This window comes from Conger conger, chromosome 4 (assembly GCF_963514075.1).
Source record: "Conger conger chromosome 4, fConCon1.1, whole genome shotgun sequence".
Taxonomy (NCBI): Eukaryota; Metazoa; Chordata; class Actinopteri; order Anguilliformes; family Congridae; genus Conger; species Conger conger.
In genome coordinates this window covers 56,402,038-56,465,294 of record NC_083763.1, presented here as the reverse complement: position 1 = coordinate 56,465,294, position 63,257 = coordinate 56,402,038, and the positions used below count along the sequence as shown (strand labels likewise).

The 63,257-nt window shown below is 37.4% G+C and overlaps 1 protein-coding gene across 1 annotated transcript; it reads right to left on the bottom strand.

The window, feature by feature from the left end:
• Positions 1-3,248: 3,248 nt before the first annotated feature.
• adgrl4 (adhesion G protein-coupled receptor L4) lies at positions 3,249-28,866 on the bottom strand. Its single transcript, XM_061239667.1, has 16 exons — positions 28,778-28,866; positions 28,048-28,194; positions 17,316-17,465; positions 16,788-16,937; positions 15,631-15,701; positions 13,710-13,886; positions 12,977-13,160; positions 12,011-12,127; positions 10,750-10,946; positions 8,535-8,714; positions 8,007-8,210; positions 7,189-7,409; positions 7,028-7,094; positions 6,763-6,854; positions 5,933-6,101; positions 3,249-5,125 (listed from the first exon to the last, which is right to left on the bottom strand). Exons 1-16 carry the CDS (start codon positions 28,821-28,823, stop codon positions 5,063-5,065), a joined length of 2,235 nt encoding a protein of 744 aa, XP_061095651.1. The 5' UTR covers positions 28,824-28,866; the 3' UTR covers positions 3,249-5,062.
• Positions 28,867-63,257: the final 34,391 nt, after the last annotated feature.

The window sequence follows — 63,257 nt, the reverse complement described above, 5'->3', positions numbered from 1 at the left end:
GGTTTTACTTTGCCCTCAATTGCATGGAAATAAACATCCTTAAAAAACAGCCCCATAAAGTGAATTTTCACCTCCTGAACCATAATCTTCATGATGAAAATGAAGTATGGCTTGAAGTGCCCCTCCTACTGTCTCACAATCAAAACGCAATTGACAAATGCTAGTGGTACAGTAACTCAAGGCGCTGGGGAAGTAGTGCGTGTCCATTATGACCACTGTCGCAAGCTTTTGTATTTACGTTTTTCTCTTCTGCATGTGTGCGTTCGACTCCCAGCTGGACTGCTGCCCTCGTCGGGGCCACACATGGCTGGCTAATTATTGCACAAAAATTATTGAACATTCTCGGTGGCAGTCAGTTATTGTCTTACTTTTTTCTATTATTTCCGGCCATTTTGGCTCGGCACGCCTCTTCCAGCCGTGGGATGGGTGGTCAGTTGCAGGTCTGTGTTATCTATTTCGGATGATTATTTGTTCAATTCTGGATGGCTGGTGCCAGAAACATGGCAGGGTGCACTTTTCTGTGCCCCAGGGCCAGAGATATGTTATGCCCTTCGCTTTTGCTTGAGTGAAGACCGCACAGAACAGTTATGTTGTTTCTTCAGGTTTGATTGCAATTCTGTAGGATGTTCTACCACTATCTCTGGCAAAGCGTAAAGGAAAGTGTCTGCATAGTCTTGGCTCCTGCCCTCCACATACAGGAGATGAGGAAAGGAGTGAGGAGTGAAAAGTAATGTAAAGCACCCCTAGTTTGTTTGCCAAAATTACCGTAGCCTATAGATTTTGCGTGTTCGACTGTTTGCCACATGCCGTGATGCACTCCTGGGCTGTCAGAAGAGCAGGACACAGGGAGATATGAAAATGTATTTTGTAAGGCGGAACAGGGAAGAAAAGAGATTGAGAGCGAAACTAAAAATCCCCCTCACGGGTTCAGGGCACTTTTCCTTTTCATACACTAGCCTATATGTCACTGTCAAAATGAAAATGTAAGTGCAAATCAATCAAATCTGTAACCTACTTCCATGGTTCAATGTCGACATCAATGAAAATCCATTGTAGTTCTCCATTTGCAATTGTCAAAGGAAAACGAAATGCAATTGCATACTATTTTTAAATATCACCGGATTAGTATTACATACCTATTCATGTGCACAGATTGTAAAACATACTTTTACGGATAGCGAGTATTTCTTTCTAAGGATCAGTTTCGAAGGTTCATGAATAAGCAGCCTTACTTCCTTATCTTGAATAGCCTAACAAACATACATCAGACGGTCTTATAAAAAGACTGTCGCAGGTGCCTTTTTTTGAGGAATCAAAAACACATAAATGCATACGCTAAAACATCTAACAAAGTGAAATTATCAATTCTTAATCCCTCTTTTATCCCTCCAGCAGTAGTTCCAGGGTTGGCGGAGCGAGTTTATAGCCTGCATCATAATACCTGTTATCCATGATTGCTATGTATTGGATTTCTTGTCCCAGCTGTCTGGACGAAGTTGAGATAGTCATGATGTAGGCCCCAGGAGTCTTGCTGAGCAGTGTTTGTGCATATGCAGCAGGTATCACAGACAAGTAACAGGACCACAAATGGCGCCCGTCTAAAGTTTTGTGGACCTCTATTGGATTTTGAGTAATGGCTTTTGGCAGCTGATTCCTGCTGACTGTTTTCGGCCATCCACAGCAAGATGGAAACTGCCATATCCAACACAAAGAGGCGTAGTTCATCAATTGTTTCAATAAAGCACCACAGAAACATCCAATGCTAATGAAGCTGCATCATGTTGTTAGGCAGGCCATTGGCATACATTCTATTATCGAGAGCACGATAAAGAGAATTATGGAGAGAAATGATCAAATATATTGATGGAGTATATTGATATGATTGATGGAGTGGAAATACATATTCGATAAAATACAATTGCAATCATACTCCATTAGCTGTGAAAGAAATAACTTTAAGAATGCTTGCTTGCTTTTTGAAAAGTAGGGATGCAGAAAAAAAGTGTGTGGGAGGGTGGTTATTTGGAGAAAGTCCTAGTACCATAAATTATCAGAAATGCTGTTGTAAAAAGGCATTTTAACATTTTCATGAATAGAGTGTTTCTCTAGTTTTCCCATGAGTTGTATTAAAAACGTTTGACATTGATAGAAAATGACACTTCAGATACTGTCAGGTATGGATAAGTGTGTTTGTTCACCTAAGCATAATATATTTCAAATCATACATTTCATACATGCATTAGTATACAACAGTGAATAACATTGTCAGCAATAGGCATAGCTAATATAAACACCCAAGAGGACAAAAGGACACATTTTTGTGGGTTAACATTTTATGCAATACAATGTCAGTCTGACATTTAGGCAGTCAGAGTCAAAATAAACACATTTCTAATGAACAAACAAAGAAAAGTAAAATCAGGCCATGTATGTGAATTACCCTTAAATGAAATCTAACAGTCTACACGCATATTAATATTAATTGTGTAATTTCAAATCCATCTGCTGGAGTACAGAGCCTAAATATAAAACTGTGACAGTCCAAAGGCTTACATACTACTATACAGACTATATCAGCTTCAATCACTGTCTGATCACTGTCTGCCACACACACACACACACACACACACACGGCCAATATATTTTATAATGCATTTATTTATTGTACCTTGCAGTCTCTGCCAGCATGAAATGCTGCAAGTGTGAAGTGGAGAGTTGAATTAATGTGTTTATGAATCATGCACACACACAATGTTAACTGTCTCAAAGGATTGCTGATTAGAAATACCATTGAAAACATATATTCCAGTTATCCACAAAAAGCAGATAAATAAACAAAACTATTAACTAAAAATATTTTCAGTTATGTTGAAACTGAAAACTGATACTGTGGTATCGAAGCCTAACTGCATTTTATAATAGACTGGTAATGGTAACCATTATACATTGAACTGAAGAGTTAACTCTGAAACAATGTTTCCATCCATGGTACCTGCAGAGGGCACTAAAGTCATATCTTTGACTGTGCAATCAGAAATTGCTCTGACACTTACAAAGATTAATTCCTTTCAGTTTTCAACATCCTCATTGATTTACATGCTCTCAGTTCCTGCCCTTATTGGTGGAACCCTCACATAGTGTCCATCATTTATTCAGGTCAGGATACAGTACAAGAACAACAGTTTAACACAATCCATCAGACAAAGCTATGAAGGGGATAATTTTGAATGAAACAAACAATACATACATAGCTGTGAAATATGTTTATATCATAGTCATGTGGGATCACCTTTAACACATGCATATACAGTACATGTAATCTTCTAGAAATAAACAAAAATGTTTGACCATGTGTTCATTGTACACATTAATCACAGAGTGCAAGTTAATCATAGTTACATTTAATTTGTTTTTATATAAGATAACTATAATTGGATTCCAAATATTGCAGGAAAAAACACATTGTTTACTACTACTTCTACTTTGAAGTAGCATTAGGGCCGGATATCTTTCAGCTTCATGGTTAAGTCTACTAACTTAATTTTTTTTTACAATAGCTTCCAAACATGTCAGATATGTGCAGAGAATTTAGCCTATTGCACCACTATTAATGCAATTGTTTGTGAGTCAGTATTATTTATTTGAAATCGGTTTTGCTCTCTTTTCTGACATGCAAACATTGCTGGGAAACTGTGAATGTTGTTGTCAAGTGTCTATTTTTAATAATGTGAAATAGCTGTCAGATTCGTACATTGAAAGCATCAAATGAGTGAGTAAACAACGTGAGCAGTCTAGAACTGGGGCTGGGTAACCTGCACTGCAAACTGTCTGTGAATTTATGGTGAAAGTCTGCAAAATACCAAAAGGGCGAAAAGTAATGTACGTATTTATGCAGTAAACCCAGTTGCCTGTATTTTATTATATAACTGACAGCCTTTACAGTGTAATTGCCTTGTTAAAAGGTCATGCATTGTCTAAAAAAAAGTATTATAACAGATTCAGTCATTGAACCTTTTTTTTTATTCACATACAATCAAGTGCATATTAGGATCCTGATTCATTTACGATGCTTAGAAATATTCACCGTTATCATACTCATTCATCCTAGGTACTTAAAGTCACTCAAATACAATATTCACTCAAAATTCAAAACATTTTTTTTTTTATTGAGCAGACAACTGTGAAACTACCTAATTTACAAAAATCTCATGAAGAATGCAGAGAATGTTTATGCAAATATGGTTCTAAATTATATTATATAAGAGGTCTGCATTCATTGTTAATTTAGAAATTAATTTGTGAAAAATGAAACAGTATATTATGCTTGCTGATATTTTTGCTTTTCTAGACTTACTGAAAGTAAACCATCGTATTTGTCAGAAAGTTAAATGTTAGTTACAAGAAATGCCGGAAAATAGCTACCACAAACAGAAAATTATTTTCTGTGAGAAATCATTGTCAAAAATGACCTTCTCCAGGCATTGTTTGAATAATATTTAAACTACCCTCCCTTAAGAAAAATCCAAGAGTATATTCAATAATCACTGAATTAAGTCACTTTCTCTTCATATAAATACTTCATAGCGTCTGGACACGTTTAGAATGTTAAAGATAACTTATTACACTGAAATCTCAAAAGAAAATCCATTATAAAACTAAACTAAAATGGTAACTTGGAATTAATTAGGCTAGTTCAGTGATTTACTGTGACAGCATAGTGAAATTAAGTGCATATCCTACAGGACAAAAAAAGACATAGTATATTTATGATAATGTTCAACCAAAATATTCATAGTTTAACACAATTCTTATTTGTAGTGGCTTAATATAACATTCATAGTCTATATATTTCATTTATATTAACTTATATAAAAATCTCAAGACATCTTAACAAAATATTTAACAAGATCTTTGCTATATAATGAACGTTATTTTTTCCATTTTTGACAGCCTCTAGGCTTAGCAGTTTGTTATGCAGAGAGCTTAGCCACGTCTTGGTATGGGACGTTATTTGTATGGATAAGTATGGATGACAGATAATAATCTGGTGGTCCTGTTGGGTTTATCTCAGGCACTCAAAGCAGCAAGGCACATTTTTGAACAGTCTGTAGTACTCCTCTTGAATCTGATGAAGCATAAAAGAGAAAGTTACTTGTATGGGGGATTATGAATGAATAAGTTAGCACACTTTTTATTTGTATTCATTAATCATTCAATATATTTTTTTAATTTTACAAAAAAATTATTTTAAAAGTTATTTTTACCTACCGGTATGATTCTAGTATTTTATGTATTTGGATGCAACAGTGATTCATATCTTTTCATTTTTTCTATGCTTGCTGGTGCAATGATGGACACACCAGTAATATACATTAATTGCCAAGCCAAGCACGCACATAGTTATTACCTACTATTTCACATGATACTAGGGATTGAGATCAGCTGTAACATCTGTTCATAAAACATGCCTTGAAAACATATCTTCAGTTGGCTATTGCATCTACTATATATGAGCAGCGTGACTGTCATGATGATTGAATCCAAATCTCAACAACCTTGTCCCAGGTTCATATTGAGCCATTATCCTTGTGGCTTCTCACTCCCAATCACCCCCGTTGGATCAAAACGGTATTGCTCTACAGGTTACACCTGATATGTTAGCCGAGAGCAGCAGTTTGTGAATTATAATGAGAAGAAGCCAAGCCTCAGATCTGTCAAAGCACTGACTGACTCACTTGTCTCTCAAAGTCATAACATGAGCTGATGCCTCTGGCTCCAGAACACATTTCTACACCTACAGACACATTTCTACAGTTTCCCACACAGGTGGATTAAGTAATTGCCACTGCCTCATTAAAGTGATGTGTCCATTGAAGTAATATAATAAAATAAAAAAAACACTTGTTAATGACCGCAGTGTGGGGGATATTACCTTTCTGGATAAGACACAGAGGAAGATGAAGATGAACATCCCTTGGAATGCATTGGAGATTGTGAAGAGATAGGCTGTGAGCGTGGTCTCCTTCAGGATGTGAAGGATCCCAAAGGTCCAGGTGGCACCGAGGACGAACAGAAGGGCAAGGGCACCTCGGGCACAAGACCTGGAAAGGCCAAAATTAAACTCTAAGCTATAAACAATACTGCAGAGGTCACATATACAGTGGATGAGAATTTGAGGAGGCTGGGTTTTTGGAAATCTCAATTAGACTCTCAGCAGGAAATTGTCACTAGATTCTATTGTATTATACATCACTGCTAACAGTTACAGAGGCAGCCTGTATCCTATTGGCTGAGGACTGAGCCCCAGAAAGTTGGTGGTTCAAGCCCCGGTGGAGCCTTGATAAGATCCGTGCAGCTGTTGGCCCTGGAGCACAGCCTGTAAACTACTGTAAAATTAACTCTAATGTAACTGTAATATTTATCTATTTAATTAAACTTTTTTTATTATTTTGATTTATACAATGCAACAAAGCAACCAGCAGTTCAACAGTCTTTTATCACTAGGTATTTTCAGAATAATCTCATCTGTGAATGAATGGTAGAGGAAATAATTAAAAGTGCTTATGTACACCAAATGTCAAATACCCTATTCCCGCTGTGTTATGCCTGCCCCCGAGAAAGGGCGTGGCTATGGCAGTGATGTGTTACCGGTCTGGTGTATCCCAAAAGGCTGGGTGAAAGTAGATTTTATGGTCTGCTTTATTTATGATTTCAGGAAATGAAAAGTCATAAAAACATATCATTAGTTTGCTTGCCTCTTACCGTATATTTTCATAGTGACTGATTTCAGGCTTCTTTACTGCTGTATGACGGAAGACCTTATAAATGATCACCCCAAAAGCTAACAGATTTACCTAAGATGTACAAACAGCAATAATTACATGAATGCAATGCAATACAGGAACATAAAGAGCATGTAAGATGTGAAAAAACAGAATATGATTTTTTTTTTTCTGGAGACACTCAATTCGCAATATCATTTACAATGCATTATGACTCTGGACAAAGACTTTTAGAAATGTTTTACCAGAATAATTAAACAAGCAGGTCCAATGAAACTCCATATAAAATTGTTCTCTGTACTTAACCAACACCTGTAGAATAAAAAAGGAACCGTTTAGTACACACACTATTATGTATTATAACAATATTGCAAAATGCATTTAGATATAAACTGTCAGAACTTACTCTTTACTGGTACCATAGTATTTGTAACCAAGAGTTGCAGAGATTGCAACTACCACTGCTGGGCTCCCATAACCAAAAATGTAAAAGTTGCGATGCAGGAAACCTTTGTTGTAGATAACACCAACCACTATCAGATAGAGATGGATCCCTTCAATGCACATCCATGCAAAAGCTGCTAAAAAGAAATAGTGCAGTAGCCCGGCAATGATGGAACAGAAAAGCTGGAGGAGGAAGAGGCACACAAAGGCATAAATCACTATAATTTTCATTCATATGCAATAGCCCATGTGCATGTGTAAAAACATGCAAGATATGAGATATTATAAAACTTAAGCTGTGAAATTCAATCTTGTGCTAAATTGAATGAATAACTTCAACATGGGTTTAATGCTCATTTTTTTATATATCTTAGATGATGCATGTATCATTTTTTAGGAATCTGAAGCGCTGCCTCAAAGGTGTACTGCACTGCAGAATAATTCATGCACACACAGTCCATGGAACCATGTGGATGACTAGGGATGTAAATGGAAGACAAATCAGAGAACTGGCAAATCTCACATGGTGCAAAAATATCTTTAAAAAAATATTCTCCTCTAAAAATACTAATGCAGCCAAAATATATTTTGCTGAGCGTGGCAATATTGAAACTCCTGCAAAGCAACCCCCTCCCCCATACCATGAAAATGAATGTGTATGTGTACATGTTTTCGGGCAGAATAGTAGGGTTCATTGACTAAACCAAAGAATCCCTGCCATGACACATAGAAACTGCAGATCATCACAATAAATATCAATGCTGGAATAACAATCCTCACCTTGTTTGAGCTCATATTAATTCCAACCAGAAAGATGAACTCAGCCATGAAAAGACTGCAGCAGAGGTTTTTATGAATGGTGGTTCTGGTGCTCTGTATCTCACTGAAGAACCAGAAGGTAAAGATACACATGGAAAGGCAGATAATAGATATGATCATTCCCAGCTGAGTTATTCTCGTAAGGATGTTGGAGTGGGCCGCCAGCTGTCAAAATAAAATACACAAAAAAAGATGGTCTTCCTCTCGCACATTAGGAACACAGTACAAATATAATACATTTTACAGAAAAGTATATATATTTTTAATACTGCATTCCTGGTGAAACCTGACAAAAATCTGCAAATAAATGAACAGCTCATGTTTATGTTTAACAGAGGCTCTTGTCCAGAGACACTAACACAGTTTATGCTATATTACTATGAGCACTGGACATTCAGCAAACATGCAACACCACACCCAGGAATAAAATATTCTAACTTAGAGGTATGCAGGATAAGCCAAGATAGCATGTGGACAGTCAGAGCTTACATTTTGCCGTCCAGAAGACATCAGGATAGCAAAGTGCGTTAGATGATTGCAGCTGCATGCGGTGTGGGTGCTGTTCCCACGAAGGCGCTCACAACCCTCTGTGGCCCAGAAACCATTCATCGTAGCTGGAGAGTATTGCCAGAAAGCACATTTTGTGACATCAATTTCAGGGTCTATAGGCTGGAAAAAAGAAAATATAATACTTATTAGAAAATAATACAATGGTGTTTGTAAATATTTGGACAGTGACGGAATTTTTCTTGCTTTGCTATTCTCCAGAGCATTGGATTTGAAATGAAACAATGCATATGAGGTTATTATAAGTGCAGTCCTCCCATTTTGGATAAGTAATTGGACAGTTGGCTCTGTTTCTTGTTGTCTCTCAATATGAGGACCAAATAAATGCTACAAAAGCAGGCCATGAAGGGGCAGAACAATCTGAACACTGTCAATAAATCAAAACATTGGGTGTGTCAAAATAAAAATGGTTTGGTACATTGTTGAGAAGCAATAAGGCACTGGTGAGCTCAGCAATAGCAAACAACCTGATAGACCTCAGAAGACCACTGTTGTAGTTGGAGGAAAAATACATTGACTTGTGAAGGGGGCGGGGGGTGTTACTCAACTGCTGAACATCAAGAACACAAATGTCAAAGCCTACTGTGAAGAAAACTACACCAGCATAACCTGAGAGGATTCAATGAACACTGCTTCAAGAACAGAATAACCAGGTTAAAGTTTGCTAAAGAGTACATAAAGTAAAAATAACTGTATAGTTCATCTGTCTTATTCACAGATGAGACCAGCATTCACCTATACCAAAGTGATAGAAAGAGGGAAAAAGAATGTGAAGAAAGATTCTGTATGGCTGCCACTGGAACCGGCTAACTTGTCTTTATTATTGATGTGACTGCTGCAGCAGAATTAATTCTTTAGTGAAGAAAATATATTATCTGGATGTTTTCACCCTATGAGTAGATATCCGAGACAACAGCCTATGTTGCCTTTGCCTAGACCTGGCCCTGAACATGGGGATGGTTGGAACATATAAAATGAATGAGATGAAAGGTTGTTGACCTTCATAAATCAGGCAATGTCGAAAAAACAAAATAGTAAATGCCAGGAAATACCCATCTTCACTACTCTGAAAATAATGAGGACATTTTTAATCACTGGGCACTGTGAGGTACATGCCCTGAAGGGGATGCAAGTGTGCAGTATTTGCCCCTATGCACAGTGAACCGGATGATTCAAGAGCCAAAAATTTGACAAAGATCACAGTTGGAGAATAGCAGGAGGTTATTGCATCTTGGAGTCTCCAAAATTAAACTTAGATGCCACCTCCATGCTAGTAAGCTATTTGGAACGACTGCTTGAAGACAGCCTTTGTTGTCTTGAAAGGACAAATGTAAGTGGCTGGTCAACTGGTTTTTATGGTCAGATGAGATAAAATATTTAGAAAGTACTGTGGTGGATATTCGATATGTTGGGGTTCTGTTGGTTCCAAAGGCCCCGGAAACCTTGTTTGAATAGATGGCATGCTTGATTTCATCATATACCAGGAGATTTTAGACCAAAATCTGTCGTAATCTGCCAGGAAAAGATAATCCTGGGTTGTAGTTGTATCTTCCAGTGGTCCAAAGGATTCCTTAAAATAAGTAACCAAGTAAGTCTGTAATTCAGTAAATAAAATAAAATAAAATTAAATTAAAATTAAATTCCTCCTCAAAAACGGTTAACTGACCACAGAATCAAGCTTTTTCAATGGCTATTCAAGTTCCCTAACCTAAACCCCTCTGAAAGCTTGTGGGGTAAACTGAGAGATCACACGGAAAGACTGAGGACTCTGACAGATCCAAAGAGTAGGCAGGGTTTCAGCCAGCCTCATCCCTGTTAATGATCCATAATGTTAGTCCTCTGGTCAAATAGGACGTATTTGCCTTTTTCAACTGTATCTTTCATTCTGTATTCCAGCACAACAGTTGCAGTAGCTCAACCAATTAGTAACGTTTTAGAAACATAAGACGGAATAGCACATAAAATAATCCACGGATATCAGACATTTAACCTACATGCATGTGCAGATGTCCAAAGTATGTAGTAGAGGAAACTGAAAGCTCTTTATTCAGCCCAGAAAAAGTAGCTGATTTTGAATAAGGAATAAGTTGCGACACAGGCAGAACTCAAAGCACATAGAAAAAGGGTTTGACCATACCTCAGTGTGTTTCAGGGTAAATTCTATTTGGTCAAGCTCATAGATGTGTGGTGGATTTATAGCAGCTGCTACAACTTGAGATTTCACAGTGAAGTCTGCTCCAGCAAACTGGTTGTACTCGGTTGCTCCTGTTGAGTCACTTGATTTCAAGAGGGTACCAATGCTGCTGTACCTGAGGAAAACGATGGAGACGCTCCCTAAAGAAGTAATACAGAAACAGTTTTACTTCTTTTGCTGCCTTCATACCAGTGTGAAACACTGAATTACAGTACAGAACAGCTGAAATAATTTGACCTCATCTCTTAATATTTGTTCCACATAAATACTCTTGGCATGTCAGAGTACTCAAAGCAAACTGTGCATTTAGTGAGATCCTTGGTTCTCTGACTTGAAGGGCGTTGTTAGTGCTCTAAGCACAAAGTTCATTTAATGTTTTTGAATGGGCAGCAAAAACTGTAAATTGTAGTGCCATAGAACTTGGCAGGTAGGTTTAGTTAGTACACCACTACTCAGGTTATTGCAATGATGCCGATGGTGGCGCTGTAAATCTATTTATTCTTGACATAAAGTAATAATAAGTCACTCAATCACTTCTCACAATATTTTTTTTCTGATGTTCCAAACTGTGGGTCCATGACAGGTCAATTAATAGCATTTTTCCAAGCTGTCACTTGTGAACCCTATATCTGTTTCTCACCAAACTCGGGAATATGTAGTACATGATTCTGACACCTGCCAAATTTTGCGCCACTCAGTTTAACTGCCTATAACTGGTCAACCACTTTACCAGTAAGATTGAAATTTGTTATCTTCCATCTCTATGCAAGTCTCCAAAAGGATGTCCAAAGATCAGATATAGTAAATATGCAGAATTTCCAATAGTGAATCTTTGGCTGTGGTTAATGGAATATCCTATAATCCTATCAGTACCTACTACTTCAGATGAAAGCGTAAAGACATTTTGGCAAAATGGCAAAATGTTTAAAAGTGGCAGAATAGTTAATGGCAGCACCAATAACCGATTAGTAAATTTTTCTGAAACTTTGCACAATGGTATTGCTTGCATTAATGGTAAAGTTTTAGGCAAGCTGTTGATCTGCATTCTTACTTAATTTGATTGAACAGCTGTTTATATCTACAGAAATATATACACGTGTGTCACATTCAACATTCAGTGTGCTTGATCATGGGAACTATGTTGCTAAGGGTTTAATCCATATTTACTGGATGACTTGATTACTTTGAGGCCACAGCTACTTACCATTTATACTGGATTGTTTGTTTATTTTAGGGATGAGATTAATGATATCTCCTCCCATTGTAGCATGAACATTTCCTGTCTTTGTATGGTGAGTGTCAAAAGCATATAATTTCAGGGCTGCAAATGAAGCAGGAATAAAAAATTAATCAAGAATACATCCCTACTGAAAAATACATTATCATTTATCTTTTACTTTCAGGTACAGTAGTTTAAATTCATGAACAGTTTGCATGACTTTACAGGCTCTTCTTTACCTCTGATCGCGGCATGAGTCACCATACAGCCATATTTTGGCAATATTCAGGAGTATGTGAGGTACTGTAAAAGGCTCAAGCCTCTTAAAACTAGTTCTCACAGGACAGGGATGTAAGAAATAATATGGCACTTATGTATAAGGGTGGTTGTCAACGGGTGGTTGTTTATATATATATATATATGTAGTATAGTATAGTATATACACTCAGTGAGCACTTTATTAGGTATTTATTAGACTTATTTTTTTTAATGCTTCTGCTGCTGTAGCCTATCCCCTTAGAGGTTTGACACCTTGTGTGTTCAGAGATACTCTTCTGCATTCAGTACCACCGTTGTAATGTGTGGTTATTTGCGTTACTGTCACCTTCCTGTCAGCTTTTCTGCCCGTAGAAATGCTGCTCACTGGATATTTTTGTTTTTCGCACCATTCTCTGCAAACTCTAGAGACTGTTGTTTTTGAAAATCCCAGGAGATCATCAGTTTCTGAGATACTCAAACCATCCTGTCTGGTACCAACAATTATTTCATGGTCAAAGTCACTTGGATTACATTCTGACCCCATTCTGACATTTGGTCTGACAAACATCTGAACCTCCTGACCATGCAAATCAACCAAAGTCTTACATTTTTCACATTTATTTCCCCCAAATATTCCTTTTATCTTAGCTTTTGACACAATCAAGTACTACTCAGCACAAAAAAGAGGCTTACCTATGTCACTTGTTTTTACATCAACCTCAGTAGTTGTTTTAAAATGTTTTGAAATATTCAGTGTTGCCTCCTCCACTGTGTGCAGAAGCTTGGTAATGGTCTTTTCCCGATCATCCTCCCTGATCTTATCCCATGCCTGAAGTTCATCATTTTCCACAAGATTGTTGACTGCTTGCATGAATCCCTGCAAAAGTAAAGAAAACAACAATCAGCTATTAATGACAGATGTGCCTGGTAAGCACACACGTCATAAATATGCTATGATATATACCAATTATTTTTGTCCATGGCCTAAATAACAGCAACAAATAACAATGCAGACATATCCAAAAACCTAGCAGCAGACCAGACCAAAAAATCTCTCTCTCTCTCTCTCTCTCTCTCTCTCTCTCTCTCTCTCTCTCTCTCTCTCTCTCTCTCTCTCTCTCTCTCTCTCTCTCTCTCTCTCTCTCTCTCTCTCTCTCTCTCTCTCTCTCTCTCTGTGTTTCGCACATTGGCAGCAATAAGCAAAAAATGAAATACAGGGTGCAACATATGTGTTAATTAATTTGCGTATACTGTATATATGTACTTCCATTATTAGGCAAAATTATGGCTTACTATTATTTAATTACTCAGTTGGTTATCTTTAGCTAGCTGCACAAAAATATACCGGCTTGCTCATGAACAAAATGATAAAAGGCATGTGCATGCATAATGTGTAGAGCTATCAGTACAATGTAAAAAAGCTTACAGTAATGGTAATGTTGGTAATAGATTCCACGTGATCAGTGTCATTCAAGGCACTTAGTAAAGAGGTTGATTGAGACAGGGCCTCAACATATGAAATCACATCCACAGGTGAAAGGTCCCCAGAAGTTTGTTTTATTATCTCGTCCAGGCGACTGTGAGGGTCTGCAATATTGCTGATCTACAGATGAAATAAAATTAGATTTTTTTACATTCACAAAAAAAAAACACACAAAAGAAAAACATTTTGCAGTGCTTGCTGGTAATACTAATGAAAGGCACAGTACATGTATCATTTGGTGAAAATTAAGATGCATGGGTAATTGTATGGCCTAGAGTCTTTAATAAAATGATGACAGTGATGTTGCTACCCCCCTCTGTTTCAGTTCTCTCATGCCACATGCACTTTATGTAATCAGCCAAACTCAGGCTGATTACATAATCAGAATATCATCATTTACGCCTTTTGAATATTGTTCCCATAATGTCACCAAATATGATTATAAAGAGCACATTTCTTATTCTGGAGTTCGATAAATGTATGCCAATATACAGTAATTGTTCTTTTATTTTTTGAGTGATTACACTCCATCCTGGTGCCTAGAATACTTTATCAATTTCCATCCTGAAGTTGTAGCAATCCAAATGCCTTTTTTCCCTTCTCTTCATGGTATCTATATTTCTGATAGATTTTTTGTCAGAAGCAGGTTAATGTAGAGGCACGGAGAACAAAGATGCTAAATGTTGAACAAGCATTTTTTATATAGAAATCAATACCATGGTCATCTATAGATATTTCCAAATAAACTGAACATTAGACTTAGCAGGAACTTTCATGGTTTAAATTATGATAGAAGTGGCTCATTTGTTGCTAAATCAATAAGCCACACCATTCTTTCTACCTTCAAAATCGATTACTCTTCAAAGCAAGCTAGGTAATATGAGGATCAGTGGCCTGTTCTAATATTATCAGCCTGTAAAAGATTAACTTTGTACTGTGATCTGGGATGCTAACCTACAATTCAGAACAGCAATTAACAGCGATGAGATCAACATTAACATCACACTTTCCAACACATACAGTGCAGACATCATAAATACATACAGTACATACATACATGCACAGACACATACACACACACACACACACACACGGGTGAAACTTACTAAAACAGGAAAGAAAAAATATATTTTAGATAATTATAACTGAAAAGGTTTCCATAGTCCCAAATGCCATGCCCACAGGCCACATCTGATGGTATATTTGACTGACATGTTATCTTTCTCTGGATTCCAATTTGAGCATTTTTAACTGTTGTGAAAAGTTTTGGTACATAAGTACATAAGTTTGCTGGATTTTTCCCCTACTTTTTATCTGTGGTTTTGAGGTAGAGGACCCCTGGATGACAAGAATAGCTGCAGGGCATGCCTATGAGAGGGATCGTAGCAGGACCCCCAAGGAAAGGGAAAGGTGACATTGAAAATTATTCTAAAAGAGTAGCAATATTGCAGCCCCTCATTACGTGAGTGAAGCTTAAGATTAGCACAATATTTGTTTGCCCTCATGTACAGCACTGGCAAACCAATAGAGGGCAGCAGTTGCTCACATAACTCTATGAATGAACCTCTCGCACAGGCAAACAATATACAAGGTTGAAGTAAAAATATTAACCTGGGGCCTGTTGCTCAAAGCAAGATTGCTGAGTAAGCCAGTTAACTACACTGAGTAAAACCCAGAACATCTTATTCTACTTCAGTCCATGTTACAGATTTAAGTGGGGCCTGGGTTTTGCTCAGTGCAGTTATTTTGCTTTGTCGAACAAGGCCCTGAACAAGCATTTGAACATCAGTGGTTCCACCATATACTGTCCAAATTTCAGAACAATTTCATTTCTAATGAAGTGTCACCTTATTTCACTACTTACATATTCAAGTGTTTGGTTGACAGTCTTTGAGATACATGTGTCATTAGTATGACATTTCTTCTTAGGACTCTCTGAAAGAGAAAATCACAAAACAAAAAGCAGTCCAACAATCAATGTTTAAGTGTGTCAGGACCAGTGAAGATTAAAAAAAGAAAATGAGGGTGTCGACTGAAACTTATGGTGGACAGAAAGTGAGTATTATACACTTACATTACATTACATTACATTGCATTAATGGTATTTGACAGACACTGTTATCGAGAGTGGCGTACAGTTGATTAGACTAAGCAGGAGACAATCCTCCCCTGGAGCAATGCAGGGTTAGGGCCTTGCTCAAGGGCCCAACGGCTGTAGGTACCTTATTGTGGCCACACCAGGATTAGAACCACCAACCTTGCATGTCCCAGTCATTTACCTTAACCACTACACTACAGGCCACCCCTATAGACATGCCTTCCTATGTAAGCTTTGTTCACTTAAGACCTAGATGTAAAACCTTCTTCCTCATCCAGCCTCTTATCCACAATTTAAATTTTCTCCCAAAAGGGAACGGCCATTTGAATGTGTAGGTCCAGCTGCTCTCAAATGCTACATTTCTGCCGTCCCTAACATACAATTTCTAGCCAATGTGCAGCTGGCCTGCATATCTATTTTGTGTTGCTGGAACAGGCAGATTGCAGGTGCAATACGAGACACTCTTGTGCAATGAGCCAGAGGAAATCCTGCCGTTTTAATCCCTACCTCCCTGGGCAGCAGGATTTCAGTCCAGACCTCGAGGTGTGTCACTAGATCAATGACTGGTGCTGGCTAGAATATTGGCATTGGAGGAGAAGCATGGTATGTTCTCACTGATGGCATTTACTAGTCAGCAGGCCCCTGATGTGTCATTAGGAGGACCAGTGGTTACCCAGATAATATTTTAACTACAGTAAATGACAGTACATTATTCTTTATTGAAATAATTCAATTTATTTTAAAGTCGCTTGGAGCTCATTCACAGAAGCAAAGGGTCATTTTAATTACACTTGGTTCATATGTATCCTTGGTTCAGGGCCACTGACACTGCCATTGTATATTGTACATCCTGTATTTTGTGTGTTATACAGTTTATATTGTTATATTTTGTTGACAGATAGCACTCAAAATCATATGCTCACCATCACATTTAATACCATCCTTTAATTGAAATCGTAGAGTTTGTGATATAGGGGCATAATCCCTTTGGCAAGTACAATAATGCGATCCCAGAGTGTTATGGCAACGAGAAAATGGTCCGCAGGTCTGGACATTCGTACATTCATCAATGTCTGGAAATTCAAACAAATATGAACAATTACAAAACACTGAAAGAGTTAATAGAAGAAAAGTCAAATGCACTCTGTGTCAAGTCACCTGTGAGGTGCTGGTAACAGCAAGAAAATTTCTAATCCTGAAAAAAGGAGAAGATATAAGTGCTGCTCAACTTAGCACTAAAGCAACTTAAATGCAGAATGCTATTTATTATCGCATTAAACCTGATGAAGATGTTAAAACATGCAATGTTCGTTCTTTTTATAGTAATAAATACATTTTTCTACAGTCAGTCCCATATTGTTCCTGGGTGTGTGATGACAATTACAAAACATTACATAAGAGGCTAAGTGAAATAAATTGATTCATTATAAAAAATAATAATAATGAATTACCAGCACAGTGGGTACCATCATTGGTTTGAAACTCTGGAAGCCCAGTGGATCTGAATCCTGATTGACACGTGCAGAAATAGCTGCCTTGGGTGTTCGTACAGTTAGCATATTTGCCACAGATTTGTGTGACATTTACACATTCATCATCATCTGCAGGTAAGAAAACATTTTAATTTGTGTTAGGGACCAATAACATACACGCTGTCTTTGATGAAAATGGCATTTTATCACATATGACAAGTTTTTATAATGGACAGTTTCAGTTAACTGCAGCTAATCCAGAATGTATGCCACTAACAGACAGTTCACTGGAAGAGTAGTGTAACGAGTGGTGCAGCCCGACTTTCCTTTCCTGCATGGGAGGGTAAATTATTACTCTTCCAATTTTCCGTCACTGGTGCATTTGTATTTGATTGTGGGTATTTGGGTTCTTTGTGCTCAACTTCACATTTAATGCTTATGTTTTTTTGTTAGTTTTTTCTTGTTTTTTCTTGTTTTTGGGGGGTGATTATGGGCTTGAACACAAGCCCATAACTCATCCCCACACCCCCCGCTACGTCTCTCTCTGTTGGTGCTGTTCATCTCTTTCTAAAGTGGTAAATGCAGAGATTGCTGGCAGTTTAACCTGCACAAGACCCTCCTCTGTTTTTCTGGCATCTCCACGGCAGCAGGGGTAAAGAGGGGTCAGGCTCTGCTCATGTTGGCAGCACACACTGTCTAATTTGACTTCTTCCTCTCATGGGGCTGATGCAGCCAAGAGTGAGCTGCATCATTCCAAGTACACAAGCCAGCCTCTTTAGCTCTCTTGATGCAGAATGATTCCTGACCTTATGGTTTTCTGAAAGTTTCCCTTCAGGGCGGGATTGTTGTCTTTGCTGCAATGGCCAAATGGTGGATGAATTTCCGAGGGTAAAACATGGAACTGCATTCCTACCTTGAGCCATCCCAAATAGATTACTATTTATTTATTTATTTATTACTCATTTATGGCTCAATGAAAGTTGCAGGAAGAGGGACATATACATCTGGCCTTTTATGAGATTAGTGATGAGGTAAAAGGGCCAAATCTGATTTCTATAATCAGATCAGAACACCAGTCTTATCATAGCTTAGTTTTTAATCCATGTGCATTCAGTGTACAGCACTAATAGCAGATACAACTGAAAAAACGTGCAGTCATAAACAGTGCAATGTTACAAAAATACATATTGTGACCAGGCAGTAAATACATAAATTGGGTGGAGTACAGCTTCAAGAAGATTAGTGTTCAGTTGTCTAAAATGTGAATTGCAATGCATTCACTTCTGATGGCTCTTGGATAGACTTTGATAAGTTTTTGTATTCATTTTTTTGCAGTGCTGCTTTTTTATCTGATATAATTTATGTCCATGTAGACAAGGCACATTATGTCGGATAAAAAGATTAAAAGACCATTACGTTCATCTGGGGATAGCCACATGCAATGTAATGGTTTACACCTTGGCTATGCGTCTTTATAAAATTAGCTTTGATCCTCCTGGGGGAAAAAAAGGTTTGTGCATACTCTCTTTCTCTTGCCACAGCCACAGCCAGTTATAAGGAATGTGCTGCAATCTGATTAAGGTCTGAATTTGCAGTGGACTGTTGTTAGATTTTGCCATTTCATTTTCTTTATATTTTTTGAACTGAACTCTTGTCCTCTGTTAAATAAATAAATGATGCGTTATCATTATGATCGTGTTTTGCAGGGTTCAATCAGAACTGTTTTGCTCATTTTCTGTATAATGTCCACTGGTCTTCCTCTCCTTTGTACCAAGGTAGTGGAAAAAAATTATGTCCGGTAAGGGATATCCTTCACTTCCAGAAATGGGAGGTGACATTTTTCACGGAAACCATGTCTATTACTTTCCAATCTCAGGGCTTACAAAACAAAAATGGTTAATATCCTTGTCTGTATACTGTACCAGAATGTTATCCACAAAGAAAACTATTGTCATTGTAAATATATTATTATTTTTAAACATTTATGCCACCTTTTACATATGATTACCATGGACTGAAAAATGCACACTGACCCTATTTGTTATTGGATTAAAGCTCCAGGTCAAGGTAAATATCTACACTGTGATTCATTTCCTGATATTACAAAACAGATTTATTTTTAAAGCCAAAACCATGCTTAGCCAACTGACATTAAATTACTGTACATGCTTTCCACTTTTCAAAAAATCTAAAATTATAGAATGGTTTGTAGCTAATTTAAAATTCACTGAAACACTAAATGCAAAAAATGTATCATTATATTTAGTTTTTAGAAATTATGATCTTCCTAAGTAACACATCTAAGCTTCAAGTTACTGAACACTCCACATACACAAAACCAAAACATTTAACAAAACATGCCGCTAAAAGCATTGGAACAAAATGTAATGAATAATAAGCAATAACCTACTTTAATATGCATTCACCGAGCACTTTATTAGGAACATTTTTACTTTATTATGCCTACTTATTCATGTGATGATATAATCAATTGTGTGGCAGCAGTGCAATACTCACAATCATGTAGATAAGGGTCAGGAGCTTCAGTTAATGTTCACATCAACCATCAGAATGGGGAAAAATTTCGATTTAAGTGACCTTGGCCATAGAATGATTGTTGGTGGCAGACATGGTGGTTTGAGTATCTCAGAAACTGCTGATCTCCTGGGATTTTCACGCGCACTAGTCTCTATGAATTCGCAAAGAATGGTGCAAAAAACTATCCAGTGGTCAGTGAGAGTCACAGGAGAATGACCAGACAGGTCAAAGTTGACAGGAAGGCGACAATAACGCAAATAACCACACATTACAACAGTGGTACAGAGAAGAGCATTGCTGAACACACAATGCATCATAACTCTCAGTGGATAGGCTACAGCAGCAGAAGTAAAAAAAAAAAAAAGTCTAATACATACCTAATAATGTGCTTGGTGAGTGTATATGCTCTTTTAACTTTACAATTCCAAGGCACCATAATGAAGTTTTAAGAACCTGGATTTTGATACTGTAAACCAAGAGTTTTCAAACTCCAGCTTGGGGACACACACTCTGTATGTTGTTTTGTCCCCTTCCATAATGGCAATCACTCAATAGTAATGAGCTATTCATTGTTCTTAATTAGACACTTAATGTCTACTGAAAGATGATTTACCCTCTTAAGGTCACCTTTTTTTCAGAAATAGCTGTGTCTGCCATGCAGAATAAATATTCCACAATCACTTCCCAAGACTTTTAATTCGATCAACTCGTGCACTCCATTAGAAAGAGGCTGAATTTCAGAATTGATTCAATATAGACTGTCAGGTGAAATCATAGGGGTCATAATTATTAATCAAATTGTGGCTATTTTTGGCCTGAAACTATGTGTGAGTTCAGTAACAAAATGGTAATGACCAAACCCAGCATTATACTGGAAAAAGTGAGAGTACAAAATGATGCTAGGACTTGAGTGTTTTCAGCAACTTTAATCGATCAAGATATTGGGTGGGACAAAATTCCATCACCTACTTTGAAAACCACTGCTGTAAATTATGCTTATTTTCTAGAAAATCATTCTTAAATGTATTTTAAGCAGAGTGAAATTTTCTTTGCATATTTTCCAGGGAGAAAAAAAAACAAATTTTTTATTGTGGGGCGATATTGGCTCAGGCAGTAAGAGCGGTCGTCTGGTAGTTGGAGGGTTGCCGGTCCGATCCCGCCCTGGGTGCATTAAAGTGTCCCTGAGCAAGACACCTAACCTTCTGATGAGTTGGTTGGTGCCTTGCATGGCAGCCATCACTGTTGGCGTGTGAGTGTGTGAATGGTTGAAGGAGATGCATCAATTGAACAGCACTTTATATAAAGGTGCTATTTAAATGCCAACCAGAACTGGAGTCATCACAATGAGCAAGACAATCAAGGGAATGTAATAGCTGTCAACCTGGAATTAATTTAAACAACTCATACACAGATGGCAAAGAAAGAATTTAACAATAGTGCTGATATTTAATGTAAATTAGCAAATGTTCCAAATTGTTTTTTTCCTAGTAAACTTAATTCATTAAAGTAAACACAAAGTCAATATTAAGAAAATGTTTTTTATTGATTCTGGGGAATAGCCTGATTTGTATCCTTTTTTTCCAGAGGTGTAATGATCAATGCTTACAACTGATAAAGTACCTCAGAAAAGCAATTAGTTCAAGTGAATCTGACAGAATGGAATGAATAAATAAAACTATCCCAGAAAATGCTATATCTACATGAGCAATTGCATTCAGTGCAGCTTCAGGAATATGCATATACAGTACAGTACAGTAGCTGAATGGAATATTTAGCAACATAATTGCTATTTCAATGTAATTAGAAACTGTCTAAATGATAATTTTGGACCGAATAGCCTATACAAGTAAGAGTGTACCATAAGAGTGTTTTCACCTAGACAGTATTGTTTATTATGGGACATTCACTTGCTGCTATTCACAAGTGAATGACTGTATCAGTGCCCAGTCTGTTGAGTAAACTATCTTGGTAGAAGACCTGACAACAGCTCACTGTAACTACTGTATTCGCTGACTGGAGCAGATCCTGCCACCGTTCATCAGACACACTACATGGTCCTGAAATTGTAAACAATAATGGTAAAATTCGAGCAGGCTGTCTGCACACCATAGGAACTTGGAGTGACAAGTGGTGAAGAGGAACCCCCAGGGAACCTATCAGCCTCTACGCCCATACAAAAGCCAATGCTGGGTCTAATCCCATATGTTTCAGAAGCAACAAGATACAAACCATAAACAACACAGAGGAAAGTGCCACCAGGGAGCAATGTATGATGGCTGAAAGCCACCTGAAGAGCTACCAGTCTCAGAGCCATTCTGAATTGAAACACAGGTGGGCAAACAAAGGAACAACAAATGCTCAGTACACTTTGCCCATTGGGGAAATGATCCAATGGAACCTCACCTCCAAACCAGGGAACCCAAGTTGCATTATAACCAAAACACATCAAGACAGTATAACAGCATTATCCAGTTCCTGGGATAGTACAGCCAATTCAGGACAATTTGCAGACAAAGAATAATTATTTTCTGGCGAAAAGAGATTAGCTAGGCCATGAAACCATGTACTGTACATACCGATAAACTGAGCCTCAAACTTGGAGTGAACCCAGTAACCTAAATGATATACTTTATAGCTTTATAGCATACATACAGTGGGCTATAAATCTCCATTGGCACCCTTAATAAGAATGGAGAGAAAAGGCTGCATATAATAAATAACATGGATAATAATCTATATTTTATGTTCAAACATTTGGGAAAACAATATACTTTCATTTCAATACATTTACTCTCATGTTTCAATGTTTTTTTAAATTTATTTATTGTGTAATCTCATTTTTTCTGAAAATAACAGGCACCAAAATGATTGACACCCCTACAAATTATTGTAAATAAAATCAAAGTGAAATTGGCAATACAATTGTACTTTAATTTAGTAAATCTCAGCCTAAAGGAACTATATTGTGTCACTCCATCACTTCTTGCTTTACTAGAGTATACAAAATGGTATAACAAGCAACAAACAAAATCCCTTTGTCAGCCATCAACATGGGAAAAGACAAATAAATGTCAATTCAGAAGAGATGGGTAATGGGTACAAAAAAATAACGGTTAAACAAACCACTTAGCAGTATAATATTCCTATTGGCAAGGAAGATGGTGAGGGAGGCCAAAAGTAACGCAAGGATCGCAGTTTAAGAATTGCGGAGATTGGTTGTGTCTTGGGGTCACCAGGTCTAAAAAACATACAATGGTACCTCCAAACCAGCAAACTCTTTGGAAGGGTGGCACGAAGACAACCTGTACGGAACACAATAAACAAAACCAAGCATCTGGAGTTTGCCAAACCTCATTGGAATTATTATTGGAAGAGAGTGCTATGGTCAGATGAGACCAAAATTGAACATTTGGCCATACACACCCTCAACATGTTTGGCGGCAAAATGGAATGCATGCATGGAGTATCACTTACAGTACTGTAACATTGATTTCTTTGGAGATGTTTTGCTGCCAGTGGTCCAGGGGCACTATTTAAGATCAATGGCACAATTAATTAAACATAGTACCAGGAAATATTATCAGAAAATCTGGTTGACTCTGCTAGGAAGCGGAGACAGAGACATCATTAAAGCCCACTACTTTACGCTTGTTGGAAAATGAAGCTTATGTTATTAACTGTATTAATTTTGTCAACAGCAACTTTTTGTGCATATTTATCAAGGGTGCCAATAATTCTGAAGCCCACTGTATGTTTACATGTGCTCAGAAGGCACTGGCCAGCAATCAACAAATGCTCCATGATTCACTGAAGAATGTCCTGGGCCTGAAGCCCACATCCCAGCCAGGTACAGACCAATGTGTCTAGAAGTGCTGGTAGATAAGGATTAAAGTACTGATGCCTGAAATAACGTATATCCTAACAATATCCAATCTTGTATGACTGAAATGAAGAATATAGGCATGGCTGCAATGGTCCCATCACCTGTCAGGTCAAAATCCACATGTATGCGTCCGTTCTTGACTGGGATTAAAAAGATGAGCTTGTTTTGAACTCCCACAAGTGCTCATCCAAAAAGAAATGTGCCATATATGTTACGCAATCTGTTGCAATAAAAAAAATATGCCTGTCCCCCTCCATTAATCCTCCTCACCGTATAATGTTGCCTGCAGATATTTGAAATGTGGAAAAGCATATATGGAAAAGCATGTATCCCTGAAATAAAATTAAAAATGATCTTATTATTCATACCAATGTGATTTAAGACACTGAACCATGTATTACCATGTACACTGTTCATGTTTTTCAGTGTTATTAATTATAAATTAGATTAAAAGATAAAGCATGCTTTTATCTTGTCAACTGTAATGCCGGGATCATCCATGTAAGCTAGTTATCTGCATATCTACTGTTAACATTTCATATATCAAAAGGAAATGTGCCAAGCCTTTATTTTTAGACATTTGGCTATCATTTTAACACACCATTCCTGAATATTTAAGACAAGATTTTAAGACAAGATGCAATTAATAGAGGGGTTTAATATAGGTGCTGTCTTTTCTGTCTCAGCAGGAAAGACTCTGTATATCAGACTTATCCCGACACTGTCAGAATAATTATTGAGTAGTGTATATCAGTGGCTTTGGCTAAGCACATCTTTTTTTCCTTGGAGGCAGAGGGAATTATCATATCTAAAACACAATAGTATTTCTTAGCACATTGTCGTTGTCCCACATTGTCAGAACAGATAATTTAGCTCTGCAATAGGAACTACCCCTGAGGACACCTTGTTTTGAATTCACAGTTAAGATATTTATTAAAATATTTTACATTTTCATACAGTAAACAAAAGGGCAGTATACAGGTAAGTGATGAGCATGTTTGTGCCCAATAAAGAAAGCTATACTGGGACAGGGGGCATTCTGCATACTAGAAAAATGTTGCAGCAACCTATAAATATTTAAATAACATTATGTGGGCTGCATCAATCTGAAGAAAATGGTTAAAAGTGGAGGTGCCACTTGCATTGGTCTCATGAAACAGGATGGTCAATTTCAAAATGAAAATCAGCTATTCTCCCAGCAGGTGACAAAAGTTAAGATTGCAATCTGACAGGCACCCTTTGATTTGAACTTTTCACAGTATAAACAGGCAGAAAATAAATCTATCTTTTTTTTTCCCTGTGGTTCAGAAACATGAAACATCTACAGTAAACCAACTCATCATCTGTTTATGCCCTGTATTTTGTTGAGGCTTTATACTGTTCTAAAATAGCTTTCATAAGAGTACAGCAGCTGCATACATTTTTACCAAACTGAACAATCCGCCTTCCCCCATATCCACTAGTATCCAATCATACACATTAAACATATTTTAATAAGAACCTTTCTGATTGATGTTTTGCACCCTGTGCTTTCTGAAATACAGTCATTTTCAAAACTAGCAGACAGAAGCATTAGCTAACTGGAGTAATATCACCTAACACTATCTGGCCACATAAACTGCACTGGTTCCAGTAGGAACCCTGTGATTCCATATACAAACCCTACCTAGTTAACGGGTTCTAGGTATCCGATAAAATTGATCTTTGTCTAGGAGTTTTCACACTTCACACCTATGATAGAGGGTACCATATGTAACTAAAAGGGTTCCCTATGGAATCAAGCCAAATAAACATTTCTGCACACTTTTTTCAACGAGTGTGCATGAATCATAAGCAACAATCGAACACAGCACGCTAATAGTATTTGAGATGCTTTGAGAATATAATATATATTACCAATAACGTTTATTTAATCAGTAGTTGGGTTAAACCGTGTATCAGTGGCCCGTGGTTGCTTATAGTCTGTATTTAAATACAGCTGTATGTGCAGAAATTAAGTGGGGGATAACTGGCAATTCTTTATTATATTAGCAACTTTTTAGTTTAACTGGATAGTTTTTAGTTTAAATGTAATTCCAGCCATCATAGAGCATTACATAATAATTCATTGTTTCATAACCATAGGTATGGTATGTGCATTCACAAACAATGTATTGCAATCAAGCATATTATTTCTGTCAAATTGATTTCTGTATGATAGTCAAGGTTACTCAGGGAACTAATGGGGCAAATACACAACTTAAGCAAGATCACAGATTAGTTTATAATACAAAAATCTAAACTAATTTGGCCCTTTTAATGAAATGGTTCATTGCACATACTATATTTAATCTGTCCCATTTCCAATGTCTGTGCTCATTTGTTACTGCTCCAGGTAAATACCAGCCAGTTCTCATGAGACTGAATAAGAGAAATGTCTATTTAACCTCATTTGGGGACTGCCAGTCCACAGGGTGTGTAGCATGAAATATTGTGTGTATACTGAGAATGGCTTGTAGTACTTGATCATTTAAATGAAAGAACAACACTTCTTATGCTGTGTATGTATATGTGTTTTTCTCTACTGAACTACAAACATGCAGTTTTAGCAGTGATTATATGTACTGCATAGTAACATTGCATAGTAAATGAGGCCCATGCAATCTAATATATGCCAGATGCAATAATTTTGTTTTGTGCTATTTAGACTGTTTCTCAATGAAATGCAAATGCCAGTGAAAGCAAGGATTAGTAGATTTATTCAGCAGCAAAATACAACAAAAAATATGTTTTGACAATAAATTGCCATCTGGGAAACTAGCCATTTCAACACCTTATTCATAACAATGCAATACTATTAATATTGTAAACAACATCCTTATTTTTTCTATAGTAGTTTCAATTTTTCAACTTTTATTTGAAGACTTTAACTGTACTGCGAGATGTCTCTCTCATTTTACAAGGGCTTGGCACACATTTTGTGGCAGTCAATGTATTTGGCAGAATTTATTTTATTTTATTTTTTGGGCTGGGGGATGGGGTGGTGGTGGCATGGTGTGCAGAAATCAACTGGTATATAGTAAAATTAATAGCAACTAAGCCAATAAAAGACATTTAATTTGGCTGCTGCTAGCATTTTGTCAGGTTTCACTGAATGTTTACCCGCTTCATCTGCAGTGAAATCAGTATTTGTTTGTCTACAAACAAGCAAGCAAACAAACAAGCAAATAAACACACAAACATGTCCTACGCACAGTTCCCTGTGTTATTGCTGCTTGGAGAGGATTAACCTGTTTCCATAACTGTTTCATATTTGCACCTATCATCATATTGTGAACAGTGCTTATATACTGTAATTATAATATGCTGTGTGCAATAGCTGTGCAATTTAAACCCAAAGGCTTTGTGATAAAGACAATGGATCTTAGGTCATCTGACTTTCAATGCACAACAACTGTTTCCGTCCTTTGTATGATTGTGATTGGATTAGCCAAGGAGTTCAAGGTAGAATAACAACAAGGTGTCTTCAGTTCCCCACTGGACAAAATCTTAGATGTTTCACTGGGTTTGGGCACAGTTAAATGCATTTTCCTAACAATTATTGACATGTAAACCATGCATTTATATAAAAATGTAGCAAATAAGGCCACAAAAAACATATGCTTCCACCATATTCTGATGGGAAAGTAATATATTTAAATAATATATACTAATGCATTTTGTTTCATATTTTTACAGATGTATTCGCAAAGATAATGGTGAAATTAATATTAATTTATTTATCTGTTGTTCTGGAAGATATTTACAATCTAAAGCTATTCTCACATGCAAATATGTACATACAGTATATTCATGGACATTTTTTCATATTTACTGATTTGAATACATAATTATGAGTGAAAAATAAATATCATGATTGTTTTTGTGAAGTCGAGGGAAGAATTGTTTCTGGTCAAACTGAAGCGAACTAGCTGATACTTTCTGTCCCGGGTTACCCAGAACTTCATATGTAAGAAGCCAGCAAAATATATGAAAGCATGCATGCACATTCAAGGCAGAACGTAACATGGTAAACATAAGAATATTATTGGCAAAACACAATAGGGCAGGTGGAAATGCAGTTGTTTCTGGAAAATTATAACAAATATTTTATTATGTAGCTGTAGAGATTACCATTCTGTTCATGTACATGTATGTGTGAAGAGAAAGCTTTAAGAAGCTCACAATGCCGAGATTTGAAGATAAAATGTAGGTCTAGCCCAAGCAAAGCCATTGTTGGTAAATTTGCAGTAATTAAAATTTTAGATTTACCTGCACAATCACGTACTCCATCACCAGTATATCCATTGTTGCAGAAACAGCCAGTTGATCCATTTTGGTGTTTGCATGTTGCATTTTCATGACATTTTTTGCAAATGTCAGAAAATTTTCCTGGATCCAGTACACTGGAAAGCCATGCTAAAAGATCATTTAAAAATCCTGTCAGTTTACATCAGCTTATTTTTCTTGTACTTTAATAGAACTTCCTAAAACATAACATCATCATTATTCTAGCGTTAAATACTGTATGCATGTACACTGCTATCATTTTAAGGGTTTACAACTTTGCTTATTGTACAGCAGAAACATTAATAATGAAACCATAAATGAGGTTGCATTGTCTTTGTTAATATGCTTTATATATATATATATATATATATATAAATCTATATATATACTGTATATATATATATATATATATATATATATATATATATATATATATATGTATATACTGTATATCTTTTTATTATTTTATTTTTAACTTTACATTTACAACTAATTGCTTCACTGCAACACAAAAAATGCTAAAAATGCATTTTGGTTAAAAGTCGCAATCAGGATAAGAATAGAAAGACGCCATGTCTGGGAAGTCTGCGTAGCTTGCACGCACAAGATATGAAAAGTTCAGAGTCAACAATACAATTTAGTGTATACATACAAGTGCCCAATGATATCAAGCTGCTAAGGTATAGTAAGCAGAATGAAAGACTTGACTTACCCACGAACAACACAAGTTTCATTGGGGACTTGAGAAAAGACTCCATGCTTGAGCTTGAACAGGGTAACTTTTAGCTGAAGTGCTGTGCCTCGTGACGTATACAATTTCCTTGCATCAGTTTTCCTGTTTCCTTTGACCTGGCCCTTCCTGTCTGGTCTTTAATCAGTTTTCACAAACATTCTGCGGGATACACATATATGAAGGCATTGGACACACTTAAACTAAAAGAATGTCTCCCATTTAAATCTATATATACGGTGGCTTCCAGAATTTCTGGTACCCTTAATAGAAATGGAGAAAAGGCTGCATATTATTTTTAAAAACCAAGATAATGATCTATATTTTATGTTCAAACATACAGGATAACTATGTACTTTTATTTCAGTACATTTACTTTCATGTAAAAAAAATCCCTCCAAATCTGTTTTCTAACCTTATCACAAATTATAGGAAAAGACTGTAAAACCTAATAAAGGGCACTACTTTACACATGATGGAAAATGAAGCTTATGTCAATAACTGTTATTTTTTAGTTTACAGCACTTTTTGCGCATATTTATCAATATTTCTGGAGGCCACAGTAAATGTGTCCAGCACATTAGACTTAAACATGAGTGCAGAGGTTAATGTCCAGACTGTCAGCTCAAATTTATGGATATTTTGGTCCATATCGGGTGAAGCCTGTTGGAACCCTTTTTAGACATTTTGAGGGGGACCAAAAGTAATTGGACAATTGGTTGCATGGCTGTTTCTTGGCCAGCTGTATGTTGTTGCAACTTTAGTTAATGCGCAATCAAGCTAACAACAAGTCTAGAATTGATGCTGGGTTTATAAACGCATGTAAATCCTTTATATATTCACAGTGCGTGCAGAAAAGACAATGTAACGGTTATATCACCTCCTCCTCCAGCCAAGCTCTGTACAACCGACAAAAAACAGTGCACTTCTGCTTGGGTTAGCAGGCAAATGTTGCATTTTCAGATGCAATGTTCTCAGCATTGAGATTGATAAATTGGGGGTAGGGAGCTGTTTCTCAGTCCAACTGAGATTTCACTGTTTTACAAACCAAGTGCATTGATGCAGTAGGGCAAACCCAGAGCTCTACCTGCTAGTTTGCCACTCAGAGATGTGGAACTATTGAAGCTTTGCGGGTTATTTAGCATTTTTAAGCCATTGTCAGGGGTAAGAAATGCAGCTGCATTCCACATGCATTGTCACCTAATAGTCACAAGGTTTTATTTCTCCCATTTATAATGTACAATCGTTGCTCTCTTGACAAGTTCCCTTTAGGGACCAGTTTCTCTGGTTGAATTGCATGAGATTCCAAGACAAAGGAAATGCCCTGAGCTTGGACCAATTTATTACAAATGTCTTGTCACTTCAATTAATTCATGTACACTGAGAATTCATGTGGAAATGTGGTCATTGCATGTTTGATATACACGTGGAATACATGCAGTAAATCCAAAAAGTATATGGAAACTATATGCTGTGGTTGAAAAATAGTTTTACACAGTTCTGCCCAATATCCTTCATTTGCCCCCATTTTTTTTTTGCCTCAGAATATAATTTTTTCTGTTGATGTCTGTTTGCCAACTGCCTTTTCACTGTGTGAATTATTAAACACTGAAAGGCTATTTATAGCATACTGGAAAACACAAAGGCATATGCAGCAATGCATTACCAGTTTCAAAGTTGTGCAAACATCATTGTGCAAAATGGAGCCTGTGGTAAAGCAGTGTCCTGGATTTAGGACAAATTTCTATCAGCACTTGCTCAACACTATTAAGTTTAAAACAAGTAATTCCTTTTGATAAGACCTTTTGTTCAACATTTTGAAACAAGTGTGTCTTTGAAGATAAGACATAAAACAATATACATTTGCCAATTTTATTTATGGGCTGAAATGCTGTACAATTTACATGAAAACAAACCCTATTATTTCTTGCAGAAATTGCCACGGGTGTATCTGGCCAAGTGAAAGAGGCTCTCGTGCCAACTATATGAGCAACAAGAAAAAACGAAATATAATAGAGCAATGCCACAATGTGGGCATACATCTACTAAGACATATTTCACAAATATTCAATGACTGCAAATACTGGCCTCTGAAATGAAAGTATTATGATATTACATCTCACATAAAAAACATTAAAAAACAATGTAATGAAAGCATAGGAACACAGAACACATGAATTGACAATATTTAGTGAAAACTATACATGCTTTTGCATTCATGTTCATGTACATGTGTGTAAAAATAATACATTAATGGTTTATATATTTACACAGGACCTGATTATATGCAGTATTCCATGTCTCCAGCATTAAAAAAAGTATTTTTTACTTGGAAAGCAAACGGGCTAAATAAATAAATATTAATTTCAATAACAGTGGACTGGTCCACAGTGTATGACATTTTTATGTTCAGTTATTTTTTTGGGTGGGTGATGGGTGAGGGTGTGTGTGTGTGTGTGTGGGGGGGGGGGGTGTTGTATCACAAGAAATGCTATTGGAACAAGAAATGTCCCCCACAGTTACACTAGAATGCCCGTGCAGACAGGCGTACGCTCAAAGATGTAGTGTGATATCTGCTTTGACATCTATATAATGGCATCCACTGGTAGGCAGTCTCTCATGGAAGATTGGACTTATCCACCACTGTGCCTATACAAACAGAAAATCCATAATCGCAGTTTAAATTGCTCCAGACTCCCTCTTTAGCATTCAGATGGAAGGGTGGATGTAAGATTAAAATTATTAATGTAGTTACAGTATGATTATGGATCATTTTGTGCTTTACACTTTGAAATAGCTCACATGAACTAAGTGCAATGTCCAAGTCCTGTATTGATTTGTCACATGGATTATATCCTCGATTCAAATAGAAATGTTTTATTTGTCAGGAGAAATCAAATTTCATATTTTATAATGATATTTATTTTATTATATTATTCTACTTTAAACTGTCAAAACAGCATTTATAATCAGGCTATCTGGGGCAGGGTTGCCCAGCCCTGTTCCTGGAGGTCTGCGTCTTGTATGTTTTCTTTTCAAACACCACACCAGATTCCATAAATTATCAGCTCAAATAATTATCTCTACCTGTTGAATGTGGTGTGCTTTGTTATAGTTGGAATGGCAATCTAGAGGATGGTAGATCTCCAGGAACAGGGTTGGACAGCCCTGGTCCAGGGGAAATGAAGGAAAGTATTTTTCCCACTGAAAATAGTACATAAACCCATTCAGTACAACAAAAGTTGAAAGAACTACTCTACAGGGACTTTGTTGCTTGGCTCAGCCCCATTTTGGATAAAACAAAGCTGTTGACCCCTGTCCTCCTGGTCCTCTATTATAAATGTTGCCTGTCAGTATGTGATATTGCATCTACGCTGAGCCAGTGCTGTACATTGCAGTGATATTTACTGTACATTTGTTCTTGTGCAGTAACATACCTTGTCAATGCCTATTTGACCAAAATGGTGTTTCTATAAACAGGGGTTTCTAATTAATTCATCTGTATTCATCTGTTGCTTGAAATATGTGTCTGCCTTTCAAATAAGTTGGAGGCCACAGAACACACAATAGCTAATCCACATCATTACCAGAGGTTTCTGACTGTCCGTACTTCATTTGAAGTTATTTGAATTTATTTTCATTTAATTTAATTATGGCTTGCTTTGAGATACTTTGACATAACCTCTCACTGATTAAACAGTAACAGTACTCATGAAAGGAAACAGTTCCCTATGGTGAACAGTAATTACATAAATTATTCAGAAACAATAGTAGAACAATGGTTTTATGGAACCGTATGGACCAAGGATATTTGCGAATGTACTGTCCTCCTAGTAACGAACAACAAATTGTCTCAGAATATTTAAAACTTTGTGTCCATGGGAAAATGACTTTTTGAATCGTGGGAGAAAGTTCACACCTGCATACAATAATAACTTTGATTCTTTATTCTGTGTAGAAATGCCTTTGTGGATTGAATTTCTTTCAACATTTCCATTTCAGTCATAAAATAGGATGTGAAGTATTTATGGGGTTTTGTGTTCCTGTTGACGTTCTGTTTACAAAATATTATATTGACCTTTTGCTTCATATTTCCCACATAATGGGAACAGAATTGTGATTATGCTATTTCTTTAGTCAGCATGACTAAGGAAAATGAAAGAATGGTCTAATGGACCTATAGGCCAAGTAATGTTTCTAGCTGTAAATTTTCCAGGTCATCTTCTCCAGAATATTGTTCCTGATTTTACTGGGAAATGTGCCTTTTTGATTCTCTATAATGTTGATATATTTTATTGATTATGGGTTGTTTGAGATACAAAGTAATCAGTTATGCAGTGTAAACTTATAAAGATCAAAGCAGCAAGCATGCTCCATCTTTGCATGACTAAGTGTATCGAACAAAGCTTTGAAATCCAAGCAGAAAAAAATGAAAACTTTATAGACAGAGTATATACAATCCCTTTGATGGATTCGTCAGCAGCTTCTTTCAGTGATCACGCATGTATCATGAGAATTAAGTCAGCTTTCTGTGCATAGAAATATTACAATATAAGTTGTTTTTTTGTAATAAGCTAATACAAATGGAGTGAAAACAAAATTGTTCTTCACCTCACGTCTTCATCTTTCTTTAATCAATTGTCTGAACTCATTCCCACCAATGTCCTTGAATATTTCAGAAAATTAACAAATATTCTTATCATTCTGCTTTAATGTCCATTGTAAATAAACATAGGCAACTACTCTGTTGACTCACTGGAGAAAACCAAGCAAATAAACTTTCGAAAGTGTTTTATGTACCACACAGTCACATGTATGCTCACACAAAAGGCAACAGCAGCAGGCCAGAAAGGAAGGAAGAGGGGCTTTTTATAACAAACCTGGGTGGATTGTATTCTTCCTTTCCTGGCAAAGCCTGACAAATTCCCCTTTAATGTGAAAATAAAAAGCTGTGGCAGCCGTAAAGATGGAATTTACTGCAGCCAAAGCAGTAACAGTGAAAATTAGACCCCACCTTTTACATATTTATATTTGATATAATCACTGGTAATATTCTAGTCTCCCCTTAAAGGCTGCTCGGTTTTCACAATCAGCCAACTGTCCAAACATACCCTAAACTTGGTGGAACTGCCCATATTCATGTTGCTGAACCAATTAATAGCCTATGGCCTATTGAGATGAACAAATCACATGAGGATGAACAGCATCTCTCCCCTAAATAGACACCACAATAAAAAAGAAAAAGAAAATCAGAAGCCAGTAAAGCTCATGTTTATTGTTGAAAATAGCCATTCCAAATAAATTTGCTCAACTGCTTTCATTGAAGGAATTGCGTGGATATTCCATACCTTCAAAAGAAGACATTCAAACTACTTGTATCTCTGTTACGTGTTTGGTTAGCCAATTTACTAGATAGATAGCCTGGCATTGCTGGCCTGGACGAGTCACTGACCATAGATTGCCTGGACAGTGCCAATGGCACATTATCCCATTCAATAAATAAATAAATAATACTCTCTGCTCTGCTGTCTGTGACTAAATTTTGTTCTTGCAATGCCAATTCCCGAAATATTTGTGATGGGACACATCCAATTCATCAGTATTCACCTAATCAGATTACAGTGTGCCAAACCAAGAATAAGCCAAGAAGGCATATTTGTTCATCACAGAATGTAATAATTGAAGCGGAAACTACCAATATGTTTGTTTTTATCAGTATAGGCCCTTATCAGAATAGAGACAAATTTAGTGGCACTACATATGTATTTATTCACAATTATTATTACTAGAAATTGTGCTCTGACACAATAATTAGCTTACTCTCAAATCTTCTTTCCAGTGGTGGCAGAAGACTGGGTTGAGGGTCCCGGTGGTCCACAGCAGGGGCTTACTGCTCTCTGAGTAGAATGGCTGGCCACATGGCTTGATTGTGTGCTTTGACTGCGCAATGATGCTGGACACTGAGTTCCAACATGCCCCTGCCTATGCATTAGCCATAATAATGTTTAATGCAACATTGTATATTCCATGTATACCATGCACTTATTTGGTCCTACTTAGCACTCGCTCTTATCCATTTCTTCTGAGACATTCATTACATATTAATGTTGCCATATGATGTTAGTATAGGAAAACTATAGACCCTTTATACAAGACAATTATCAGATGAAAAATGTAAACGATAGGAAATATTGGATTCATCAACCTTTGAATTGTATTAAAACAGATGCTTTTTGTAAGAATTAGTTTATTGAGTTTGCTGGCCAACTGTAGGGCAGATTAAGTGCATTAATGGTGAGCACTTGATTTTCGGTCCGCCTTTATTGTTTAACACAGTAATTATGAAATGATGTCTGTCTAGCAAAAGCGGTTTTGTGAAACATGCTTGTTGTCAATGAATGACTGTACAGCAGCTAATCATAGTGTTGTCAGCAGTCCTGTAAAATATGAAATCATCCCGTTATTTTAAAGTAAAATATGCATCCTACCTGGCTAGCCTATTAATTCATATGGACACAGTTCTGTCGCTTAGTTGTGAGAATGACTTTAGCCCCAGTTTTGAATAGATGACAAATGTTATTGTGTTACCTATTGTCAACATAGCCTAGATGTTCTGACAAAATGAACTCCGTATAAAACGTGATCATAACGACCCCAAAGTGTTTTGGCTAGGCGAAGGGGGAAGTTACAATGTGATCATGTTTCATATGTTTTATATAGACGGTATCAGTTTTTAAGATTAGCCAGATAAAGAGCCTGCATAACAGAGTGCAAAACTGTAGTAGTTGCGGTTCAGCTGCTTTTCTGAACATTGTGAGCTGACATGGTCTTCCGAACAATTGACATGAATCCAAGTGTTTTTTCTGTCTGGGATCACCAATAAGCAACCATAATCATAAACCACATTCCTCAGGAGGAAGACTATCATTGAACGGACGTTAACTTCTCGTGGAAGCGGCCGCTTCCCCGTGTTCTGTTCGGAACACAGTGAGCCTATGTCAGTCTAGTTAAGCAAGCTAACTAAGCTTACTTAAAGTTAGCTTCAAACTTAGCCAGCTGATCAGTTAGGTATATTTTACCTTGACTCACCACCTAAAATGCAACTAACATTGCAAGCATATTTTCTGATTTTAATTTTATTTAGACTAAAATTACACCATATAACTAGGTAGCCTAAACCAACTAAAACTTTTATCCCAAAAGCAATAACCCCAATAGCTCAGGTTTTATCAGGATATAGCCAGGCTAGCTACGTCCGAGTTGTCTAATAAAGCTTTTCTTTTCAACCAAATGTAGTTGGGTTTTCCCCTGAAGGTTTCACTGACTTTCCACCACAAAAAATGTTCAGAGGCTAACGTTAGCTACAGTTGTACCATATGTCACTTTGTATTTCTTCTAAGACGTTATTTTCATTCATGGTTGAATTATCAATTATTAGATTTGTTAATATCTAAGCACTTTGTGACTGGACGCCTAAATAAGGAGTTGAACAACGTAATGTAAGGCTTGCTGTCAGCTTGAAGTAATGGTATCTGATCTGCAGCAACAAACTATTATTTATTTATTATTTTATGGCTTAATGGTATCATAAGCTCATTATGTGCTGAACATGAATTTAGCTTATTATGTTCCTAACAGTACAACTTTCACGACCAAAAAATAAATAAATAAAATAACTTCCAGATCAACTTTAAAATCGAATTCCTTATGGAAGGCTTATACGGCTCAGCCTGCATAACAGAGTGAATAGCTGTTTGGACCATCGTGAGCTAACACAGTCTTCCGAACAGAGGGACAGTAATTTGTTGTTTTCTCTATAAATATTGGTCCAATTTGCATCAAAGTGTTTTATTGTCTGATATATTCAATAAGCAATCATAATCATAAACTACATTCCTCAGGAGAAAAACTACCATTGAACAGACATTAACTTCTGGTGGAAGGGGCCAGTTCCCCAAGATGTGGATGGTCAGTTTACGTGATGGGTAACGCCATCTTGAAGGAATGTTTTGGCCGAGGTTGCTATTTTCCAGCATTCTGTTTTTTACATTGTGCTTTGGCACAATTAAGAGATCCTGATAGATTTTGATCAAATATTACTTCCAATGTATTTTTTTTTAATTGAACCAATTCCTGTTTTGTTCTATCCATTTCGCCTACCGTGAGTTCAGACCATTCTAGCCCTGACACTCTACTTCCAACTGACACCATGATACAGCCTGCATTTCTTTGCTTGGACAGGTTTTTTCACCATCTAATTGAATGCCTCTGGCTGTAATCCTCCCAACTGCTATGCCTATTTGCTCTGTAGATTCCCCATTACCTCCCAATAACCATTTAGCCAGCAGAAGATGGGTTCCCTCTCTAACTCAGGTTCCTCCTGAGATTTTTCCCCATTAGTGAGTTTTTTCTTCCAGCTGGGCATTTTTGCCTCACTTTCAGTTTTCTTTTCTTTTCAGAGTTCAAGGCTAGTCTTTCCTATTATCCAGTTTTCTTATTTTCTTATACATTATCTTTGAAACAGGGTCTCTGAAAAGTTCCATACAAGTAAAGCTGACTTTATTCTAAATTACTGAAATAGCTTTATACTGACTGAGCATTTAGGTATTTATTTTTTTACTTATTGGTCTACTGCTGCTGTAGCCTAGCCACTTAGAGGTTTGAGTGTGTTCAGAGTTCAGAGTGCTGTTCTGTATATTGTATTGTCTTGGTTTTTTGCATTACTGTGACCTTCCTGTCAGCTTTGACCAGTCTGGCCATCCTCCTCTGACCTCACTCATTAACAATGCTTTTTTGCCAGCAAAACTGCTGCTCGCTGGATTTTTTTCTTCTTTTTTTTCTTGCAACATTCTCAGCAAACTCTTGTCTGTGAAAATTACAGTTCAAAGTCACTTAGATCACTTTTCTGCCCCATTCTGACATTTAGCTGCTGCCACATGATTGGCTGATTAAATATTTGCATTAACAAGCTCAGGTCTACCTAATAAAGTGCTCACTGTGCTTATATTAGCCAGATCTATATTTAATTTTACTCATACAAGAGAAAGAAGAGGAAGAGGTATAGATAGCGATTAAATAAGATTACAAAAAAGAAAGTGTTATGACAGAGAATTGAACCCCTGGCCTCACTGGAGGATTCACACATGGATTGAGGATCAGCCGTCCTAAAGACTCACCCCATCATTTTTTCCGTTACCATGATAAACTACATTTTACAGTTCAGTTTGCATTATTGTATTTCTGCACCATCCACCCAATATATTGTGTTGTGGGTCATCCCATCCATCCATGGGAATATATTAATGCAATTGTCCAAGCCTTTGTGTTTTGACTCAAGGGAGTGATGCAGCATGACCTATTAAAGCTGGTCGGAAGTCAGGGCAGGGCCTGCTTCCTTGCACAGGTTTTTTTTCACTCAAAACAATAAGAGGGGCACTCTTGGGCCTGCACACTTCCTATCTGGCCTGCAAATGCTCAGAATTCAAGCTTTGGGGAAGCTAATAACAAGTGGTGCTCTGGAGTGCTCCAAACATGAGGTCTTGCCTTAATGTTAGCTGCTAGCTTAATACAAAATACATATATAAAATATACAATTAGTGCTTGGAAAGCTATTTGGATTTTTAAAATTTTTACAGATGTGTGTATGCTTGAGTCGTCTCGCAATATCTATTCCCTATAAGTTCATGAGGTTTATTTCTACATTTAGCACAGTATACTGGATCAGCCTGGAGTCCTATTGCTATAACAAATCCATGATAGGAAAATAAATGTTATTTTGTTTCCTGTACATTGTTCTTGCTTGGATAGCTTTGGCTAAAGTTACCAGTATGTGCCCAGGCCTGTATCAGAATATTTTTGCACTTAATGAGAATCATAACATTTTTATTTTCAAATCTGTGCCGCCGTCTATAAGGCAACGGACTCTCAAGCTATTGCAATCCCCCTCAATTCCATCAGTCTGAATAAAGATAATAATTATAATAGTAATAATAAAGATGATAATAATGAAGGGTAAACACTCTCTCCTATTTAAAATGACTAAAAAAGTTCTGTGCATGTTGTTTAAAGTTATTGACATCAAAACAGGGATGTGGCTGAATATAAACGCTGTATATAATAAACAACATGGATAATGATCTATATTTTATTTTTAAACATATGGGAAAACTATATACTTTTATTTCAATACACTGTCATGTTTCAATGCTTTCAATCTATTTTTTTTCTGAAAACCATAGGTGCTAAAATTTTATAGATACAGATATATATATATATATAATATATATATATATATATATATACAGATAGATAAAATTTTATATATACAGATATATATATAGGCGTACGCTTATAATTGGTATATTTCCATTGGTAAACACATATTTTTCAGTTAAAAAACTTCTTAGAATTTTAGATATGTCACCCGGATCATTTTTGCAGCTCAGATCAAATTTGTCTCACTACTTTACACATGTTAGATAAAGCTCATCTCAATAACCGTGTTATTTTTTAGTTTACACCACTTTTTTGCGTATATTTATTTGGGTGTCGATGATTCTGGAGAGCACTGTAATTCCAGCCCTTTTCAGTTTACACAACTCCTAATTAAAGTGTGCTCATGAAATACGTTGAGGCCTATAGGCCTACTTGCTCTGATTAAAGGGAATCAATGATGAAGTCTGTTTCAAACAATGCCCTCTGCTGGTTAATACTACCCTGTATATGATCAAAAGGTCAAGCTTAAATGGAAAAACACTACCAAGACCCCATACTGTATTCAGGATTCAGCACCATCAGCTAGAAACATTATGCATCCTATTAATACTGTTATCCTTCTCACCCATCTTTCCAACTTTCTAACTCATGAAGTTTCTCAAAATTCACTGATGAAACGATTCTTGGAATAACAGGTTAAAATCAGAGGGGCAAACATTGTCATAAATGCCTGAGTGCACTTTATAAAATTTCTTGTAAAACATAAAAACATATTAACACTCAATAGGATTTAGTAATGATTTATCCTTAAAATGCATTCAGTAATTCCTGAAATATGTAATTCCATTATGCAGCATTTAATTAAATTACCCCCATTTCGGTAGGCCTTTACATAACAGGTAAATAAACGAGTTCAAACTATGCTTAACTGCTAAACCAATATAATGTGTTTGCTAAATGTATTTTAATTCACAGTAATGCATACTGCAAAAAAGCATATTCCATTAAGTGTGGCTAGTGTGGCCCATACAAACTGGGCTCCAGAATTAATGGCACCCTTGATAAATATGCACAAAAATACTGTCAAGTAAAACATTATACATTTATTGACAATAGCTTTATCTTCCGAAGTAGTTTGTAAAGTAATGTGCTTTGTTAATGATTCGAGGGAATCAACCAATGTCTTTGATCCTTGAGTTCTTTATGGCGTCCCTCAGCATCTTCCTCACCTTCTGGTGGAACAACAGGCACTTGTGTCCTCTTCCTGCCACTATTGCAACTATTCCACATGTTTCACATCATTACAAAATAAATGACGTAAAACCTATACATTCAGCAGGTTAACATTAATCTCCAGTTGTCCAGTTAGCTTGGGTGAATGTTTCAATTCATCCCACTTTACAACCCAGTGACAAGACCAGAGAGAGAATTATCACAGACTGAGACAGTGTTGAATCCTTGATTTCAGCCAGTACTGTGGCAATATTTTGCAAAAATCCTGAGTTCAAACAACAGAGCTTTCAGCAAGTCAATGATTCCAACTTACTTTGTCCTCTTCGTCCCAGGAGGTAAGTAAGGCTGCAGCAATCCTTTGCTAATCCAGTCTGTCTTTTGCCATGGTTCCTGCTTCCCATGAAAGACTAATTTATTACTGCTCAGTCATTACTGTCCTTCACCTGGGCAGCCTCTCCTGCACTTCCCAGCAGGTGTCCACCACGGAATTCACATTGATGTTGAAGCAGCTGATCTCGGTCTTGGTGCAAAGCCTGATAAATGCATCGCTGGGTTGGGCTTAAGTTGATAAACATGACATGACACTTCTGTTTATTGAAGTGCATGCCAGTGTGTTTTGCATACACATCCAGCCTGATGAATTTCCCATGGAAGTGAATATGGTCTGATGAGATAACAGCCAAATCATATGCAAAGGCAAGGTCTCCTAGGTGTGCTATGAAGGTCCATTTGATTCCTCGGGCATACTCAGAGGTTGTTTGGCTTATCACCCAGTCAATGTTAATTAAGACCAGAATGAATGACAGGATGAGGTCCTGTCTAACACCAGACTTTTCTTGAAAGGGTTTCTCATACAACAACTCAAAGAAACTGAAAATCTTAGGTGGCACTGTATAGACTGAGGATCTTCTATGCGAATAATGTAAAATGTTTTTTTGAAGTCAATATAATCAATATGGAATAGAGAGCACTATTCCATTGTTTTAATAGCAAATAGAAACACTGAAAAGTTAGGTTTTCAGATTAAATCATTCCTGAGGTGAAAATAAGAATCGTATGGTTGAAAAAACACGGTTTCTGTTTCTAGTAGGAACCAATGTGGTGTGTTTTTTCTTTTTTTCTTTTTTACACAAAATATATTTTGCCTGAAGGGGGAGATTATGACTGCAATGATTCATTTATTTGTCGACAAATATCACCGCTGTTGTTAGAATCAGAAGTCAATTTCTTTAGAGGTATTCAATAGCTAAGCTGGAATACCTCATGACATATTCACATTAGGTCCCATTGAAAAGATGGGAACCAAGGAATCTTTTTATAATAATATCATGGTGCTTAGCCCTGCTTTCAACTGACCTCATGCACTTGAATAAGTATATTGCCATCTTTGATAGACTGGTCCTAAATGAGTGTGGCTTCCTCATGAGTGTAGCTATAGAGATAGGCAAAGTGTCAGGCCTCCAAATATGAATATTATTGAACCAATTTGGAAGGATATTTGTGCTTTCCAAAAAAATGTATTCAGATTCAGGAACATCCCTATTATCAACCCCTGCTGCTGGCTACTAGATTGCAGTCAAAGCCGCATATGAAAGGTCTTCCCCGTCTCCGCTCCATGCAAGCCTAACTGTAGTCCATGGTGTGCCACAAAGCTGCTGGCAGCACCACATGTATCGGAGGAGAGGCATGAATGTCTACATTTTCCTGAAATGGCAGTGGGTTTGCAGCACACGATTGGACATTTTTGAGGCGAGAATTGGATATACTTAGCTCCACATTGGGCACCAAATTCATATAACAAAAAAGCAATTGTGAGAGGAGTTGGCCATACAACTGCTGAAAAGTGCTATGAGGCACTTAAAAATGGACAAGCATAATAATGGCAATATCAACAATGTGAAATCATTTTCTGTATGCCTCGTATTCATAACCTGGTTGTGCATGTATTTTTTGCTGCAAAGGTGCTTTTCACTCACAGTTCTTTAGTAGTATTAATGGATGGAATAACTTACAAAAGTTGATAATGCTCAATACATACTGTAGGCAATATGACAAGCATAGGTGGCCTGTTCTTGTCATTAAGCTTTATTGTGTTTCTTATCTGTGGCCCCTTCTATTAGCTCCTTTTGAGCCCTTGAATTGTGCATGACCTCTTCTTTGCAGTTGAATGGATAGGATGAAGTTGTGCCAAAGAACATAAAATGCAGATTTATTTCGCTTGGTTGGTCACTAATTGCTGCAGATGCCCAATATCAATTAGCAGAATTACATTTACTGTGGCTTTTTATTTTTCAGATCAACAGCTACAAGGTATTCATGAATTTGTATTTTATGCAAACACTCCAAAACACACACGCACACGCACACGCACACACACACACAGTTTTTGCGGTTCATACATTATATAAATTCTGAAATATTTCTGTTGGCAGGCTTCCTCTATCGACAGTATTGAAATTGACACCGGTTTACATTGCTGACGCCTGTCAGTGGAAAATATCTATGAAAGACAGGACACATTGTGACATGTTTCAGCATACAGAACCAACAAATTGGTGTAGCATACACTCTCTTTGTAAAGGAATGGCTTATGTTGTCTTGTTATTTTAATAATTACATTTACATATGCCATTTGTTTAATCTAATAAAGACACTGCAGATAAAGATAATCCCTCATATTCTTACAGTTAAGGTCATTTTAAAAGATAGACAAAATGGAGCAAGACAGGAGCAATACCACCTCGCTCATTAGACTGCAGTAGCTTTGCATGAATGCACCTCAACCTCAAGTTATTCAGATCGTATTCTGTTACAAAACAGTGACTTTTCCCATTAGACTGAAAGTCACGTCTCAACATTTCAGAAATGCCTGGGAGGACAGATAACTTGAGGCAAACATTTCAGCCAGTGAAGAGAGTTTATATTGGTACATGCTATGCTGACCAGTTGATTATAAGTAATGGCTGTTTATAATATGTCCTGGTTAATATTTTATGAAGCACTTTTACATCAGGTATATGTCATGTATATACAGTGGGCTCCAGAATTTTTGGCACGCTTAATAAAAATGAAGAAAAAAGGCTGCATCCAACACAGATGATAGTTATGTTCAAACATATGGGGAAAACTAAATACTTTTATTTCAATATATTATCTCTCATGTCTCATGGCACCCCTAACAATTATCATAAATACAATCAAAGTAAAAATGTAAATTTTCTACTAAAATAATCTCAGTCTCAAGAATTTTCTAGACGATCCAGATACCTCTGGTAATTTCAGGATTTGAAATTCTGAAGTGGGAGGAGAACCGCTGCTCTGGGTATGTCAGCCAATAGGTCATTGCAATTTTGGTGTAGCTTATTGCAATTTTCCGGTCAGACAGGTCCGCATTCCGCCACGCACCTGCTCAACCTAGGTCTAAGATGCAAGTTGCAGCCCAGTCTATGGCATATTGCTAATTTCAGGGCTTTCACATGGAATGCAATCCAATTCAATCTGGGTTCTCTGTTTGCTAAAATTCCAAATTGGCTTAAGTATTGGAGTTAAGTATTTTTGTGATAATGAACCCAGTTATGAGCACAAAGGATGAGAGGAACATGATGGCTGAGTTCTATTCAAAACACTCAGAAATTAGGAGTTCTATTCAAAATTTTCACAAACTGGGAGGAGTTGAAGGCCACCCAAGATACAAGGCAAGGTACAAGGCAAGGAGTGTCCTGAAGCTGCTTGCTGAGCTTCCATTTTGAAATTGTGAGTTTGAGAGCCAAAAGATATGATTCTGGTCTATGATCTGAAGGCATACCAATAAGTTTACACAGCATCTATTCAAATAATTTACAAACAATGCACATGGCTGTTTGTGAACTCCTTTGGGTAAGGTGATTGTGGAGATTGTGGTTCTCACAGGTCAGCTCAGTGAAAACCAAGCTACACTCACCGAGCACTTTATTAGGAAAATCTTTACTTTATTACACCTACTTATTCATGTGATTATCTAATCAATTGAGTGGCAGCATCAGTAGACGTGGCAGTTCTAAGGTCATCAGGGAGGAAGTTCCAGAGGCGAGGGGCACACGAGGCGAGGGCATTCTTGACCTGGCGAGGGCATTCTTGACCTGGGAAAAAAATGAAAGTGTGAACCAGTTTCTTAGCATCAGGCCTGAAGAGTGATGACTATCATCTGGCTATGTTTTTGAGATGAAAAAAGGAAATCTTGCAGATGTGTTTGATGTGAGTTTGGAATGAGACTGTGGGATCAAACTTAACACCAAGGTTGGTGGTGGAGGACAGGGAGATGGATTGACCACTGATGGTGGGACATATGCTGCCTGCATTGGAGAGTTGTTTGCGTGTGCCAATCAGCTTAGCCTCTGCCTTGCTGCTGTTCAGCTGGAGGAAGTTGGAAGGAAACTGTTGAGGTTGGTAATGGTGCTGGTGGGGTTGGATTGGGTTTTAATGTAAACCTGGATATCATCAGCATACCAGTGAATATTGATGTTGTGGTGTCTGATGACATGGCCAAGTGGGAGCAAATAGATAAGAAACAGGATGGGACGCCACAAGTCACGGTAATGTCCTCAGACCTGGAGCAGCACAGTGAAACATGACACCACTGGTTGGTAACCACATCAGGACCTTAGTGCAGGTTCGGAGGCGCTGAAGGAGGTCAAAAGTGTGAAACACCGCACTAAGGTCAAGGAGAACCAGGATGCTCGGTGAGTTGGCTGCCTTCTGCAGGTCATTGGTGATGTTTAACAGGGCTGTTTTAGTACTGTGGCTGGGCCAGAAGCCAGATTAAAAAGCTTGAATTCAGATTGAAAAGAGTGTATTATGAGACAGATGTGACAGGAGCTGGGAGGCCCCAACTTTATCCAATATTTTGGAGAGAAACAGGTTGGTAATTGGCCTGTAGTTGGATAAGAGCTCTTGGTTGAAGTTTGGTTTCTTCAAGAGTGGTGTAACAGCTGCTGTTTTAAATTGGATAGACACTTCACCACTCTGTAGAGATTTGTTAATGACTTTTGAGATGAATTGTGTCAGGGCTGATGAGCAGACTTTAAGCAGTGGTGTGGGAATGGAATCAAGGGAGCAGCTAGTTGGCTTGTATTTGGCTATAATTGTCTGAACTGCAGATGGTGTAACCGCTGAAAAACTGCTCAGGGTGGGGCCAGTGAAGGGGTCAGGGCAGATGGGCAGGGTCACAGCTGCTGTGGTGGCTTCAATATTAGCTCTGATGTCTTCAACTTTGGACTTGAGAGAAAATGTTACATAGTACTGGTGTAGCAGCTGGAGAGCCCAAGTTATTTGGGTTGAGAAGGTGGTTAATGGTAGCAAAAAGGGTTCTTGGATTGTTTTTGCCATTATCAGTAATTGCAGGTGGTCTCTGAAGGCCAGCAGATGGACGTTGAACCCATCTTTCTTCCACAGCCTCTCTAGCTTGCGGCCATAGGTCTTCATAGGTCTTCATACTGCACAGATTGTCAGTGAACCAAGTGGATGAGCAGTGGAAGGTGACTTTCCTTAGTTGCTCTGGGGCCAGGGTGTTAAGGCAGGTAGTCCGGGTAGTATTGCAGAGACTGATCACTTCATCAGGAGACAATAAGGTGCAGTCAGTTGAGTGGTTATGTGTTGGGGCGTGAACAAGTTGCATGAGGTTTAGTGAATCATGATGGTTCTGGAAGTTAGCAGCCATGGTGGAATTAGGGGAGTTGAGGCTACTCTTCAACAACTGCAGGTGAGTGTTGAAGAAAATACTATATTTACTGGACTATAAATTTTACATTTATCTGGCTTCCGAATAACTCAAAGTTAACTTGAAAACAGTTTATAAAATAATTAAAATACCATTTAGCATATAGTGGTGAAGATACTATGACAGCTCATCCAATGATAAAAAAGTAAAAAAAGTGCTCTTTCATACAGTCAAAACACAGTACTACGGTGGCTAAATGAAACTATGATCTCGTAAATCACTTTGACTCACATACCAGTGGTCAAAAGACAGGTGAATAGACTTTGTGGGAAATATGTAAGCAAGCATTGTTCTGTAGGTTATGAATGCTTTGCTTCACCCTGTGTGACCCTTTTTCTCACTTGTTGTGTTCATCCACTTCACACAGAGCAGCACATCATTCCTCTTTCTGCTCCCATGGGCATCCCATTGTCCTCTAAGTGCATTAACCTTTTCCAATGTTTCCGGTATTTCTGTATTCTTTTAACCATAGCTGCTGCAAACCCAACAAAATGGCAGGTGAGTGGCCAAGTTTTTCCCCCTCTTTCTGCAGATTGCAGTTTCAGTCTTTGTGCATATCAGACAGTCATGGACAGGAAGTGGATGGTTTGACAAGGAAGGATGCAAGAGGGCAGAGTGAATTGAGGGTCCCAGTGGTACTGGTGATATGGAGGTAAAGGCAGCATTATTAGGTTGTTGTGTGAATGTCTTTATAGGAGGTACAGCTGATACTATCGCATCTGAGAAGGTGAAGTGCAAGTGCTTGTGCAATGGTGGAAATTCAACATTGTTTTGGATGTTATATTAAAATGGGAGGAGAAGAGAGAAAAAATAGGCAAGAATGGTCAGCACATTGTTATGTCAGGACAACTTATACAACAATTATTTACAAATCTAAAAAAATGAATTTAAATGAGCAATTAAAAAGTAATGCAAGGAATCCACCTGGAATCTGGAATTTGATATTGAAGTCATCAAGTAGTATCATGGCACGGCTATCCTAAGGGAGGAGCTGTGGAGGAAGTCCAGCTTGTCAAGGAAATGTGGGAACAACTATAACAGCTTGGGCAACTATAACAGCTTTTAAACGCTTCCTTTCAATTCTCACTTTTGGAATTTCTCCCCATTCTTTCTGGCAGAACACCTCTAGCTCAGAAATATTCTTTGGCCTCCTTGCATGTACGGCATGTTTGAGATTCAACATTCAAGTCTGGGGACTGTGGTGGTCATTCCAAAACCTTTATCCCTCTTTCCTGGAAGTACTTCATGGTTGATTTTGTGGTGTGCTTTGGATCATTGTCTTGCTGGAATACCCAACCTCTCTTCAACTTCAATGACTGACCTTTGAACATTAGCCTCTATAATTTATTGATATTAGGTGGAGTCCATTCTTCCTTCAGCTCACTCAATATTTCCTGTGCCCCCAGCTGCCATGCAACCACAAAGCATAATGGATCCACCTCCATGCTTCACAGTTGGGAAAGTGTTCTTTCACCATTTTTTCATACCTTCTTTGGTGGTGGCCAAAAAGTTCAATTTTGATTTAGTCAGTCCAAAGCACATTGTTCCAAAAGGTTTCAGGTTTCTCAATGTTTTGTTTTGCATACTTCAGATGCTTTATTTTGTGTTGAGGCTGTTCTTTCTGGCAACTCTGCCATGTAGGTCTTTGTATGTTGTATAGTTTTCCTGTGTAGCCTTTTTGTTTTTGTAGCCTCCTCCATCTTGGTGGAAATTAACCATCTTCATTCTGAAACCCTTGGACAACTGTTTAGAGGAACCCATGGTTGTTAACACCAGACAGAACAGCCGCTGCCGCTTGGATACTTTAGAAGGCATAGAGTTGCTTCAGAATACCTTATCGAGTAAATCACCTGGGTCTGGGCCTTTGTAATCATCTTTTTAAAAAGTAACAAAGAATAATCCGAAAGGGTTCCCAAACTGTTGTGCATGGCTCTTTTCCTTTTTTAAAATAATTTATAAACAGTAAAAAAATGAAAAAAAAAGAAGCAAAATCTATAAAATCCGAAAAGCTTTAAAATGAGCAGAAAAGCTATTTAGAGTTCAGGTTTGCTTTCGACACACAGATAGATTAATTTGATTAATTGTAACAGACATATAAACCAGGGGTGCCCAAATTTTTGCATCCCACTGTACGTGTTACATACTCTAGAGTCTATATAGAGTATGTAATGTTAGAGATAAGTTAAACACCATACATTGTAACTGAGCTAATATAGGTAGAATGGCTGTTAGCTCTAACATTTATGCTGTACATTACTCATGAAAATCAATTAAACACATTGGTATTGGCTGTTTGTGGACAGTTGAACAAGACAGGCCAATGTATCAGTGCTACCTGGCTAACACAACTTGGATAACACAAACTAATTATGAAAGGGAACATTTATTAGACTATACTAAGCTTCGCCATAGGTGCTGGCCATATGAAGTTATAATAGTCACTCCAGATTACACCCAATGTAACAGTTAGCTAACGTTAGAGCTTGTGGTTGCATTGAGATAGAGCTACAGTAGCTAGCTAACTTAAGTAAAGTTAGTTAGCTACATTAATTATTCGACAGACAAATACGTTCTTAGCTGACTAGCTAGTTAGCTAACGTCACACTGTTATCTCACTGAGCTGGCTAGAAAAATTAATTTGTTATTAATTTCATACAGCGCAGGTCAGGAAAACAGATACCCCGTACTTTAGCTTCACTAATGGTAGCTAGCCAATATAGCAATATGTACGAGATATATGCTTACATGAATTAGGCTAATTGAATGTTCTATTATTAAACGGAAATGATAATCATAAGTTAAGTTCCGTTAAGTTCAGCAACTGTATCGTGGGCAAGCAGTAGATGACATTTAGTACACTGATAGTAGCAGCAGCTAGCCTAACGGACTGTCTAAAGTGGCAAGCAAGCACTGAATTTATGAAAACAGGGTACAGTATATAATCAGATACAGTAAAGCGAGGGCAGCCAAAAAGAAGCCAGCTAGGTCAGCATATATTAACAGAAAACCTACAGCATTCCTTCAACTGGGATGTCTACCTTAGCTAATGTAGACATCCCAACTGAAGGAATGCTGTAAGTTTTCTGTTAATATATGCTGACCTAGCTGGCTTCTTTTTGGCTGCAGTATAGGGTACTATACTGTACCCTGTTTTCATAAATTCAGTGCCTGCTTGCCACTTTAGACAGTCCATCAGGCTAGCTGCTGCTACTGACAGTGTACTAAATGTCATCTACTGCTTGCCCACGATACAGTTGCTGAACTTAACGGAACTTAACTTATGATTATCATTTCCGTTTAATAATAGAACATTGAATTAGCCTAATTCATGTAAGCATATATCTCCCCCACATTTAATGAAATGTACAGTCATGAAATTACAAAAAGTATGCATGCTCCTGAATTACGGACATAATGAGTCATCTTGTCTCAGGATCTGTTGGATTTAGAGTTATTTTTGTCTTAATGTTTTCCGCAAATTTTTTATTGGCCACCATAACACAGAAATAGAGCAACATAGCAATACCAAAATCAGTAGTTGGCGAGCTCATTTCCATTGTAGTAGACCTGTGAAATGGCATTGAGATTGGTTTTGAAACTGGTGATATTGAGGTTCAAAATTTGCTATTTTGAATGGAAGTGCCAACCAACCCAAACGCAAAAAGTGCCTACCCTGCTCACTATAATATGTTGAGCTGGCTGAGTGGAAGGACTGCAAATTGCCAGGTGGAGTATAGCAGACCTTTACCACTGCCTTGCTCTGGGGTTGGAGTGTGTGAGAGGACTTGGAGGAAAGAGCAGCAGGCTTTGCTATCTGTCAGGATAGAGCCAGGTCTGAGCCAGGAAGTGAAGTGATCGATGAGAGGTGTAAGCTGAAATGAAGTCAGCTTTCTGTACTGCAGATTGGCGGTTCCTGAGAACGCTATTCAGAGTGGGTGGAGGGGGAGGAAAGCATAATGTGCAGATGCCTATATTTTCATGAAGTGCATCGAAGAAGACTGACATAAGCATGTCTGACATGAACATGTCCAAACATTGAAACATAGTGAGAGAATAAACATATGCCCTCTGAAAAGACATTGACATAAGCAGAGTCAAAATGTCACATTAGAGAATCAAGATTTTTTTTGCTTACAACAGATTTTACCAAGCATGTACTTTTTTCATTCGGATATAGAGAAACTAAGTATTTATTGCTTAATTCTGCCAACATCTCACTTGCATGCTTTTAAACTCAAAAGCTTTTTAAATATCTATGACCTCTGTGAATGTAGTATCAGACTCAATATGTCTGATCAGACTACATTTTTTCAAAATGTTTAATTTGCTTGATTAACAAATTAAACTATTTTAACCAGAGCTGTATTTTTTTTAAATGCATCCTCAAAGATTTTTTTATTATGCTGTGATTCCATTTTTATATTTTTTTATGTTTTACCTTTAGAATAAAAAGTGTCTTTGTATGATTACCCCTAAAATGCACAACATGGCTAAATTATGACCGATATTAATTGCCTATGGAATTTGATGCATAGCTGCATCTTTGTTACCTTTGTTTAATTAATTTACCCTCTCATTTGATTTTCAAGGTATTCATGAACGATCTTGTTTTTGATTATCAAAAGTGATAATTGTTTTTCCTTAGGTTTTGAATAAAAAATATATTTATATTACTACCCCAAATTTCATAACATGGGCCCAAGTCTAAGATTGCAGAAGAAATTTGGAAGTCTAAGCAGACAGTATGAGTATCAATATCGCAACACTTAGGCAGAACAAACGAAAGCCCTCTCTCAGAAGTTGATAATTGTTGTTCAGATCGTTCTTTTGAGGAGAGGTTGATTACTTCACATCACTTTTTTTAGAAGAGGATGCCAATGTTGTTGATTGAGGCAATTGATGTATACTGTGTATCAGGATTTATTATTGTTTTCTACAAGGAAGAGGAAATTCGTTGCGGGCATCCAAAAGCTCTCTCGGCTTCTGTCAGATGCAGTTCTTGTTGGATACATTTCTTGTTAAGAGTACAATGAAAACTTAACTTTTATTGTTAATATTACAGTGGTGTTAGTGCCACCGACTTTAGAAGCCCTGTTGCAGTCAATTTTATGAAGAGCAGTCATGGTGTCTTAAGCCTTAGGGCCTGGGGTATCTGTACACTCTGTAATATAATTTTGTGAAGACAGCTGTCCCCAAATTTAAACACAAAAAATAAACTCCCCTGAAGTGGTTATCTCAACAGTTACAAACGTTATGTGTGTGTGAGAGTATGTGTCTGTATCCTCCCCAAAAAAACTATAAAATCTTACAAACAGTGTAAATGACAAAATTGACAAGGATTAGAGACACAGCAGGTCACTTATGTTGTGATCAAGGGGATCAAAAAGGACAGTGAAATGGCTTAACCTGAACTAATAAAAGTGTGACCAAAAAGCAATGCACTGAAAGAGTGTTTAAGAAAACATTAAATGTGTGTAATTTAGTAAACAGTGCTCATTCCTTCCATCAAAAACACATCAGTTGAAAACAGTAAATCAATGCAGAAATCCTTTCTTTTGGAAAATCCAAAATAAAAATGAAAAAATAAAAATTTAAACCACTGTGTTTCTGTGTGGCATTCTTCTGATATATAGTTTATATAGATTATAGTATATATAGATTACAAAGAGAGATAAAGAAAATACTTGCTTGACAGTGCTTACATCAGGGATGATAAAATACCTCTCCCTGGCACCTCTCCTTTACATTTGTGTCATAGTTAAATTTTCTCCACATAATTGCAAAAATTTGATTTCTCAATAACATACAGTATATAATATGGTATGTATTTTCCCCCAATTCACTACTCAAATACTGAGATCTATATTCATCTATACATCTTAAAATCTATTAGTATAAAATGTACTATCTTGCATTAAATAGTCCAGTTTCCTGATTTGCCTGTTTGGAATATACATTTTTAAAATAAAAAATAGATAAATGCTCATCAACAGGGGGCAGTGTTGGCACACTTCGCTATTTTTTCTCCAAGGTTTTGTTCCAGATTTTGTTCTCCAAGGTTTTGAGCATGGACTAAGGCTGAGATAGTAACAAAAGGGCTTTATTTGAGGCAAGAATTGAATTAAATGCATGCTTTATTTGACTGTTCACATTTGTTCGTTCCACATTACACTACATTACATTCCCCCGATCATTTCTGCACATCTTTGGTTGCAACCTGTAATATTTATACAAACATAGGCAATAAACAACTTGACCTTCATGGGAACTGGACGCAAAACAATGGAACAATTACAGCATACTTGGACTATTGCAACATGTCATGGAAAATGTTGCAGTCAAGGAACAAACAGGTAAACGTTTGGAACACTGCTTTGCAATTGGCAGCAACAATACTCAGAAAAAATAACGGATGAATAACTATTTATCATTGACCACTGAAATATATTCTATATACTGTATACACTCAGTGAGCACTTTATTACGCATTTATTAGACTTCTTTTTTACACTTATTGGTCTTCCACTGCTGTAGCCTATCCACTTAAGAGGTTTGATGTGTTGTGTGTTCAGAGATGCTCTTCTGCATACCACTGTTGTAATGTGGGGGTATTTGCATTACTGTCACCTTCCTGTCAGCTTTGACCAGTCTGGCCATTCTCCTCTGACCAGCTCTCATTAACAAGGCATTTCTGTCTGCAGAACTGCTGCTCACTGGATTTTTTTTGTTTTTGTGCACCATTCTTTGCAAACGCTAGAGACGAGTATGCGGTCAAAATCACTTAGATCACATTTTTTCCCCATTCTGATGGTTGATGTGAATATTAACTGAAGCTCCTGACCCATATCTCCATGACTGTATGCATTGCACTGTTGCCACACAATTGGCATGAATAAGTAGGTGTGATAAAGTAAAAATTTTCCTAATAAAGTGCTCAGTGAGTGTATATACTATAGCACTGTGAAAAAGTCTTAGGCACATATAAAATTTCCATAAGGGGACGATAATTACAAAAACAGTTGTACATATTGAACATTTTACTATAAAGACGGTTACGGAATAGTAAACAGTTAAAAACGAAATAACATCAATATTTTTGTGAACACTATTCACCTTTAGAACTGCATCAATCCTCTTAGGTATACAGTTCCACAGTTTTATAATGAAAATGCGCGTAGGTCATTCTAAACATATTGACAAACTTCTGCTGCCTTGCTTGCTTCAGGCTCTCCAGGTAATCCCAGACAGCCTTGATTTTCAATCTGAAAAGGGGTCAATTGTTGTTATTTTATTTATTGAAATACAAAAAGTTCTCTGTAACATGTAATTTTTTGGAAACTGGATGTTTGGAAATGTCAAGTGTACTCATTTCTACTGACACACCAAGGCAAAAAAATTAATCATCTAAATCCAGATTTGCATAAAATTCTAGTGCTTACTTTTGCAGAGTACTGTGTGTACATATGCACTACCCCAATAGAAAGGTTTTGCTAAGCTACACATTATTTAAGTGTTTAAGAAAAAGTATTTAAGAAAAAAGTGCATTGGCTATTTATAAAGAAACTCTATAAGGTACTGCTGACTAAAATGCAAACTACAGCATTAACACAAATTTGGAATCTTGTAAAATTCTTCTTTAGATGAATGGTTCCTTTCATTAGCAACAAAGTTGGGGTTTTAATTCATAGTTGCATGTTTAAATCAATTCAGTTATCTGTATGGGAAAATACTGCTATATATTTGATTCTATATTTCATAAAAAGCATATGCTTTCTCGGTATGTATGTAGAATAAACACAAACTATGAATAAAGTCCTGGGTTAAAAAAGCAAAAGAACCCTCAACTACAACACACAGCGAATGGGTTCTTTTCAATGCCTGACCTTTCCCATACAAAAAGTCAGGCTATATGACAAGGTAAAATCCACACATAATAATTGCATGGTTGATATTGTGGAGGATTATTAAAATCCTTTAAGTTTCATACATTTATTTAATCAACAAGCAGTTTCTGTTTTAACAACCCCGACCTGAGGTCAAATCACTGGGATGACACCTGATGAAACAACTACTACTGCATCACATGCGGATTATTCTAGACCTCATACATACATACATAGTAACTTGCTTATTGTCCCAACTGCCCTCAAGGCAGATTTGAGGACACTAAATCAGGTGGAGTATTAGTCAGGTCTAACGTATTCCTCTGGTACCATATGCCCCAAAAAAGTTAGACTGCAAGTGCATCATACTGAGTTCATTTGTTAATGCTTTATTTTACAGGACGGTAAGTACATAGTATCTACTGGGTAAACACCCAAAAAGTAATAATAATTGTAAAAAATAAATAATAATAATAATAATAATAATAATAATAATGTTATTACTTGTATTCTTCTTTTTCTTCTTCTTCTTCTTCTTCTTCTTATTATTATTATTATTTTTGTTATTATTAGTAGTATTATTATCAATAACTATTTGGATTTTTATGTTTTATGAAAATATGTTTTTATAAAACATATCGTTTCATCGTACATTACTCCATCCATCCATCCATTATCTGAACCCGCTTATCCCGATCAGGGTCGCAGGGGGGCTGGAGCCTATCCCAGCATACATTGGGCGAAAGGCAGGAATACACCCTGGACAGGTCGCCAGTCCATCGCAGGGCACACGCACCATTCACTCACACACTCATGCCTACGGGCAATTTAGACTCTCCAATCGGCCTAACCTGCATGTCTTTGGACTGTGGGAGGAAACCGGAGTACCCGGAGGAAACCCACGCAGACACGGGGAGAACATGCAAACTCCGCACAGAGAGGCCCCGGCCGACGGGGATTCGAACCCAGGACCTCCTTGCTGTGAGGCGGCAGTGCTACCCACTGCACCATCCGTGCCGCCCATCGTACATTACTCTGGAATCAAAATAGTTATACATAATTATAAATTACTTACCCAGTAAATACTAGGTAATTACTGCCCAGATTTATATGAATATGCTTGTAAAAGTCCTTTTATGGTACAATTTATTTGAAAGCCCAATGAGAAATATGTGTCATTGTAGTTGTGTGTAAAGCTGCATATGTGAACATGAGACCTGACAGTTACAGAATCATATATGTACACTGAATGCAAACTACAGCCGGTTGAAATGTACTTAATTTTTAGTGGACTAAAGGAGTAGTATTCACATTGCCACGTCAACAGCGGGCATCCGGTAATGTGATACTTTCCTGAGGATATCTTAAATTTTCATCGAAGGCAAATCGGCCATGTCAGTAATTTTCGCGAAGCTAACTTCCAAGGCAATACTTACTTTTTTTCTCTCTCCCACCCCCTCTTGTGAGGTCAACTTTGTTTGTTTTATTGTTTTTTATTATTACATATGCAAGTGAATGAAATGAACAAAACAAATAAACAAAAACAGATACTAATCAAAATACATAATAATAATAACGTAAATGTAAAGTAAAAGAGGGGGGAGAAAAGCAAAATGTATGTAAGCTCATGGACTCAACAAACTGGGTTGTGTGTACATGTGTGGCTGTGTGTGGTAACATCTACATCTTAATGTGTGATTGTAAATCAGGCAAAATTGATAAATCACTCAATAATAATAATAATAATAATAATAATAATAATAATAGTCATCATCATCATATATACAATACAATACAAGAGGTTGATGAAAGGTGTCCAAGCGGCGAAATTCAGCAGTTCGGTTTTTTATGGATGCAGACAGGTTTTCCGTGGTCTAAAAAAACAAAAACAAAAAAAACATCCGTTGCCCAGTAAAGTGTAGTCTGTACCTGATACTGTATGGGATAAGTTAGTGTTGTTTGTCATAAAGAAAATATTGTGGCAGATTTTCATCCAGAAGTTAGCATTGGTACTGATAAATAAGTCTTGCTCCCATGGTATGATGATAGTACTTTTTCTGAAAATATATCAAATCAAGATTTGACATGATTTGATATATTTTCGATAATAGAAGAGATGCTAATTGTTTATTCACAATGCCATACCTCTGGACCAAGTGAAAGAAAGCAGGCTGTTATTTTTATTTTTTAAATGTGCTTAGGATGTGTGACACCTTTCTTTTTAAACCTTATTTTCTGTTTGGGGTCTGTGTAGGGCTGTCTTTACCCCCTAGGGGTCTAGGCCTATTTTCCCAATATCAAATATTGCATGTTTTTTTCAGTACAAAAAAGATTCATGATAGGATATTGTATGAATAGCAAATAGACAGAAATGCAAAGGAAACTGAAAAATAGGAATTTAAGTGTTACCATATTTATTGACAGTAAACAATAAGATGGAGGACTTGAATTCCAAAGATTGCTATCTAAGGCTTTAGGCCAGAAATGCAATTCAAGAAAACCCTACACACCACACAAAAACAGGAACTATATACAAAATAAACAAGTATATTCAAAGGCATTTTTGCCAGCATTTAGTTGCGCCACAGCTTAAAACTGTTTTGGTCTAAAATTAGGCAGAGCAGCACTTGGCACTGTCTGCATTGCCAGGGGTTTGACAGGTAGACTTGTTTGGTGTCTCATTACTTTGTAAGTGCTGCGTCCATATGTACCCGTTTTCCCTGGCTCCTACTGTAAGCCGTGCCTAGCTTGTGCCCGGAGGAATTTTCACAGTCACCCCACAGAGCCGGGCTGTCAGCTCTTCCAGGAACCCCCTGTGAGTCATTGGCTGCTCCTCTGTCTCCTGACACAGCTCTTTGTGGAGGAGGCAGCAGTTAGTTGTTTAGTGGTGAACAGCGCTGGCCCCTGCATCTCCGGCTGCTATGGTGCTGGGCCCTGCTGTGAAATGGAAGTCTCCAAGCAGTCACACTGTAAATACAGATAGAAATGTGTAAGATATGTGTTGAGATTATGGCCATAGATGGAGGAACAGGGTAATTGGATGGGTCAAGGCCCAAGCAATATTTATTGCTTCAAATATCTCTTTCACATTGGATAGACCCGGCTTGGCTTTGGCATGAAAGGGGGAGTTCCAAGTTACTCGACCCAGGATTCACTCAAGGAACGTCATTGGTTACGACCGGATGCACTAGCCTGATGTCAACGGAGCTTCGTACAAGTTCTGGTCTAGTAAACAAACCTCAAACAGCAAGCAGCATTTGCCAAGACAAAGCAATGGCGAATTGGCAAGTTTCTGAAGTGAGAGAGCTTTGATTCGAGTGAAAGAAGAGATACGACAACAAATTGAAGGCACAGTGAAAGATGTGGTTATCTACAGAATATTGCATGGCTGCTTACTGAAAGAGGCATCCATCGCTCTAAGAAGCGAGTAATGAACAAATTAAAAGTCTGAAGAAGCAGTACAGCAAAGTTCACAACCTATTATATTTATATAATATGATATAAGTTAATATCATATCATGATCTGTTTAATGCTATTTTTGGCAATTCTGCACCTGCCAACCCCGTTCAGAACAGAGAACCCACAACACAACCTTTGCAATCAAGCGGTAATTTCAAGTTGTTTTAGCGTACACAATTTATGTTAACTGGGGTTCGCTATCTCCCTCTGTTTCATGTTGTAGCTAATGTGATGACACTAAGTACAAGAAAGAGTCTGCCTACTTGCAACTACGTGTATGAAAAAGCTTGTCTGAGTGTGTGATCCGCTAGCTGTCTTTGTTTACTTTCAAATCAATGTGATGATTGTACCAGCTGTTAGCTTAGTGCACAAACTTGTTTCAGCAGCAATAGTAGACTGTCAAAATATGGTTTGTCTTATTGGGTGCAATATGGGTAGACAATGGAGTGACTGTAGCAAGGGCGTGATGTGTGAAAATGTTGGAGGGTTGAAGACAAGCTGGGCCGCAGCGTTCTGGATGAGCTGTCACGGCTGCATGGCGTAGGCAGACTTGCAAGTAGTTGCTTACAGTAATCCAGTCTGGAGATTCCTATAGCCTGAATGAGTAGCTGTTTGGAGTATGTGGTCAGGTATGGTCAAATCCTCCTGATGTTATATAGAAGGAATCTGTAGGACCATGATGTTGTTGTAACTTGCTATTTGAAGTCCAGGACCATCCCCAGATTCCTAGCCGAGCGGAAGGCAGTCACTGTAGTACCATCAATGGTGATTGAGAGTAATAGGGATACTCTATGAGGGATGAACAGCAGCTCCGTCTTGCGGAGGTTGAGCTTCAGGTGATGCCAGGCCATCCATGATGAGATGAGATCCATCTTCTGTTGAGCCCATCGCCACCTGCTACACTACTCCATCAGGAACAGAGCCGATCCGTATCTGTGCCGTTATTCCAGCCTGTTCAATTGCAGGATCAAGCTCTCCCCAACATCAACACCAGGGTCATTTCTCGGGACTTTGGGGAGTAGCTCTACTATAATGTGCAGGCTGTAATGGTCTTGTTTGAACAGATAAATTTGCACTACTTCTGTTCCAGACATTGGTAGAATAACATACTTTCTACAGTTGGTGCAGGAGAGTGAATTGTGATGGCTCCTGGGGGAAAAAAAGGAATTTCCCTACAACTTAAAAGTCATCATTAGGGACACTGTGGACAGGAGGTTCCCCAATATTATGTCCTCTGATTGGAAAGCCATTAGGGATGTTCATTTGCTTAATTTGCTCAATAAACATCTTATTACAATTGACTGACTTTTTCTTAATGGTTTTACATGCACTGCGGAAATCAATCTGTATAAACAATATTTAGGTTATATGCTCTTACTGTATGCTGTGGCAGTACCGGAAATGTGTCCAAGACAGCAGCAACATGCAAACAATGGAGGGCCCTCCCATATTAACTTGGAAGTAAATAATAACATGCAATCCACATAAACATACAGAAATGTAAGCATTATTGGTAATTGACCACAAGGTCTACTGCAAGTCTTGTTAGATGTATTGCTATCCAAGTGATTTTTTAGAGTCACTTATAGACTTGAATGCATGCCACATTTAACGGCTTATTGTGGCTCCACAAACAAAGACCGCTACTGGTGGTTGGTACATGCCTCCTGGGTGGTCTATATACGCCCCCTTAGCGGATAATGCACTAGCAAGGTGACATCTGACTTATTTCACAAAGAAAATTACGAAAGTAATGAAAAGAAAATAACCGTTATCCATGATGATCAGATAATTGGCATATTTAATGTTTTTTTTTTTCATCAGCTGCACATCAGTAACAAATGTGTAAAATAAACTTAAAACTGTGATAGGCCAGTAATATTAAGAAGCCTACTCAACAGCAACAGCAGGTGCTGATCCAAACAAAGCAATGGTTCCAGTATAATGCTGCACATAAAAAAAAAAAAAATCAACAAAACTGAAATGTCCTTAATACATTGCACACTCAACAAAAAAGTGTTTATAAAAACTAGAGTTCATTAGTCTTCAATCAATTTTAGCATGCAAGGTGAGGTAGACTAGTTGGATTTATGATTTAGAATAGAACTTTGTTTATTAACGCAAGCAACGCTGGCAAGTTGTTTGTCATATCATCTGTGGCTCGCAGATCACTTGCTGTCTCTCCCTTTTTGCCCTTTCCCTTGTACATTGGTAAAAAGAAAAAAGTCTTCAGCCCCTTATCTCTTTTATTGAACACAGGGATTAAAGTTTTCCATCTCCACGGCGGTTTATCATATTTATCCTGTAGAAGCCATCCCTGAGATCGATATAAATTTTAAAAGAAAAAAAAAAGAAGGCCTCCCTCTACCTGGCAGAAATCAAGCTGTCAACACATCTGTCTGACATTTCTTGAAATAAATCCCTAGGTTCTTTTAAATAATTATTATTCCAAAAGTCGTCCCTGGATGGACTACAGAAATTTCAGCCAATTCTGAAAGGACTGATCAAACAGCTACCAGGCAAAACCCATTCTGGGTTAAACCACACCCACTTCCGATTACGAATACAGATACACATAATATAGTTTGTGGAATGGATATAGATACAGATACAGATAATGCAATGACACTAAATTATTTCAATTTTGAATAGCAAAGCCCATGGATGGACAACAGAAATGACAGACAATTATTTGTAAAGGTGAAAGTGAGAAGTAACAATGCAAAGCATTGGAACTGATCAAACAGCTGCCGGGTGTTTGTATGGATACAGTATGGATTACAAGTATGGATACAGATACAGATAATATAGTTGCTTGAACGAATATAGATACAGATAATACAGTACGTGTTTATCAACCGTGACAAAACATCTGACGACTAACAGTGAGTCTACGTTATTGTATGTTGATGACAACACGTTGTCAGACTGTCATTAGGTAACTAGTGTGCAGTTCTGCAGTCTATGGCTGTAGCAATAATTAGGTAGGTGGCTAGCGAGGTCCAAGCCCAGTGATTGAGTCAGAAAATCTCTAAATTAATAGCATGAGCTAGCCTACTATGACTATCTAATATGTGAGCCTTGCGAATCCATACCAACGCAATCATTTACAAACAATAGCCATAGTTTTGTTACTTGCGCACTGTTATCCAGTTTTATTATCCCTTTCTCGGGCCCCTGTTTAAGTTCAGCACTAATCTTAATTTGCTCGTCAATTGTTTATTTCTGTTTTTTATTTTAATAAAATATATAACATGGAGAACAGATGCTATAATTTTTGTATGAGAAGTGTATTATCATATGTCAGTCATGTTTGACTGAGTTTATTTGCTTAAAAAATAATTTTGAGCAAAACGGAGCGTCAGTGGTTGCTATTTTGCCAATGATCTTAAATAACTTTGATTAGTTCCAATTAACAGACAGCATTCTTCAAATTAGTAATAGGCAGTTATTATATTTTATCAATATGATTTGCAATCACCCCTTGTCATTGTCATGCCTTCAAAATATTTGGACTTGGGAAATATTACCTGTGTAATAAATACAAATCATTTTTTGCTCAAGTTTTTTTCTTGAAATAATGCCCCTGTTATGCAGTAATATATCTAATTAATGTGCTTATACTGACTTTTATCATTTTAGCTGTGGCCCAGCCTATTGCAGCATATCTGTACAGCCTATTACAGTTCTAAAAATATCTTTTTGATTGTCTAATCAATTACATTTGTATAGCAACAAAACATGATGTATAAAGCCTGAATTGTTTTCCGATACAGTGATGAAGAACGTTATCTCACTGAATAGCAAAATGAACTAGATAGATTTTTGTATCACATTATTTTACTAATGTCAATATTTGCAGCTGAATATGGAATATATCTTACCATTTTTTTTTTACACATAGTGAGATGGGTGCGTGGGGGTTGGACCCAAAATGCACGACTCAGAAACAATAGTAATATAAAGACCCCTCAGGGCTTTATTCGGGACGAATCCCAGGAGAGTAGTCAACACAAGCAAAGTCCATACACGTAGATCCAGCCAAACAAATACAAAACAAACAAAAAGCACGGTGCCGAGGGAAGAGGCAATCTCGTAGTCGGTAGGCGTGCAGGGAGGTCCGGTAGCAGGAGAGCTGTCAGCGGGGCAGATGAACAGACGGACGGCAGGCAGAGGCGTAGTCGTGGACGAAGCGGGAGTCGAAACCATGAAACAATCAGCGGGGCAAAAGTACAAAAACGGTAGGCGGGGACGTAGTCAAGAACAAAACGAAGGTCACAAAACAGAAATCAATAATCGATGGTCAGTAAACAGGCGTGGATCGTAACGTGTAATCAAACAGTAAGTAATGCTCAAGAGTTGCGTGAAAAAACAGAGGCAGACAATTTCGCAGTGAACAGTTGCGCGACTGGGCTATAAATGCAGGTGTAGACAATTAGTTAGAGCGTAGCAAGGAAATGGAAAACAGGTGCGATGGATGACAAGTTTAACAAGGAGATTAGTAATCGTTAGTAATAAACCTATCCTGCCCTAGCATTAGTAAATTAGTAAATGACATGCACGAGAAACATAAGGTAACATGAACACATGATTAGTCTTGTTAGTCTCTACCCAATCCTGATCTAGCGTTAGTAGTTTTAGTAAATAGACAAATAGAACATTAGGGGAGTGAAGGACAGAACGAGAGAGAGAGAGAGAGAAAAGGCGGAACGCAAGGTTTGCGGAACAACATGTAAAAGTGTATGCATAACCACGACCAGTTAACGTAACAAACATACATCGAAACATAACACAAAGCGGAACTAAGACAAAATCACTCAACATAACCGTACGAAAACATAACTAGACATGACAAGAAAATAAATCGTAACGAGACATAACTAAACATGACAAGAAAATAAATCGTAACGAAACATAACTAAACAACATGACGAACCTAGACAACATAATACATGATAAAACACTACGTGACTAAGACAACATGAATAAACATAAATCAACATAAAACATGGTGAGACAGACCTGAAACGTGACAAGGAGAGCTGTCAGTGGGGCAGATGAACAGACGGACGGCAGGCAGAGGCGTAGTCGTGGGCGAAGCGGGAGTCGAAACCATGAAACAATCAGCGAAGCAAAAGTACAAAAACGGTAGGCGAGGACGTAGTCAAAAAACAAACGATGGTCACAAAACAGAAATCAATAAACAATGGTCGGTAACAGGCTTGGATCGTAACGTGTAATCAATAGTGGTAAATGCTCAAGAGTTGCGTGGTAAACAGAGGCAGACAATTTCACCGTGAACAGTTGCGCGACTGGGCTATAAATGCGGGTGTAGACAGGTGTAGACAATTAGTTAGAGCGTAGCAAGGAAATGGAAAACAGGTGCGATGGATGACAAGCTTAACAAGGAGATTAGTAGTCGTTAGTAATAAACCTATCCTGCCCTAGCATTAGTAAATTAGTAAATGACATGCACGAGAAACGTAAGGTAACATGAACACATGATTAGTTTGTTAGTATCTACCCAATCCTGATCTAGCGTTAGTAGTTTTAGTAAATAGACAAATGGAAACAATTAGGGAGTGAATGACAGAAAGAGAGAGAGAGAGAGAGAGAGAGAGAGAGAAAAGGCGGAACGCAAGGTTTGCGGAAAAACATGTAAAAGTGTATGCATAAACCATGACCAGTTAACGTAACAATAAACACAAATCAAAACATGACACAAAGCGAAACTAAGACGATAATCACTCAACATAACAAGGTAATATAATCCTACGAAAACATAACTAGACATGACAAGAAAATAAATCGTAACGAGACATAACTAAACATGACAAGAAAATAAATCGTAACGAAACATAACTAAACAACATGACGAACCTAGACTAACATAATACATGATAAGACAATACAAGA

Excerpts from the sequence above, each read along its gene's own strand:
- adgrl4 (XM_061239667.1), bottom strand. The coding sequence starts at position 28,823 with ATGGAGTCTTTTCTCAAGTCCCCAATGAAACTTGTGTTGTTCGTGG. Across the intron at positions 8,211-8,534 it reads TGTCTTCTGGACGGCAAAAT|CTGGCGGCCCACTCCAACAT; the intron begins GTAAGCTCTGAC and ends TTATTTTGACAG. Across the intron at positions 6,855-7,027 it reads CTGCTTGTTTAATTATTCTG|GTAAATCTGTTAGCTTTTGG; the intron begins GTAAAACATTTC and ends TGTACATCTTAG.